This window comes from Apium graveolens, chromosome 6, assembly GCF_009905375.1.
Source record: "Apium graveolens cultivar Ventura chromosome 6, ASM990537v1, whole genome shotgun sequence".
Taxonomy (NCBI): domain Eukaryota; kingdom Viridiplantae; phylum Streptophyta; class Magnoliopsida; order Apiales; family Apiaceae; genus Apium; species Apium graveolens.
In genome coordinates, this window is record NC_133652.1 from 304354029 (window position 1) to 304426117 (window position 72089).

Sequence of the window (72089 nt, forward strand, 5' to 3'; positions counted from 1 at the left end):
TATAAATAATTAATTGACTTGATCCTATAAAGACTTCATACACATTAATTTATATTAAAATAAGATATTAAAAAATTTCACATTATTGGTAAGATACTCTCTCCGAACTTGTAATATATATATACTAAATGTAGAATGTAACGATGTTTTTCGGCTGGTCATGTAGTCAAATTTCGAGTATTTTTTGAACAATGGGCCAAGTTATAAAATGCATTGACTCATTATAATTCGAACTTATCTAAATATGTAATACCAATATAGATTATTTATATATAAGCGATTCTATTTTCAATATATTTTTAAAAAAATTATATGTACATTTTAATTACTTTTTATAATAAAAATTATGTTAAAAATATATGAGATATATTTTCAAACTAAAAATTGATTAATAAATAGTACTATGCCTAATTTTATATCTAGAATTCAATTCTTTAAAATTAACTTTATAAATATTCAACCAACTATCCTTTTTTTTGCGGAATTCAAGTAAGCATCTTTAAAGTTAAATAAAATATTGATTTAGCACACTTACATATTATGTGTCTTACATATTATGTTTACTAACTTATAACCCGTGCGATACACGAGCTAATTATAATATTTGTAATTACTTATCATATAAAAATAAATTATAAAAGATAATAATTATGTATTATTGAAATTAAAGAAGTTAACTTTTTGTATGTATTGTGATACTGCCGGATTTAAAAAAAAGAATTAAAAATATGAACTATTTTCTAATATTAGAATATGATTTATTAAAATTAAGTTTGGAAGTGGTTGGTTTCCTGTGAAAAAGGTAAATATTTTATAATTTTTTAACTTTATTTTGGAAGGTGAAAATAAATGTTTTAGGAAGATATTAACCAACCGACCAAACGACTTATAATAGTATAGTATAGATCGATCGATAGATAGATAGATAGATAGATAGATAGGTTAATATTATTTTTTTTAAAAAAATATTTTTTATTTTTTCTTGATTTGTTAATTATATTATTGTTATATTACAATTTGATTACTAACATTAATTTTGAAAGTGTTTGGTTTCCTATAAAAGAGGTAAAAAAGAAGTTGAGTGCAATTAGATATTAAGTTGGATGACAATTTATAGAGTTTGTAGTTATATTAGATACTTGATTTATTTATTTTAATAAAATTATAATTGTTTAAACTTTATTTTAGAAGGTGTTAGCATTTCTGTAACCAACCAACCAAACGAAACCATGTTTCGCTTATAATAGTATAATATAGATGATAAAAAGCACACGTGGCAGTATGGTCTTATGGTAAGATATTGTATAGTTGAATTAAATACCTTGAGTTCAATTCCCACAAAACACATTTTTTATATAAATATTAAAAATATGGGTAATTTTAGTCCTTTCAATGAGAGTTTTTAATCACATGAAATTATAGCCTTGTTCTTCTATTTAGGAATTACGGAATGTATTTCATACCATCAATAATATTTAAAAATAATTAAAATAAAATATGTAGTGTCTTGAACGAACTTAATAGCTAGTTATTCTTAATACCCTAAAAAAATATTTTTTTCTTTCGATAAACATAAAGTAAAGGTGTGTATTCCAAACGAGTAGTAGTTTTAAAGTTTCTAAAATTTGTTCCCAATTTTTTTTTCATAAAATGAGTTGTCATTTTCTTATTAGTTGTATTTTACTAATTTAAACATGTCATTTGTAATTTTGGTAACTATTTTGAATTTTTTCGTACCTTTAATTATCTGACAGAAGAAAAAATTAAACTAAATCAAACGTATGCAATATATCCCATTTAAAATAGGGTTTAGGAAGAATAAGATGACGCCCTATCCAAAAAAATAAGTAAGGACACTATTCGTGAACACCCCGACTTAATGCACGATAATATAAAGAGTGACAAATATTTACGAAAATGCACAAACAAAAAATAAAATTCCCTCCGTCCCAGTAGATAGTATAAGTAGGGGGTTTGACATAGAGGTTAAGAAAAAATGTAATTTAGTCGGAAAAAAAAGTAATAAAAATGGATTAAGTGGTTGGACCGATTATTATTTAATAAATATAAATTTATCTATTTTTCTTTCAAGTCTTGATGAAAAACTTCACTTCGACATTGCTTCATTCGAGCAACACACCACTTTCATATTTGTATTCATATGATCATGTCCCCAAGATGCCTTTTTGATTTTTGAGATGCCGCCTGTTCCCAAAAATAATGGGTCAAAAGTTGTATTTTTTTTAAAAAATACCTAAATCTAATTTTTTTTTATAAAAATAAGGTCATTTAAAAAAAAATTGTAAAAATACTTTTTTATTAACATATTTTTCATTTTTTTTACAAAAATACGATTTTTCGCAACTTGAATCAACTTTCAACGAGTTTCTACAAACTCATGTAATCTCAAATTCAACCAAAAAAACTCGATTCAACTAGTTGCGTATCTACTTGGTTTTGGTTGATTTTGATTAATTCCGTATTTTTGTAAAAAAAAACTAAAAAATGGTAAAATCGGATTTTTTTAAAAAAAAAATTAGTATTTTTGATAATTCTCTAAATCTTTCTATATACATTATAAATATAAAATTTACCAACATTTGATTTATATGGAAATTATACGTAACGATTTGTATAAAAATGTAGTAATAAGTATGCATATGTTTAGACACGTAAAGAATAAGTTGATGAAGTCATTAAACTGTGATTAAAGGAAGAAGAAGCCATAATTATCTCACAGAAAATTAATGAGAATTTACCAAAAATATTAATTTTTCTAATTTTTTTTGCGATTTTACTATCTTCTGTTTTTTTTACAAAAATACGGAATCAACCAAAATCAACCAGATATGCAACTATTTGAATAAAGTTTTTTTGGTTGATTTGAGATTGCATGTAGTTACGGAAACTCGTCAAAGGTTGCATGTTAATTACAGTTGCCAAAAAACCGTAGTTTTGCAATTTTTTTTAAAAAATAGTATTTTTTTTGTAAATTAAAAAGTATTTTTACATTTTTTTTAAAAAAAATGACAGTATTTTTGCAAAAATATTTCTAGACTTGGGTATATTCAAAAAAGCCCAAAATTAATTATGTTTAAATGAAACACCATATACTTGGCCCATCAAATAACCGTAAGCATTTTCTTCAACACAGCTGTGGGCCTGTTTGACTCATTTTCTTTTTCTGCTAATTTTTTTCTTTTTAAATTTAACTACTACTTAAAATTTATTTGCATCCCCGCATAACTATAAAATTTTCACTAACATTTTTAAATTGCAAAAATGTGGATTAATGATAATAAATAATCTGCTAAATTGCATTAAATACTATATAACTTCACATAAGTGTAGTTAGACATTTTTATAAAAAAATGATTTTTAAAAATAATTTACAAAATTATTCTTAGCACGCATTAAAATAGGTAAAAAAAAGGTAAACTGTGGGCTTGGTGTTGCAACTTGCAAGACACTTTGCATGAAGATTATTTTTCATGCACAATATAAAAAAATATAATTTAAATAATGTCTTATATGTGACTTAAAATATTAAAAAATATCACACATGACCTATTTGTGAGGCTATTTTACTGAAACCTATTTCACCTTTATTAATAAAAAATTATTGTTACATATCTTCCACCATTCATCTCTCTTCTCATCTTTATTACATTTAAAATATATTATCATTATAATAATAGAGCATACAAATAAGGATCGTTATTGGAGTTCATAAAAACTAACAATGTCATAAACAACCAATACACTATTGAACTTACTCTAAATAATCTATAATAAATTCACCAAATTTTTTAATAAATATTCAAGTTCTTAGCAACTTCAAAATTAAGTAGATTTATACTGTAATGTAATTTAAATTGAGGTCATTGTTCCATTGAAAAATATCTTTTAATATTTTTTTAATATTAAAAATATTTTTGATGTTAAAAAATAAGTTTTCAAATTTTAACACATTTATTATGGACAAAAAATTCAGCAAATAAATAGAAGCTAATTTTAAAAATAGCACTGAAGTAAGACAAACCAACTAATATAAAGCATCCTTTTGTGAAATTTTTTACCCTGTAAATCCAGAACAATAATTTTTTCACGTCAAGAGTCGGACTCTTATTTATAAAAAGGAGACAAGAACTCGAACGGATAAAAAACCAAAATACCCACCATTAGGGGGTCTGGTGTCCAAAATACCCACATGCGGAAAAACTGCCTAAAATACCGACTGAGTACGCATTTATATCATGCGCACCCTATTTTTAAAATTTGTTACAAATGATACGCATGTCAGACATGCGTATCAACTGCTACAGTAAACAGTGGATACGCATGTCTGACATGCGTATTCTTTGTTAATTTTTTTTTAAAAAAGAATACGCATGATAGAAATGCGTATTCAGTGGTTAAAAAGGGTGGTCCGCGCGCATCTGGGCATTTTGGGCACTTGAAGATGAAAAATGGTGTATTTTGGGCATTCTTTCAACTCGAACAACACTTCTTCGTTGATAATTACTAGTATTAGACTATTAGTGTCGTTAATATTTTTTTAATATTAAAAAATATATTTAATATTATTTATTTTTAAATGTTAACACATTTATTTTGCACAAAAAATTCAGCAAATAAATTAATAAAAGCTAATTTTAAAAATAGCACCGAAGCAAGACAAACCAACTAATATAAGGCGTTCTTTTTTGAAATTTTTTCACAAGAGTCGAACTTTTATTTGTATTAAAGGATAAAAAACTCGAACATTGCCCCTTTCATTTATAATTGGTATTAGTGTTGTTTATTGACCAAGGGTCCATTCTAATCGAATTAAAAAAACGGCTGGATTATTAAAATTCTATAGACTCAAGTGTGAAATCTACGCCAAAGTCTCCGGTTTTATTCTATTATTAATTTATTATTATTATCAAAAGATGATGAAAACAACTTGAAACCTCCATTTTCCTTTGAAAAATCAAAGCTTGGGGAATAATTATATAATATTTATTGATGTAAGGAAAATAAGCAACATAATTGAGTTGACAAGTTGACTTTGGACACCTCAATTTATTGTCTCACATGCCATGACGTGTATTATTAGAATCTACTCACTCCGTTCCGTCAATTGTTATCGTTTCTGGGAGAGTATCCGACACACATTTTAAAATGAATAAAAAGTACAGTTCTATAACTTTTTTAAAAAAAATTTCTTTTTCTGAATAAAAATAGAATGTTTAAATTTTTATTCAGAAAAATATTTTTTTTTAAAAAAAGTTAAAAAACTATACTTTCTCTCCATCTTAAAATACGTGCTGAACACTCTCCCAGAAACGATAACAATCGGGAAGGAAGAAGCGAGTATCTCATTTTCTAGATCTTAATCTTATCTTTTGCAGTTTGTACTGGGATTCCACCAGATTCCGAATCTTCAATAGTTACGCCGACTTCGAAACTCCACCCGCTCGACTCAAATAACAGTGGAGTTAAAATTTTTAAAATGAATAATTCTAAAATTTAGTGACAACTTTTTTTTCAGTGAGATCAAAATATTATTCTAAATATAAATTGAAGGTTAGTTGATTTAGTTGATCCCCTCACCAAATTTGGTGGTTGTTTATAGGAGGAATTTATAAACAATATCATAAACTAAAATACTCATACCCAAATTCATTTTTGCGGAAATATCGTAACGTTAAATAACATGTTTAAATGGTCTGTCAATTTAACTCACCTAACAATTTTTTATGGTTCTATATATTTATTTTTGTTAGAATAATATAAAATCATCAAAATGTCCATTCTCTAATACTTTAAGGTTTTCGGATTGAGCTGGGTACTCCACATGATATCAGAGTTTAGGCTCACCGGAGAAGTAAGGCTCAATCCCAGCCACCCAAAATTCTCACAATTTATTATGGATACTAAGGATAATTATTATCCCAAAGATGGGTGCCGGTGTTCCACTCTTCGACCCATAAATGGGTCCTCGAAAATTCTGAAAATAATCATTCTCTAACACTTTGAGGTTTTAGAGTAATATTTATTATGGATACTAAAAATAATTAATACCCCAAATATTGGTGCCGGTGTTCCACTCTTCGACCCATAAATGGGTCCTCGAAAATTCTGAAAATAATCATTCTCTAACACCTTGAGATTTTAGATCAATATTTTTCACTTAATTTTTGACAAAAAATGATTTAATTTATAAAATTTAAAATATCTAATAAATATTGAAAAATCCACACATCGTATGACTTAAAAATGTTAGTTATATTGATTTGACGGGAACATTTAAATTCAATTTAAATGTCACAATAAAATGACTAAGAGCATCTCCAACATTGGGTTGCCCTTAGTTAAAAGCTTCAAGTTCCGCCTTAATTTAGATGTGGGCAAACACGTAGCATAGGAGTATACGTATTCAAAAATTTATATATGTAATATATAAATATTTAATTTAATTTTTTCAAAATATGTAATCACATTTAATTATCAACTCCTATTAATTTATTTTATTAAAATTTAGTTGTATTGAAAATTTTATGTTCAAAATAAAAAAATATCATTTTTTTACACGTAGCTAACCATTATAGTAACACCGTTGGAGTACAATATCTTACACGTTAGATAAAATTTGCTGAATTTTAGCTAACCATTATTTTACAATAATTTTAACTAATCATTATAACTATCCCCTTGGAGATGCTCTAGGATCATTTTTAACCCAACTATAAATATGAATTTTAAAAATAATATAACTTTTACAGCATTGTGCCGTAAAAATAATACTCCTATCAAATAATGTAACGGGTCAGACATGCTCCAAGGTTCTCCTTACTACAAAACCTCGGACTTGCTGGGATTATTATTTTTTTTTTAAAAAAATAAGAATTAATTCAATAATGAAAAGACATACGGCATCTACAAGAACAATCGAGTCGAACAAACATAAAACAGATCATATCGCTGATTAATTTAGTCTTTATGAAAACACAATTAAGCGATTTATTAAAATTGATATATACACATGTATCGCCTTCATCAAAACCAGTTTGAGCTATCGATCATAATTGCAATCCCATATAAATCTTTATCACAGAATCAAACCTCTGAAAATTCGGCAGATCTAACGTCCTGGACATCGAATCACATCAAAACACACCAAAAAACACACCAAGCTCTCACAAGAAGAGAATAAACAAAACCCAAATAAATTGAGAACAAATCTCACCCAACAAAGATTTTATCAAACAAAGCTGTGATTATTATTATTTAGATTTTTCTGCCACTCTTCGTGTGATTGGCGTTTGTCCTGCAAGACATACCCATGCGGATACACGAAATTATTGTGAACATGTTCGTACACAATAAAAGCTCTAATAAATATGTTCTTTCTTTATTTGTTCAATTTAACATAGTAAAAAATATTAATTTTTTTTAAAACCAGTAAAAAATATTTTAGTTAAAACTCGATTAAATAATATCAGATAAAGTAATAATCTTTTTTAAGTAATAAACTTTGTTTGTCCCAAGTAATATATAAAGTAATATTCTCGCTAAAAATATAAGATAATAAAAATTAGAAATTATTAAGGACCCAAGTAATATATGAAGTAATAATTTCAGAATATATATATATATAATGTATATGAGTTAAAAAATTAATTTTTCTAAAATAGAAATTTATAGTAGCTTGTTTTTTCTCCATCAAAATCTAAATTAACTTCATCCTTTATTTTATATAAATTCATAAATAACTCTTCGGATATTTTGCTGGTGTTATAACATGTAATTGTTTAAAGTGTTGATTACTAGGCTTCCTGTGATGACATCCTTGGAATTCCGTTCAGCGATTCCTTGGTGTTCATTACTGACTCGATGATTTTTCATCCGATCTAATAACCACATCATTATAGTTTGGATAATTTAGGAGCTACTCAACATACGTCACATTTTTGTCGTAAATTACTAAATTAGAGATAGTTTTATTTAATATTTCGATACCTTTATTTATTTCTCTAAATTCTTGTTAGACGTAAAAAAACAAATTCAGTAAAATAATATTATATTACTTTATTGATAAAATAATATATTGATAAAGTAATAAATTCAGTAAAGTAATATTTTTTCTCGGTCGGAAGGGTATTACTTTAAAAAGGTTTAACAATATTTTAATATAATATAAAATTGTGTACTCATAAGCATGATTATAAATTTCAAAAATTGGAGCTAATTTCTTGAACTAATGATTTGTAATTTATTGGGTCATTTATGAAAAATCAAATTGTTTTAATAAATTTTAAGTAATTTATTTTCGATTTTTGAAAAATTAACTCATATTTATGTCTGTGCTGTTAACTCATAAATCATTCATCTCCAGTGCATCACACTATACACTATTTTGGCGGGAAATTTACACCAAAATAGCGTAAAAATTACACTATTTGTAATTTCAACTCCAACCTATAAACACTAAATCTTACACATACATGTTATTTTATTGTTAGAATACAAAATAAAGTATAAAAGTAATAAAGTTAGTAGAATACAAATATAACAACTTTATTTCATGCAAAGAGTAAAGAGTAATGTTGCAATTAATAAAAATTCTAAAAAATGGTGTAATAGTAAATTTGGGTAATTTTTGGTGCAACATTAAAATATGTAAGATTTAGAATTGAGTTGAAGAAAAAGTCTATATTAAAATGGTGTAAAAATAAGTTATGTTAAAGATGGTCTAATAAATGTTACTGTATTTTTGCGTCAGGCATGTGTAATGATTCAACTGAACATCACGTTAATACTCCCTCCGTGCCTAAAAACGTTTCCTATTTGTGTTTGACACGTTTGCCAATGCACACTTTTGATTGTTAATATCTTTAATTTCGTATTAGTATTAAATATAAAAATTTCATTGTATTAAAGTACTCATAAATCCGAATTCAACAAGATCACCTATGACTATATTTGATTTTATGAATTAGATGTGAATTAATAGTCAATCGCCGAATATAAACAGTGTTAGAAGTCAAAATAGGAAATGTAAAAAGGGACGGAGGGAGTAACATGTAATCGCCACTAATTCGGACTTCTTTATCAGAAAATCCAGCAATCATTTTACATAAATATTCAATATCAACCACCACACTTGCCATCTTGGCTTGTAATCGATGATCTTTCCCTTTCCGCTGGCTCAAACAAATAAATAGAGTCATTCGTAAACATAATTTGAGATTAACTTATTTAAATGATTTCAATTTTCTTAAACGAATTGATCTTAAAAATGAAAATAAACTCAAATGAGTCAGCGAGTCCAACCAAATTTTTTATCTGTTTGGCTCGAACTCGACTCATACATAATATTTATTCTTATTCTCGTTAACCATGACCGAAATCACATAATTCAAATTAACGTTTATAAGTTATAAGTTATAAGGTAACTTATATTTACTGTTATTCAAGTACAAAACCTTGAGTTATGTCAAGTCATATTCGATCTTGTATACCTGATAATTATACTGGTAAACCTTTTATAAGCAAATACTTTTGATATCGATTTTTTTTAATTTATTTTTCACTTTACTTGTACTGATCAAAAGTTAGCCGACACTAGAATATGATTTTATTTAGAAAATAAAGACAGATAATAAGAACAAAATATCCTCTACAGCACTCCTTACGGCTAGTCAACTTTAGGCTTCACAAAGTCAGATTACAAGTTACAACCCATGCACAGTAATATTAGACTAATTAAGCTCTCTAAATCATCAACACAAGTGTCTAGTGTACCATGTATAAGAACCCTACTACATTCATAACTTAGCAGACTAACAACCCAACCATCTTTCAAGCATGGGAACCTTAGAACCTCACCCACAATATTCGACTACAACGGTTGACTCGGAGCAAAACAGAAAGCACGAAGACGACGACGATGTTTCCCCAGTCGAGGAGGTTCGACTAACTGTTCTGAATACCGATGATCCAACACTACCAGTATGGACATTTCGGATGTGGTTCCTAGGACTACTATCTTGCTGTCTACTTTCGTTTCTTAACCAGTTCTTCGCGTACCGGACAGAACCACTAGTTATAACTCAGATTACTGTCCAAGTAGCTACACTTCCCATTGGCCATTTCATGGCTGCAATTTTACCTGAAACAAAGTTCAGGATACTGGGGTTCGGGTCGAGATCGTTTTCGCTCAACCCTGGTCCGTTTAATATCAAGGAACATGTCCTGATTTCGGTGTTTGCTAATGCTGGAGCTGCTTTTGGAAGCGGCTCTGCTTATGCTGTTGGCATTATCACCATCATCAAAGCATTTTATTTTCGCAGCATATCTTTTGTAGCTGGATGGTTGCTTATTATCACTACCCAGGTAAACACAAAGTGTAGAATTTACCAACATACATGTGCATCATATACACTTACATCCACACAAAAACAAAATTTACGCAAAATGGTAGACAGTGACGGAACCGGAATGGACCTGACTCAATTTCAAGTCCCTTTGAACCGAAATTTTTTAGCGAAATTTTGATCTTAAATCTCATTTAGTCCTTAAAAATCTGTATAAAATTTTGATTTGAGCTCCTGGTTCCGCTATATGCAGGTTCTAGGATACGGGTGGGCGGGGCTACTACGGAGTTATGTGGTAGAGCCGGCACAAATGTGGTGGCCAAGCACTCTTGTTCAGGTCTCACTTTTCCGGTGAGTTACTAATTTACTTATTTCATAGTGAAAGTTGCTTTTTGATTTTTGCTTTTATCATCTCATAATTTTTATGTTTCTTAGTCCACAAAGTTTCTAAATCTTGATGATTGCTATACATTTCTTCTTTTCTAATTTGATTGATTGCTACACTTGTATCTAAGCATTATTAAGTTTAGGGGGTTCTTTAAAGAAATATTCCATGAAGTTATATCTAAATGATTTGATTTATATATAACTTGGAATGTAAAAATAAAACCCAGAAAATTGATTGATTATAACTGATGAATACTACAAACAACCTAATATTAATGTTTGTCATAATTAGGCAGTTGTACTAGCCAAGTCTTTTTCTAATTAATAGATACCTCTACAAATTGCTTATATAGCTAGAGTTTTTTTAATAATCAAACACACTCACTCATTCGTCTTGTTGATTTGATAAATTCGAATCTTGACCTTCGTAAAGAAGACGTCTCTTCATCTTGTTAATTTGATAAAATTTGAAACTTGACATTACGTAAAGAAGACGACCAAGAGATCATCATAATAACCGGAAATGTTAATAATCAGAGAGTATATATGAATTTGAATAAAATGGTGAAATTTTCAAAAAAAAAAGAACAAATAATATAATAAAAAATGAATGTTTACAGTCGTCTTTGGGAAAATTCTAATAATAATATACAACCACACAAAGATTCACTTTCACACAAGAAATATATTATTAGTATAACCATGAAAGTCACATGCAGGTCTAATAAAAATAAGCCTTTTTCTTTTAAAATAGTGACATCTTTACAGCTAACAAAACAACTTGATGTAGGCATCTTTTTCTGCAATTTTGAATCAGAGTTTGGTCAAGTTGTGATAGCCATTAGCCAATACTACTATAGAATATGGACTGTGGTCCAAATGAATAGATTTTGAATCTTATGAGCTCAGCAATAATGGATTCATGTCCCCCTCCCCAAAATAAAATTAAGAACTCTGCATACAATTCTCGATAAATTAATAACCTCGATAAGTTAATATCCCGGAAGCGGTAAATATAGTGTACTTTTATTCTCGATAAAGTTTTGAAGTAGGGTTATAATGGTTCTTTATAGATGTTTCATTTGCCATTAGTCACATGCCTTAAAGAACCAAGATAAGGCAAATTCTATAACAAAGAAGACAGCAAATCCTTGTATATCTGCCATGTATTTACCCAACATACACTAGACAGCAGTGTCATTATACATATTTTTTCACTTGACATTTCTGAAAAAAGATGCCACTATTTGTTGTTTAAAAAAAATTAATAGCACAACATACTGTTAGAGTAATACAGAGTAAACAATAACTGCTAAATAAATGTATACTATAATGCAAAATGCAAAATCCTCCAGATGGTGAATAGAAGATGACAAAATTCAAAAGCTTAAAGATGTACCTCATTTGACAAAAGAAGGGTAAGGGTAAAGAGAGCTGCATTTGTCTAGGTGCCAGACTGCCAGTGTGAACAAAATGTAGGATTTGCCTTCAACCTGATAGATGATTATGCATAATATCAGTAACTTGTAGTAAAACAGGCAAACATGCAAGAGTTTAGGCTTTTGAGGAAATCTCCAAACCAATATGTGCATTAAACAAGCCAGTGCACAATGTTTAAGCTTCCTTACAATCCTTTTTTTGCCAGGAGCTTCCTTACAATCTTAACATGACAAAGGTGAGAGATTACAGTTACTATTTACCAGCCAACTCAAACTTGTAGAATAACAATGAACCAAATTTTAAATGTTAACATACATCTTCAAAAGGAATTTACGTCTTAATACCTTGTAGAACGAATACTTAAGATTAACATATAGGTCCTAGCTTTATCACAGGAACAATGTATATACTCTATTTGATAGGAAGCAGCAATTACCTCATAATATCTGTTATCGTTTTTGACATGCAAGAAATGGCAGACTGATTTTGAAGTTCAATTTTAGGAATAACCAAAAAAAGTGTTTTCATCACTCTATCCTTTGCAAAACTTAATTTTTGTTATACCTCAAGTCATCTAGTGTCTTATTCGAAGTATGGCGTTCATACTTGACTAGCACAGAAGTATATTTATCTCAATAATGATGCAGGGCTTTGCATGAAAAGGATGAAGAACGCATGTCAAGGGCAAAATTCTTCCTTATTGCATTAGTTTGCAGCTTTTCCTGGTACTTAATCCCAGGATATCTTTTCTCAACTCTCTCAACCATCTCGTGGATGTGCTGGGCATTCTCTGGATCCGTCACTGCTCAGCAAATCGGATCTGGGATGAGAGGCCTTGGACTTGGTTCTGTAACACTAGATTGGTCCGTGGTGGCCTCCTTCTTGTTCAGCCCCCTCATAAGCCCTTTTTTTGCAATTGTTAATGTCTTTTTGGGGTATTTTCTGATAATTTACATTTTCATGCCGATGGCATACTGGGGGTTAAATGTATACAGTGCTAAAAACTTCCCGATCTTCTCCTCGCACTTGTTTACACATGATGGTCAGAAGTATAACATATCAGATATTGTTAACAACAAATTTCAGTTGGACATTCCGCACTATGAAGAGCAAGGACGGATACATCTAAGCATGTTTTTTGCACTCACTTACGGTTTTGGTTTTGCTACTATTGCAGCCACTCTAACACATGTTGGCTTCTTCCACGGAAGGTATCTCTTTTATAACTGTGTACACTTGTAGTTTCTTAAACATGCATAAGCCTCATTCAATTATAATATTTTTCCTCTCTGAAATTCCATTATTATTTGATAACACATACAGCTGCCTTTCTGCCTGATTAACTGATATTATTTTGCACACGAATTTTAAGTATAAACGCATAAGCGACGATTACCTAAAATACCGTGGAGCAAATCATCATTTAGAACATTACTTGATACCGAATTAACAAAGTGATGCTGCTCAATTTTCACAATACATACAACACATGAAAATTTACTTAATGAGTTATGAAAATAAGAACACATTTTGTACAATTATATGCAGGGAAATCTATGATCGCTTTCGGGCTTCATACAAGGGTAAGGATGATATCCATACAAGAATGATGAGGAGATACAAGGACATACCTTCCTGGTGGTTTTATCTGTTGCTTGTAGTAACAGTGGCAGTCTCACTTGTATTATGCATCTTCTTGAACGATCAAGTGCAGATGCCATGGTGGGGCCTCCTTTTTGCTTGTGTCATAGCCTTCATCTTCACCCTTCCCATCAGCATTATAACTGCAACTACCAATCAGGTTATTGAGCAGAAAGTTCTTTCATACGTATACCACTACACAACATTATTCATGGAACCAGATGCACAACCAAGTTCATATAATAACACTATTTTTGCTATTCTTATTATGCATTCAATGCCTTAAGAACATCTAAAAATCTGCATAATACATCATAAGTTAATTCACATGAGTATATCAAATAAATTCCTGCATTACATTTATATAGGCATAATACAGATCAGATAACTGCTCAAGATTGACTTTGCATATGGTTTGTAAATTGAGCATCTGAAGTAGCTTTACTCGTCCAATTATATGTAATTTTCTGTTGATCACATGCAGACACCAGGGTTAAATATAATCACGGAGTACATTATGGGAATTATCTTACCAGGGAGACCAATAGCTAATGTGTGCTTTAAAACCTATGGCTACATGAGCATGGCACAGGCTGTCTCCTTTCTAAGTGATTTTAAACTAGGACATTACATGAAGATCCCTCCTAGATCAATGTTCTTAGTTCAGGTAAACAATAATCTGCAAACATTTTACTTATTTGCCGCCATTTACACTTCACTCTTGATTTGAAAAATCTGATATATTTTATATACTTTTGTCCAATCAAGTTCATAGGAACTATCATTGCCGGAACTATTAATCTCTCAGTAGCATGGTGGCTGCTAGAGAGTATAGAGAACATATGTCAAGATGATCTACTTCCAGCAGATAGTCCTTGGACCTGTCCTGGTGATCGGGTATTTTTCGATGCATCAGTTATATGGGGTTTGGTGGGTCCAAAAAGGATTTTCGGATCTCAAGGAAACTATAGTTCCATGAACTGGTTCTTCCTTGGAGGTGCATTGGGACCAATTGTGGTCTGGCTATTCCACAAGGCATTTCCAAAACAATCATGGATTCCTTTGATTAATTTACCAGTACTTCTGGGAGCAACAGGGGCAATGCCACCAGCAACACCCTTAAATTATAATGCATGGATCATTGTTGGTACCATTTTCAACTTTTTTGTCTTCCGTTACCGGAAACAATGGTGGCAAAGATACAATTATATCCTCTCAGCTGCACTAGATGCTGGGGTGGCTTTCATGGCAGTGCTCTTATATTTTTCCCTGAGCATGGAGGACATCGGACTGGATTGGTGGGGTACAAATGGTGAACACTGCGAATTGGCAACATGCCCAACAGCCAAAGGCATCAACGTTTCTGGGTGCCCATTAAACTAGATAGACTAGTGTTGGTAAATATCATGCATATTATTCAGTTAATGAATTCAACAAGATGGACTTGGTGCATTGCACGCCTTGTAGACAGTATACAGGAACAAAACTATTACAAGTTATTTGACATTGCTTCTTTAGATTCAAGATGCAATGAGCAGCCAGTTAGCCACTGATGTCTGCCATATGATTATTCACATGTCCACATATAGACTGTTTTAGCCAAAACATGATACTTAAGGGTGTTTAGAATTAATCACAGTAGTAGCCAAATTATTATAATATGAAAAGAAGCAGTTGTGGTTTTTCTACTATTGTCTTCATCTGATCCTGTTTCTCTTCCAAGGAAAATAACTAGATGTGAAAGTTGAGCATATTTATTTTATTATTTTATAAAAAAAGGGAATAATCACAATACTTACTGCTACATTGTCAAGCAGAGCTAAAGCATAATACTCGTAGATCTATAGAAAGCCAAGAAAGTGTGCACGACAAGGAACAAGATGTTTGTAAATCTGTCAAGGCATGTTTATCTGCAATTATCTGACTATCTGGAATGTAGATAAAAGATTATAGCTAAACAGTGAGACTATAATCACCGGTCTGAGCTTATACATTTGAGTAACACCATTTGTTGAAAAAAACAAAAGTGTAACCAGCATGATTTTATAAGAATATTCATAGAAATGTTTCTATTCAGGACATTTCACCCCTTACATTTCAGAAATATATGTTGTAAATGTTGTTAAATACTGTCAAGAAAGACAGATATAAATAAAAAAGTATGTAAAAAAGAAAGACATCGTTGTACTATACCTTGGCATCTTTAAGATGTACTCACTGATAACCACTGGTTGTACTCATCCATTCGAATAATGAAGGAGCTCGAGCATGGGGAACCTCCACCACCATATGCCTTATTTATTAAGATGTAGAGAAAGAGAACTGATTCAGTAAGTTATCCTTACCTATCGTCGATATGAAATTTAAAACAAACCGACTCCATAGTATAGCGCTGCACACCTTTGCAACTTCAGATGTATCAGTAGCCTTATCCGTACTCCTCAAGCACATCTTTAGATTTTTCCCTTGCATGTATATAACAGCTCCTATAGGCCTGATGTAATCACTCTTTTAATCAATTTGTTTTTTTTGAATAGGTTAGCTCATAATCTTCAGTTCCAAAACTAGATTAACTTGGCAAGGTTGAATAACATTGAGGATTTTTCAAGAAAAAAAACTAGGTTATTTAAACACTGTAGAAGACAAAATACAAGGCACTAGGTGACATACCCTCTATACTCCCAGCATGATGTTAACCAATTTAACCATACTGTCACAAACTTTTGGCTGACCTACTTAGCATCCCTCAAAGCTTCAACTCTCAGTCGTCACCCTTTCTCCAACCAGGCCCAGCTAACTCAAGACTAACGTGTAACAGACAGTAAGACCCAGTAGTTCCTAATTAAACAACATAACCCTAAAATCACCTAATTCACCAGACCCTCCTTGGTACATCTATTTAAGGTAGTTTGAGCCTTGTTTTCTGTGATCTGATGCTTTCGAAGTCTGCCTTTTAAACTTATTTTGATGGTCATATGGCCATAGCCCTTGTGCAGGTAAGTCTGTGGCTGAGTTGGCTAATATCTATAGCTTTATTTCACACAGTTATTGATGAGGACAGGTTTACCAAAAAATGATTTATAAATAAAAGTGATGATAAAGATAGAATTATATTGATTCAACAGCAAAAGAATTACTACCCCAAGTGCTTTCCAGCCATGGAAGGTAGAAAAGTTATATGTCCCCAACCATACACAAGAGACTTAAATGGATAATTTAATATCTCAATAACTAAGTCTTAATTTGTGGTGATTATATATATATATAGGGAATACAAATCCTAATAACATAAATCAATTTACTAACGTAGGCCAAACACAAGTGGGATTATTGAAAATAACCTACTGCATATTTGATAAACTACTAGCCCCATATATAAAACACACACATAACACACTAATTTCAGTAGAATAAATATGATTAACTATGTGATACTAAATAGTAAACATAAAATTCCTTTAAATTGTCACATTCGTTCCTCAGCAGGTATTAGGTCTTTAATAATTCAATGGTGAACATTTTTATTGTATTGATCATAGATGGTATTACGGAGTCCTTCATATGCAACAAAAGGTCCACTTTTCCATTAAAGTAATTACCTTAATCCAGCTGCAGAACTTCTTATGCTAAGTTCTTTGCCAATTTCATCACTTAAACTGGGATTTCTATCTGCCCGAACTCCCTAGAACAAAAGCAAATAGATAAAGATTTCTGCACACATTTCAAATTAAAAAAATAAAATTATGTTAAAGGATTTCAAATATGGTTGTATTACATTGGAAACAGCATATGGCATATGCTTCACTAAGCATGAATATTTATATTTATAATCTACTTCTACAAAAACAGGTTATCGAGGTAATCATAGGCATACAGACAGAGGTACCTAGTGTGCACATATCCCGCAAATTAATATGGTCTAATAAAGGTCAAATGCACAGTCTTACTCATACAACTATTTTCATATATACATCAATAGCATCGAGATTAATGCTTACAAAAAAACTTACCAGACAGTTCCCGTAAAATCCTCTACCTAACCGAACTTTGAATACCCTATCCAGCAACTTTTTTGCTTCCTCTTGTCGAGTAAGAATTTGAGAATTCCCCTTGCTAATCAAATCTATGGTGCATATTTTGGGTAACTGTTCAGAAGAAAATATGGACCAACTTTAAGACTATATTGTACTCTTCACACGAACCTTACTAAACAACAAAATATTTAACATTTCAGGTAGAAGTCAAAAAGAAGATATAAACTCTTAAATTTAAAAAATCAGAAATATCACCATCATGGTAAAATATGGAAAAAACGCTTATAGATCATACACCACACATTCATAACTTAAGAACATGGTTTGACACCTCTTAAACAGCCACTTGTGGATTTTTAAATTAATAAGTCTCATTTGCAAGAAAGGTACACGATATATGAAAGGAGATCGTACAGAATAATATCAGTTTGATGTGATTCCAGAAGATTGTCAATGTATTCAGCAAACCTGTTTGTACATATGTGGATTAGTGATGCAGTTTAAATGTGAACGACACTCGCTAAGGCCAATATGAAATGCCTTAATATCTGCCAATGTCCCTCTGCGGAGGTCTAAATCCTCTATATACTTGAGAACCTTTTCCACACGATCTTGTTCCTTCCCGTTCAGTAGATTTATAATTTCAGCCTGAATAAAAGAACACTTTCATTACACTTCTACTATTGCAACAAAAATACCAAAGTAGATATCGTGAAACTTAGTGGCTGTATTAAGGAAGAAAATTTTCGCACAACTTAGAGTACTTGTTCACCTTTGATCTGGAGGACACTATATAGAAGTTGGTATGGGGCTTAGGTCCTTCACTTGTCTGTCAGAGATGAGTGCATCTTCCCTAACATAGGCACTGCTATCTTTTCTGTTACTTTTTTTTGGTAAGATGATACTAATTATCTCTTTATTAAGTTAAACTTAATTGTTAGACATTCTTCATTCACATCTCTTCAGATCCAGGTCCTAAAACCAACAAACCATCTCTTTTATTAGAAAAAATTTGATACACATTAGCCATATATTCTAAGACTTTTTTTTACTAGCTAAAAACACTCACACACCCACCTTGTCCTGGACAAGGTTCGAACCCTCAACATTTCGTAAAGAGAGCATGGGGAATACTGTTACACCAAGAGGTGTTAGACTGTTAAGTGTATATTTTGAATTTCTCAGGGTACACCATGGCATACACTCAGGACCAAGTGCCCCCAGCCCTGGTAGTATACCTGCAAATTATCAGTACTAGCTTTTCACAGTCACAGCTAATTTCATATACGTAATAGATTGGACAGATTTAACATTAAAACTTAAATAGAAAAGACAAAACCATGAAGGCATTGTGTTGAAATTCAAACTTCAAACTTGTGTTAGGCGCAAGTCAACAAAAACAGAGCTAAAATAATTCCACAGAAACAAAGAAACTGGTCTAGTGAATGACAGATATCGAGCTTTATTTATTTGTAATTCCAGGATCCAGATAGAAGTCAGTTATTTGAGACTAAATTTTTATACAAGAATTTAAATTTTAAAAGAAAAATTGAACAAGAAAACAAAAACCCTGAAACTTACATCATTAGATCTCATCTCTAGTAGTTGAGCAGAGAAATACTCATAAGCCATGGTAGAGCTGCTCCTCTCAGTGTCCACATGAAACATAAGTTTTTGACTACAGTATTCTGGAACATTAATCTTGGAGACCACGGATTTTCTATGTTCAAATGCTATCACCCTAATCAATCCAAAAAAAAAAACGAATGAATTAAAAAAACCATCAACTTAATAGCAGACTCTCTACAATGTTTTTTCTGTATATTTTTATAACAAAAAACAAAAAGAAAGCTACATATATGCTTACTGGCACATTGTTTTCCGCGAAAGCTCTGCAGCAAACCCTTTTGGTCCAAGAAAATCAAGAAGATAACACGTCTTAAGCCCATCAATGCATACATCTTCAACCCTATACCATTCACGTAAAACAAGTCAGTACCCAAGAAAGATTTACATACCTAGACGTTGCACCCTTCAATATTTCCTTTTATACCCAGCAATTCTACGTGTTCCGCATATCATTGCCAAATCAAAATAAACTACAAATCGAGTTCCAAATAAATAGCTAAAATGCCCAAAATCACAATTACAATCCAAACGGAATAATGCATAGCTTTATCCCTTTACGCATACAAATACGACACACACAAACACTATTGCAATATCATACAAACGTGCATCAACATAAAGCATTTATATCTCCCTATACATTCACACACATTTTAGCAGAACACTTATTTTTACTCCCATCTCTCTCGTAATCCTGGTTCCTCCACATTACACATAAATAAATAAAACATACTGCAACGAATGTCGAAATGTACCCAAGAGGTTCAACCAAATAAATAAATAAAACATAATGCAACTAATATCGAAATGTAAAGAAGAGCTGCGACCCAATAAATAAACATAACATAATGCGACGAATATCACAAATGTAACTACGATGTTCAACTGAATACATAAATAGTACATAATGCAATGAATATCGAAATGTACCTAAGATTTTCAAACGAATAATAAATAAAACATAATGCAACGAATATCGCAAATGTAACTAAGAGGTTCAACCTAATAAATAAATAGTACATAATGCAACGAATATCGAAATGTACCTAAGAGGTTCAAACGAATAAATATACAGTACATAATGCGACGAATATCGCAAATGTACCTAAGAAGTTCAACCGAATAAATAAATAAAACATAACGCAACGAATATCGAAATGTACCTAAGAGGCTCCACCGACGAAAACGGAAGAATGAGGCAGGGAATACTCAGGTGGTCGTGAAACAGCTTCGCAAAGAGAGCAGAGTAAGCGCCAGAAAAAGAAGGGTAGTTATAAAGCACAACGTTTTCGACTTTATTTTCAGAGGCTTTAGCCAAGGCTTCCAGTGCGGCATTTGATCGAAAACCTTGCGTGCATACAAATATTGGACATGCAGAAGCTTTAGCTGCTCTACATTTTAAGATGAGTTGTAATAGTTTCATTTCGAGGAGATAAAATTTAGACAAGATTATTCGACAAAAGTTGACCGAATTTATACTGATCTTCCTGACAGATTTCTGGCACTACTTTCTTCGGTATTAGAATAGTCAAAGTCGATTTCTATTGAAAAATGACTAAAATAATTTTTAGAGGTCTTTTCTGTTGGAATATTTGAATAAAAAATTAAAGTACTTTTTATTATTTTGATTTTGTAACTCGTAAAATTGATTTTGTAACTCCCTAATAATGACATAATATTGATTTTAGGCAGAAATTTCAAAATAAATTAATGGAGAATAAATAATTTACACAAGTATATTTTATTTTGTTCAATGATATTATCTTATTAAACTACTAATTGTATCCTACGTAACAAATTGATCAGTTAACTTAAAAACAAAGAAAAGTAGAGTTATAATACAGACTCGATAACTAAGACAATACAATAGCAGTTTAACAAAGTGTATAAAAGGTAATCATGTCTATATATAATTTTAAATCTAAGGAATGCACAATAAGAACAAAACATTATATAAATAGAGAATCAATTAAACAAAGAAATGATGAGTTAGAGAACAAACGTTCATGATTGTGGACGAGTTACTGGTTTACCATTAAAATTGGGTTATGGTTGATCCTTCATCAATCATCTATATATAGATTACATCTATATATAGATTAAAGTTCATAGAACCTATGATGTTTTTGTTAATTGTTTGGGTTTATGATGATAAGATCTTTCAACAACAGAATGCAGATAAACAGAATGGAATAATGCAACAAGACTGATTCAACATTGTTTATCAGATTGCAACAGCTTTTTCAAGAGTTTATCCCGCAGGCTTAGTATTAGGTTGTTAGGGTTTGTGTAAATCTTCTTTATCTGGATAAAACTTATCTCAAACAAACCCATTCTATCTTATAAACTAAGTTTGAATCTTTGAAGACTTATCTTTTACTTAGTTTATCTTTTTCAAATAACAAACATATTAGTTTCTCAAGTTTCATTCAAATATTTTCAAACAAACTTGCTTTCAAATCTTATCTATCTTATCCTTTGTTTGAAAATAAATCTGTTAGAACTTTGCCTATAAATACAACTCATTATTTCAGATTTGTGACTAACGCTTTCACGTCAATCTTTCATTATCTGAAAACTCCTTCTTGTTCTATACCCGAGATACATATCCAGTAAACAAGAAGCCTAGTTTGAGTTGTAAACTTTCATATTATATTCTTGTATCTGAAAGGTGTATTATATCACTTATCCCAGGTTGTGGGAGTTTGATTACAACAGGAAGGCCAAGTAACTTTGTGCTAGGTAGCTGTGTGCTAGGGAAAGGTTTCTTTCAAGTGGGCCAAGTTTGTAATCAAGGAAAGTTTGTAAGTACTTTGTTTTAAGTGAATATAATACATTCTCTATACTAGTTGACATGAGGACTTGGATGTAGGCCATAGACTAGGTGTAGGGGCCGAACCAAGTGAAAACTTCCGGTGTTTTTACTTTTCAGTTTTCAGCATTCTGCATTTCTTATTTCAACATTTTAATTTCTGCAGTTAATTGAGATTGTCCCACTCATTGTCTCATTTGTAAAGGGCTGTCCCATTTGCATAAGAGACTGTCCCATTTGCCTTGACAGTTAGATTATTATATTATTTATTGAGCCATCGAATTTCAATTGGTATCCAAGGGTGCATTTAATTTTCTTTTTAGTGTTTATTTTGCTAGCGATCCATGGCTCAACCAGATAGGTATTCAAACAATTATCCACCACTGCTTCATGGTGCTGAAAACTATAATGACTGGAAGTTTCGGATGAAAATCTTTCTCCAGCGTGATGCATTCGAATGGGTTGTTGTAGAAAATGGTTTTACAATTCCTATGAAAGAAGGGAAGCCAAAATCTCTCAAGGATCTTTTTCCTGAAGAAGTGAATGCAATGAACTCCAATGCTAAAGCTATGAACTCACTTCTCAATGGCATGGTAGCTACAAAATTAAGAAAAGTATTAGCATGTACTACTGCCAAACAGATCTGGGATACGATCAAAGTCAGCCACGAAGGCACGTCTAAGGTACGTGAAGTAAAATTAAGTATGCTCATGAGTGACTATGAAGTTTTCAGGTTGGAAAGAGATGAAAGCATGCGAGATGCTCAAGGGAGATTCCTGACATTGATGAACTCTATCTCACTTCTGGAAAGGATCATTCCTCAATCTGAAATCAACAGGAAAATCCTCAGAGCAATGCCAAAGAAGTTTGCTCCAAAGGTTACCATTCTGCAGGATTCAACGCTGCTTTCAACTATGGACACCCTAACACTGTTCAGTGAATTGGAAGAATTTGAAAATCAGCTACGCAGATATGATGAAGAAGATGAAGCTCCTCGTAAAAAAACTCTTGCACTTAATACAGATGCAGACGAGTCTCCTGATGATTCTGATGAAGAGATTGCTCTTCTAACAAAGAAGTTTCATAAATTTCTTGCCAAACGGAATGCCTCGACAAGTTAAAGATCACTAGAAAACTCTGAGATATCGACAAGTTAATTTGACCAGAGAACTCTGAGATATCGACAAGTTAAGAAGCCACTAGAGAACTAAGAGTTATCGATAAGTCAAAGTGAAGATGTGAAGACTAGAGATCTCGACAAGACTAAAATCACTTGTAGAGAACTGAAGACCTCTACAAGCCAAAGTAAATATAGAGTACTAGAGATCTCGATAAGCCAATATACTTATCGAGATGTCAAGTGTTCTATAGACCTAAACTCGAGATCTCGAGGTACAATCTCAAAGTACAAAATTGCAGATCAGTTTAATATCTAAGATAAATAATCAACAAATAATCCAACAGCTGGATTGACAAGTCTACAAAAAGTAGCTTGAAGAATGTGCAAGATCAATGGTAAAGATTAACTGACAGAGGAAGATCAACCAGGACCCAAGGTAAAGAATGTGCAAGAAATCAGATAGACACTTATATAAGATTTGTGATACTAACCAACCAGGACCCAAGGTTAAGTGGGTACCTAAGAGATAAAGCAATTTTTGCAGGTCTGCTTGAAGGTCCATGTTCCGCGAAATAAATGGATCATCGACAGTGGTTGTTCTCGTCACATGACAGGTGATAAATCCAAGTTTCTATCTTTAGTTGCCAAGGAAGGTGGCTTAGTTACTCTTGGAGATTCAAACACCGTCAGAATTATTGGAAAATGCACCATTGGTAATGACAGGTTTGCTATCTCTAACGTTCGTTTAGTTGATGGTTTGAAATACAATCTTATTAGTGTAAGTCAACTTACTGATGGTGGCCACAAGGTTAAGTTCGATAAAGATGTATGTTATATTGGTACTAAGACTAACGAGTGGGTGTCTATAGATAAGCGCCTAAACTACATTTCGAAAATTTGCCAATCTCGCGTCTCTCTCTCATCTGCGATGCTTTAGTTTCCAAGAGGAAAGGAAATATTTTCGTGTTAGATTTGATGAACAGCAGGAGGAAATTTGTCTTGCTACTGTTCAAGATCAGCAGAATCTTTGGCATCGACGTCTAGGTCATGTTCACATGGATCTTCTTCGGAAGATATCTTCTCATGATCTGGTCCGAGGTCTACCAAAGCTGAAGTACAAGAAAACAGAACCTTGTACAGCTTGCCAACTTGGAAAACAGGTGAAAACTTCTTTTATAGCTAAGAATAAAGTATGAACTTCTGTTCCTTTGCAGCTTCTTCATCTAGATCTTTTTGGTCCAGAAAGGTATGTAAGTTTGGGAGGTAAGAATTATGCTTTTGTTATAGTTGATGATCATTCTCGCTTTATTTGGGTATTATTTTTACGAACTAAGGATGAAGCTTTTGTTGAGTTTAAGGATCTTATTACTAACCTTGAGACTAAGTATTCATTTAAGTTCAAGACTATTCGTAGTGATCATGGAGGTGAATTCGAGAAGGATTTCATAACCTTCTGCAAATCGAGAGGAATTACTCATGAATTCTCAGCTCCTCGAACTCCTCAGCAGAACGGAGTAGTAGAACGCAAGAACAGGACTTTACAGGAAACTGCCCGAACTCTACTGCATGAGAGTAAGCTTCCAAGAAAATTTTGGGCTGAAGCGGTACACACTTCCTGTTATATTTTAAATAGAGTACTTATTCGTCCTATTTTGCTTAAAACTCCGTATGAATTGCTTAAGAAAAGGACTCCTAACATTAGTTATTTTCGAGTATTTGGTTCCAAGTGTTTTATTTTAGATACTCAGAATAATCGAGGCAAGTTTGATGCGAAATCTACGGAAGGAATTTTCTTGGGATATTCTACAACAAGCAAGGCTTATCGTGTTTATAATTCTGTCAAGAATAAAGAAGAAGAATCCATCAATATTGCTTTTAATGAATCCTCAAGGAATATATCTCAAATTGATGAAGACACTGCGGATCTATCGTCTCATTCCCAAATAAGACAGTCTCATTCTGAAAAGAGTCAGTCTCATTCTGACAAGTCGAACAGTCAAGACTCTCCGGGTCCATCTCAGTCTTCTGATAATTCTTCAGGATCTACTCAAGCTTCAGATGAATCTTCTGGCTCTCCAAAGACTCCTGATAGTGTTTCAAATGTTAATTCTGTCACTCCTCCGGACAAATCTTCACAAGCGAAAATAAGGCAGTCTCTTTTGAATGAGACAACTCCTATTCATTTCCAGGCAGACAATTCTAATGAGGAAGAGATGAGTAATATTCAACTTCTGAAGTCTTCTAGGACTGTGAAGAATCATCCACCAAATAATCTTCTTACTGATTTAGATCAAGGGATTTCTACTCGAAGCAGATTTCACAATCTGTGTGCATTCTGTGCTTTTGTTGCTGAATTCGAACCAAAGAATGCTCAAGAAGCAGTTGCAGATGAACACTGGTCTGTTGCAATGCAGGAGGAATTGAACCAGTTCGAGCGTTGTGATGTTTGGGAACTCGTCCCACCTCCTCAAGATGTCAAGATCATTGGTACTCGTTGGGTTTTCACGAATAAGAAGGATGAAGATGGCAACATTATTCGAAATAAAGCTCGTTTGGTTGCTCAGGGATACAACCAACATGAAGGAATCGATTACGACAAGAGATATGCTCCAGTAGCTCGTTTAGAAGCTATTCGAATCTTAATGGCTTTTGCAGCTTACAAGAAATTCAAGCTTTATCAGATGGACGTCAAGAGCGCTTTTCTAAATGGCTATCTCAAGGAAGAAGTCTACGTGAAGCAGCCTCCGGGTTTTATTCATGAGAAGTACCCTAACTATGTTTATACGTTTAAGAAATCTGTCTATGGATTGAGACAGTCTCCTCGTTATTGGAATGAGCGTCTCAGTCAGTTTCTCGTGAACAATGGTTTCATTCGCGGTACACTCGATCCAACTCTCTTTATTTTTCATAAACGTGATAACTTTATTTTAGTTTAAGTTTATGTTGATGATATAGTATTTGGATCTTCTAACGAATCTCTGTGTAAGTGGTTTTCTGATTACATGCATAAGAATTCGATATGAGTTTGATGGGTGAATTGCAGTACTTCCTAGGTTTGCAAATTAATCAGTCTAATGCAGGAATATTTATTCACCAAGGCAAGTACATTAAGGATTTACTTAAAAGATTTGTACTTGATCATGTCACACCTAAATCAACTCCGATGAGTACTTCAGTTAAGCTTTCAAAAGATGAACAAGGTACACCTGTAGATGTCACTAAATTTCGAGGTATGATTGGTTTATTGTTATATTTAACTGCCTCTCGACCTGACATTATGTATAGTGTATGCTTGTGTGCTCGTTTTCAATCTCAACCTAAAGAATCTCATTTGAATGCCGTTAAACGTATTTTTAAATATTTAAAAGGTACGAGTGACTTGGGATTATTTTATCCAAGCTCCTCTTCCTTTGACTTAATCGGTTTTTCAGATGCTGACTATGCAGGGTCACAGGTTGATAGAAAAAGCACAAGTGGTGCTTGTGAATTTTTAGGAGATTGTTTAGTTGCATGATATAGTAAAAAGCAAACTTCAGTAGCTCTTTCTACAGCTGAAGGAGAGTACATTGCAGCTGGAAGTTGCTGTGCTCAAATTTTGTGGATGCAACAAACATTGCAGGATTTTGGTATTTCTTACTCAAATATTTCTATTTATTGTGATAATACCTCTGCAATTAATATCTCTAATAATCCTGTCATGCATTCTCGTACTAAGCATATTGATGTTCGTCACCATTTCCTACGAGATAATGTTTCTAAAGGTAATATAGAGCTTATTTATATATCTACTGAGAAACAGCGCGCAGATATCTCCACTGAGCCCTTAGCTGAAGATAGATTTTGTATAATGCGTCCTGAATTAGGTATGTGTTCTCTCTAATTTATTACGTGATTTTGTGTAATTTTATGTAATTAATTTTTATTTTTAATGATTAATTATTAACTGTTACATGTGCTTATTTGTTTGTTACGTTTGTTTATCTGTTTGTATAATTATTAGTATTTTTTTTTACTTTTTAGTCCGTGTGTTATTGCATGTTTATTGCCAATAGATTTAGGATATATTTTGATTAGATTTAACACTTCCTCATTTTTCATGCATGTATTGTTCTTTCAATACATCACTTCTGTCTTGCACCTGTTCACTTCCTCTTCCATATCTAACTCTTCAGTTCCCACTTCTTTTTAAACCCTCTTTCTTAATCTTTTCATTTTCTTCATTCTACTCTTTCACTCTCTTTCAAAATCCTCTCCTTTTCTCTCTTAACCCTAAAACTTCTCTCCAATGGCCCGTCGTTCGAGATCCACCGCTAATCAAACCTCGACCGCTGGTCTGTCTGGTTCGAAGCGTCGTCGTGTTGCTACAGTTGTTTCCGAAGCGTCAAGTGAAGCATCTCCTGATTCGTTCGACAGACATGCAAAAGAAAGCGGCTCCAAAATCTTAACAAAGCTTATTCTTAAAGAGCGGATTTGTGATATTGAGTTGTTAACCCGAGTTGGCGTGTATGATTTGTTCAAGTTCCAAGGGTGTGAATCGCTATTGTCATCGGAAGAAGTTATATACCCAGAGCTTGTCCGTGAGTTCTATGCAAATTTTCAATTGCTTTCATAAGGTATTGTGTTTTTCAATGTTCGAGGAACTCCTGTCATTTTCAAGGCTGATGCTCTTGGCAGAATTGGAGGCTTGTCAGATCAAGGGGTGTGTACTTTCACAACACACCAGGCATTTGTTGATGTTCCGGGGATTCATTATGAGGAACAGCTCAAAGCTATTGTTGGCGAGAACTTTGTTGATGTTTCCATCAAACCATCGGTATCAGATTTAACTCCACTCTCTCTTTTGATTTTTAAACTATTTCATACAAATTTGTTGCCTCGTAAAAGTGGTCGAGATCGAATCACTTTTCAACATTCGATTTTAATTTTTATGTTTGTCAAAAAGGTTCCTTATGATGTGTCTTCCCTGATTATCAAAAATATGCACCATTGCTCGACTCATGAGTCGATGCACTTGCCTTATCCTGCACTATTGTCTAAAGTGTTTCGGTATTTTTGTATCTCTGTTTCTTCTGTTCAATCTGAGAAAATTAGTACGTTGTTTGATTTGTCTTTTTTAACAGCAAATAATTTATTTGTTTCGGAGTCAAATAAATTGTTTTTTGATGAAACTCATAGGCACGTTGGTGGACTTCCAAAATCCCCAAACTATACCTCAGACCCCTTTGATCAGCCTACAAATACTCTGCTTAATTCTTTGTTGATTAAATTAAATGAAAATTCTGCCGCTTTGGCTAATCTTAATCAACACTTTGCGTCTGTTGAGACTTTGGGTTCGCTAACCTCACAGGTTAGTATGATGCATGCTTCGTTTGAGTTATTTCGTAAGTTTATTTATTCTTCCTTGGATTCAATCAATGCAAAGCTATATGTTTTGCATGCTTCTGATGTCAAGTTGGCCAAAATAATAGACTTTGAGTTTGGGACTCTACAAGAAGGGATGATTTCCTCGGCCAAGGCCTGGGAAAAAGAGTTTGTAAAGTTGTTTTTCAAGCTTGGGTCCGAGACGAAGTTTGTGTCAGAACAGCTGTACGCTATGCAGGACAAGAGTAAGATGTACTGGCATAAGAAATGAGACTGGATTGGTGATTATACTTTAGAAGAAATCACTGCTCCTCTGCCACTTCCTGCCATCCCTCCACCTTCGGTTTTCGGCATGACCAGAGAAGAATACAAAGAAAAGATCTTTGACTGGCTTCGTTAACGGGACGGAAAGGCACCAGCTTAAGATGCTTTTGATAAGCTTTTCTCAAAATATGGTTCTGCTCCTGTCTTTCCATCTGCCAAGGATAAAGCTTCGGGCTCGGGCAAAGGAAAAGGGAAGACTCCAGTCAACATTGATGATGATTCAGACTAAGCCTTTTACGATGATGAAGGGGGAGAAATTCTGGATGCATGTTTCTGTGGTTTTGTTTAAAGTTTTAAGACTTTGGTTCTTCTATGTGGTTTCTTGTTTTTAAGACTATGATGCTTGTTTGAGATTGTTTGATGATTGATGAATGATTTTAATTATTTTAAAAGACAACTGGACACCCTGGTTGAATGGGTGGGTTGTTCTTTGGGTTTCTTAGTTTTATATATAATTGAGATTGTCTCATTTGTGTGTTTTATATCTTATATGCATATTGTCTCATTCATCCTTAACATTTCTTACTGTTTCATTCATATTGTTGCATTCATATTATACTTGTTATTTTCGGTTGTTGCTAATTTTCTACCTCCAGGAGCTTTAAGTGTTTTTTGTTAGGGGGAACAATTTGTCATCATCATAAAAGGGGGAGAATGTTAATTGTTGGGGTTTATGATGATAAGATCTTTCAACAACAGAATGCAGATAAACAGAATGGAATAATGCAACAAGACTGATTCAACATTGCTTATCAGATTGCAGCAGCTCTTTCAAGAGTTTATCCCGCAGGTCTAGTATTAGGTTGTTAGGGTTTGTGTAAATCTTGTTTATCTGGATAAACCTTATTTCAAACAAACCCATCCTATCTTATAAACTAAGTTTGAATCTTTCAAGACTTATCTTTTACTTAGTTTATCTTTTTTAAATAACTAACAGATTAGTTTCTCAAGTTTCATTCAAATATTTTCAAACAAACTTGCTTTCAAATCTTATCTATCTTATCCTTTGTTTGAAAATAAATCTGTTAGAACTTTGCGTATAAATACAACTCATTATCTCAGATTTGTGACTAACGCTTTCACGTCAATCTTTCATTATCTGAAAACTCCTTCTTGTTCTATACCCGAGATACATATCCAGTAAACAAGAAGCCTAGTTTGAGTTGTAAACTTTCATATTATATTCTTGTATCTGAAAGGTGTATTATATCACTTGTCCCGGGTTGTGGGAGTTTGATTACAACAGGAAGGCCAAGTAGCTTTGCGCTAGGTAGCTGTGTGCTAGGGAAAGGTTTCTTTCAAGTGGGCCAAGTTTGTAATCAAGGAAAGTTTGTAAGTACTTTGTTTTAAGTGGATATAATACATTCTCTATGCTAGTTGGCATGAGGACTTGGATGTAGGCCATAGACAAGGTGTAGGGGCCGAACTAAGTGAAAACTTTCGGTGTTTTTACTTTTCAGTTTTCAGCATTCTGCATTTCTTATTTCAGCATTTCAATTTCTGCAGTTAATTGAGACTGTCCCATTCATTGTCTCATTTGTAAAGGGACTGTCCCATTTGCCTTGACAGTTAGATTATTATATTATTTATTGAGCCATCGAATTTCAGTTTTAATAATAATCACTTGTTAATAACTAATTTTAGAGGAAGATTATAGAAACTAGTAACTTTTAATAATAACCACATGTTATGAACTAATTGAATTTTTTTTGTTCTTTTTCTTAAGGAACTCATTTCCTTATTTTTTATCTTTTTATTATTTTTTAAATTTCGAAAAATTATTCTTTTATACGGATGAAAGACACATATTTAAAATATTTATTATGTTTTTAAAATGATTTACAAATTTTCCACTTTTTCCATAACCATACCTTTTTACATAGCAATAGTAATTTATTAAGAAGATGATTTTTAATAGAATACTAAGTCAAAACATAATTATTTAATAGAACATTATTTTTTACACAATATTATTTTCTCATTAAATACATGCATACAATTGTTTGACGGCATAACATATAAAATGGTATATTACAGTTTATGTGGATGGACATCTGTAGTTTTATGTAGTTACTAGGTTACCAAAATATATATATATATATCATGTGATTACATGATACATGCCAATAATATATGTGCTATTTATCATTGATGCTATGGACATTAACCACAATTCATTGTTATATTAGATCATTACTTAAAAACTATTAGTAATGTTCATGAATTAAATTCGAAAAATAGAAACCGCCAAACAGTCAATTGTATTACCTATACTTTTGTGGGTTTGAGAATTGTAATATTTTTCATAATTGTTTAGTGAAAGTATGAACAAAAATCTAATTACTAATCTAATTGAGGTACCACTCCAAATATGGATTTTATGATACAATTTTGTAAGAGATGAATCATTTGTAGGGTCACTTAAAGAGCGTAAGTTTTCTGAACTTCTTGGAGAACCTGAGCTGCTTTTGGGAAGTACATCTCCTGCCTCTGTAAAAGTGATAGTAGAGTTGAGAGTAACACAAGCAACCAAATTAGAAAAAGCCACATCATGAGTTCCAAGGAATTATTAGGATAATGTTGATATTGATGTCGATGTGAAGGTATTTGCTCAACACTGTAAGGCGGGTTAATGTTACCAGCGCCACCACTCATATTTAAAGCACTACCACCAATACCACCACTATCAAGGTTTTCACCATTAGCGATGCTAATATGCCAATAAAACTGGCACCAAGACAATAACTAAAACCACTACCTCCAAATATTACCGAACATATAACCAGTGCTACCACTAAAGCTACCAGCCATGCGATCACCAATGTTTCCACTTAATCTACCAGTAATGCTACCACCGTTGCCACTATTAAGACTAACCAATATACCACTAATGCTATCACTATGGCAACTAGCCATGCCACCACTAAAGCTACCAGCAATGTTACCACCAATGCCACCACCAATGCAACTACTAAGACTAACCAATATACCATCAATTGTACCACCTGTAATACCATCATTAAAGTGGCCATGAATGGAACTGCTTAAACTAGCACGAATTTCAAGACCAACACCAACAATACCACCACTAATTCTCCTACTAAAATTACTGCTTCCAATGCCACCAATTGCACTAATAAGAGCACCACGACCAATGTCACCATCAATGCCACCAAATCCACTACCAATATTATCGTCTCTAGTACCACCAATGTAACCACTAAAGATGCTAGTCATGCTACCACCAATGCCACTACTAAGACTACCCAATATACCACCAATGCTACCACCGCTGATGCCATTATTAAAGTTACCACCAATGACACCGCTTAAGTTAGCACGAACTTCACCACCAACAATGCCACCACCAATTCCGCTACTAAGATTACGGCTACTAGTGCCACCAATTGGACTAGTAAAATAACCGCCACCAATGCCACCACTAACAATATTACTACTTGATTCAAGAAAAACCATAACTATATACAGGAGAAACAAAAATACCTTTGGTGCAGTAAGGACACGACCAACAAATTTGGTAAGCTGTTTCTCCATAGATATGCCGCAAGCATATAAGAGAGGATCTTCATCATACCGATACTTTTTCATAGACTGAAAATGGAAGTGCATTGATCAATTATAAAAATTATATTTTAAAAAAAATGAACTAAAGAGCTACAATGAGAAATAATAACCAAAACTTGAAAATTTAAATATTCGGAGAAATTTTACATCAGTAACAACTTCTTTTCTCTCCAGAGGTCCCTGCCTGGACTTTTCCACTAAAGAGGCTATTTGCACAGAAGATAGTGATTTTGTATATCGCTGAAGGGAGACCAGGCTACAAAACTAAAAATTACAACAGGCAAAAAATCAATCGCTTCAAGTAAAAACAAAATTAGAAGATAAAGAAACTAGAATATGCAAAAATATCTCAATCATGTTTACTCACTTCCAATGGGAGATAAATAGGTTTGCTGGGTTTACCAACATCAAGGCACGGAAAGTACACAGAAGTTCTAAGTTCCAAATTCAGATGTCTTCTAAAGTATTCATAAACTGTAATCTCCTTAGGCTTCACTTCACCACGACTACCGATATCTCCAGGTTTTTCTTTGAATGTGAAACTTCAAACAGAAAGAAACAAAGTGAGAATCAATATACAGACATGCCTCTTCATTTTGAACATTAGAAAAGGATGAATTAAAAAAATTAAACATCTTACTATAGCTCATTGCAAGGCTTCTCACTCAACCCTTTTATCTTAAATTCTCGGTTGCTATGCGTGGCCTTGACTCTCATGTTTCTCAGCATTTTCTTGGCCTGTTGCATTTGTAAAAGCACAATTTAATAGACACATAAGAAGAAGCACAATGCAGGTTTTTCAGGTGTCATTTCATGAATTACCTTAATCCAGTCTATTCTACGAGCATCCTGTATACCCTGATTGGCTCTCAGGAAATCCATTACAGGCCCAGGAGTAAGGATCATGGTCGTTGACACGTCTGAAAAAATGAATGAGTAAGTGGGCATCAAGTGAAATAAGGGAGTCAAGTGAAATAAGTGTTTTAGATATATAATCTTGAAAACGGGGTTAGGCAGAAGAAAATATAGCATCCTTACCTAAATTGAGTGACAATCCTCCCTGAGTAGGACGAAAACTAGAATGGAGACCACGACAAGCAGAAACCCCTCCTCCAATACTAGTAAGCATCCTAGAGTCGTCATGGAAAAATGACTGCCTCACCAAAAGGCAATCCCTGTATATTCCACATTCATAACAGTAAGCAATGCATCATTTCAAAGTGCAAGTTTCTTAATTAGTTCTGGTCGTCTGGATACCTTTTAGCCGCTTGCTGTCTCAAGACAATGTCAAGCACCCTCAGTGCATCTTAAACTTTTTCAGTGTCAGCTCCATTCAAATATAAGCTTATGGCTGAAAATGGTTAGCCTGCCTACCTGTTTATGTATTGAAATATAAGTTTTTACAACACTATAATTTGTCCCAAATAGAGCCTACATCTTTATCAAGTAAGAAATCTCATTTTCAACCATGTGTCATGTAATATAAAGTTAAATAGTGATGGGGCTTCACTTGTACTATCTATATTTATGCTATATATTTGCGTAGTAAAAGTTAAAAAAGAACAAAGAAAGCTTACACAAGTAGATTGATGAAGAGGAGAAAAAGAAGGGACTTGGAACACTTTCTTCATTGTTTGTGGAACTTGTTGCAAATAGCAAGAAAAATATAATTCCTCTGCATATGTCTCTAAAATTTTTTCACACAGAAACATAAAATAAATTTAATAGTGTAATCAAATAAATATGAAGATAAAATATAAATAATATTTGGGCTTCTTATCTATAAATTTTCATTTTTTTAGTATATCATGTATTTGATTATTTATGAGGAACAAAAAAGTTATTACAAATGTAACTAAATTCTTTTTCTTAAATTTGACATATAATCTTGAAAGGGATAATTCTTGATATCAAGATCATTTAAAAACAAATACAAATGGCATTTCATGTCAATCCACATCAATATATACAAGAAAAATGGGATACTTATTGCAGTATTTTAATTTTTAACAAAAGTTTGTGCAAAAAACACTTAAGAAAGGGAAATGAAGAAATAGGAAAATATAAATTATTACCTTACCCTTGTTAAACAACATCAATTCATGATAATCTCCAAATCTTGTCCACTTAATCCTGCACCAATTCATTTGAAGATGTGTTTAACCTTACATCACCAAAACACTCTTTCACACAAAATATAAATAATATCAAAACACTATTTCATAGCCATGTACAAGTTTATTTTGTTTTTAAGTCGGCCTCTTGTGGTTATATTAGGGTTTTACCTACATTTTTTATTTTCTCTATTTTGGAGGCCCAATTGTATATAATAGGTTTCAGTGAGCCCAATATAGTTCAAATTTTTGATTCAACATAGTGTGCTCCATGTATTATATAAATTAATTGGATGTGGATGTACAAGTCTAAATAAGTATTACCCTAATTTATTTTGTATGGTAAATAAAATGACATTGTAAAAATTAAGTCGTAAGTATTGTATAAAAAACATAACTTAAAAATGATATTTTATCGAAAATTTTAAATTTGATTATATATAAATCACATACTGACCTCAATTAACAATAATATATGTACAACTACAACTCTTACTAACAATGATAATATTACTATTACAATAGATTTAAGTCTAAAAAACATGTCGGTATAATGTAGAAATTAATTGTCATGTACAAATTAATGTTTACATAACAATATTTAATCAAATTGAATTTCTAGAGGTATAAGATACGATACAAAATTTTTTGACAAACAATTTATACGTATTTGAAATATGATAAGATTTTTAAAAATATTTACTAATTTCTTTGTTTATTTAAACATAAGAATTAAAGTGAATGATAATATGATTGTTGATTTTTATTTAATTATTACTCAATTTGATTTGAAAATGTAAAAATGACACTAAATTGTGGGTAAAACTACATATACCATATTTCATCCACTGGTTGATTGGGAAAAATCTAGATTGGGAAGACATTCCATGAGAAATACAACTCATGGTGTCTAGCATATAAGTTGTTTGACTTGACCATATGTACTTTGACGTAATTATAATCAAAACTTTTATTAATTTCAATTGTAATAAAAATTTATTATTGTAAACCATGCTTATATTTATAAACATGCTTTTTAACTCAAAATTTTCAATAAAAAAGTTTTCTAATAAATTTTGGGTCTTTCCACAAGGTCAGTAGGAAATGGAAACCGGCAACGTGAACCGACTTTGTATTTTCTTGCTACCAGTGACAAGCACAAAAGGCGTACTAGTACAAAAAGATATTATTTTGTCAAATATGTATCAAAATACAATTCCATTATTATTTTAAGATGAATAAAGAGGATATGTTCACAAATTACTTTTCGAATTTCTTTTTTTGAATAAAATTATAAATATTAAACTTTAATTCAAAAAAATAAATATTTTAAACAGATATGTAACATTATGAATTTTACATGAAAAAAGTTAAAATGTGTTGTAAAAAACATGCCTGTACTTTAACAAGACTAAGACATTTTGTCAACCCTAAGTAAGTTTTATTGTTATCTTAATTTATATTTTGTACTTGCAACACTTAAAGTCTGTAAAAATGCAAAGGAGCAGACTGGAGTCTTTTTCCTAAAACAGTATCAAGCATAAGGATTCTATCTGGAAGAAGATAAAGAAGATCATGCCTCAGAAGAATTTTGAAGAAGCTTGGAGTTGAATAAATCTGTTTGGAGAAAAATACTCTAAGTTAAGATCTCTACAAGTCACAGATTTAATGTTATAGAGAAGTCATTCGAGATCTCCAGAATGGCTTATCGAGAAGTCAGGAAAGCTACTAGAGAACTCAGGAAAGCTACTAGAGAACTCAGAAAGATATCGACAAGCCAAATTAAAGACATGAAGATTAGAGATATCGACAAGTCATTTCTTCACTAGAGAACTCAGAGTTATCGACAAGTCTACATTCATTAGAGAACTCTGAGTTATCGATAAGTCAAGTTCCACTAGAGAACTCAGTGATATCGATAAGTCAAAATTCACTAGAGAACTCAGAGATATCGACAAGTTAAGGATCACTAGAAAACTCTGAGATATCGACAAGTTAATTTGACCATAGAACTCTGAGATATCGACAAGTCAAGAAGCCACTAGAGAACTAAGAGTTATCGATAAGTCAAAGTGAAGATGTAAAGAATAGAGATCTCGACAAGACTAAAATCACTTGTAGAGAACTGAAGACCTCTACAAGCCAAACTAAATATAGAGTACTAGAGATCTCGATAAGCCAATATACTTATCGAGATGTCAAGTGTTCTATAGACCTAAACTCGAGATCTCGAGGTACAATCTCAAAGTACAAAATTGCATATCAGTTTAATATCCAAGATAAACAATCAACAAATAATCCAACAGCTGGATTGACAAGTCTATAAAAAGCAGCTTGAAGAATGTGCAAGATCAATGGTAAAGATTAACTGACAGAGGAAGATCAAAGTGAACACAGGATGCTAAAGATATGCTAAGCCAGAAATAGAAGATCTACTTTTCTATAAATAGAAATGACAAGTGACAGTTTAGAAAAGCTAATAGCATATCTCATTATCCACTTTATAAACAAGCAGTTAACTAAGTTATAAAGTTAACACTGGTCCTTTAGCCAGTTGTAACAATTTAGATCAAATTTCTTGTAACACTCTCAAGAAGAAGCTAAGCTCTTTATCAACAAAGAGCCTAGAAATTTTGTAGCAAAACAGTCTTAATTTTAATATAAAATTAAGTGAGTTTTGAAGATCTGTGTTCTTTATTTTCTGCAAGCTTAAATTCTGCATGAACACATTTCACTACAAGAATTAATTTACTCTGCTCAACCAAAAATATTCAAGAAAAGCCTAAAAACAGTAAAACACATTCACCCCCCCTCTATGTGTTATTCATTTCCTAACAAAATGACATGGGTTATGGGCGGGAGTATATTCTACTAAGTTTGGCCAAGGTTTTAAGTAATTCATCATTTCTATGGAGTTTGGTAACAAATGACTATTAGGGGCCCACTAAGCATTTTTTTTAACTAACAAATGGTAGAAAATGACTAGTTAAATTTCATACCAACTTTATAGTTTTCTGTTATAATTTGAATCTACCGGTTATATTAGAGTTGGTCAATTTTCTTTTTTTTTTTAAAAAATATTATAATAATTATACAAAGTAATCATTTATGCAAAAAATTATAAGTTTGTAACTTCATTTGTGACGATTTTATAATGAGAATATGTTTTCAACAAATAATTAATCCTTACAAAAATATATTAAAATTATTTAATTATCATTTATATCACTTATATTTTGTACTCACCATTTTTTACAAGTAGGGAGAGATTGGATCTCCATGTCGAAGTCACCGTTGCGAATGCACATCACCGAAAATTCCACTACTGTGTACAAAACTATATGAGACTTTTTGAACACATGTCATAATCCTAGAAATCCATGCCGAGAGGAAACCAAATTTATGCAGCATTTGTTTAATAAATCTTCATTCTAACCTATCTTATTCCTCAAAAATATCAATTTTTAACCCAGCCAGGACCTGTTTCCCATATGACTTCAAATGCAATCATTGCATTATCAGTTAATAGCCTCCCTTCATTAAAAGTACTCTGTTTGTTAGACACTATCGAATTTAAACATAGTTTCAACTTATTCTCCAGAACCTTAGACAATATACGCATCAGAACATTATTAAGAGAGATAGGTCGAAGATCTTTCATATTTTTCATTTATTTAACAATGGAAATAAGATGTACAAGCGTAAGATTTAGTTCCCTTGGCCATGTTCTCATGTTCTGTATCAAAGAAAGTCAGACAAAATTGAACAACATATCTTCTAATAATATTCCAATAAGTTTGAAAAATTCTGGGTCCAACCCATGTGGATTGTTCCATGTTCCGCGAAATAAATGGATCATCGACAGTGGTTGTTCTCGTCACATGACAGGTGATAAATCCAAGTTTCTATCTTTAGTTGCCAAGGAAGGTGGCTTAGTTACTCTTGGAGATTCAAACACCGTCAGAATTATTGGAAAATGCACCATTGGTAATGACAGGTTTGCTATCTCTAACGTTCGTTTAGTTGATGGTTTGAAATACAATCTTATTAGTGTAAGTCAACTTACTGATGGTGGCCACAAGGTTAAGTTCGATAAAGATGTATGTTATATTGGTACTAAGACTAACGAGTGGGTGTCTATAGATAAGCGCCTAAACTACATTTCGAAAATTTGCCAATCTCGCGTCTCTCTCTCATCTGCGATGCTTTAGTTTCCAAGAGGAAAGGAAATATTTTCGTGTTAGATTTGATGAACAGCAGGAGGAAATTTGTCTTGCTACTGTTCAAGATCAGCAGAATCTTTGGCATCGACGTCTAGGTCATGTTCACATGGATCTTCTTCGGAAGATATCTTCTCATGATCTGGTCCGAGGTCTACCAAAGCTGAAGTACAAGAAAACAGAACCTTGTACAGCTTGCCAACTTGGAAAACAGGTGAAAACTTCTTTTATAGCTAAGAATAAAGTATGAACTTCTGTTCCTTTGCAGCTTCTTCATCTAGATCTTTTTGGTCCAGAAAGGTATGTAAGTTTGGGAGGTAAGAATTATGCTTTTGTTATAGTTGATGATCATTCTCGCTTTATTTGGGTATTATTTTTACGAACTAAGGATGAAGCTTTTGTTGAGTTTAAGGATCTTATTACTAACCTTGAGACTAAGTATTCATTTAAGTTCAAGACTATTCGTAGTGATCATGGAGGTGAATTCGAGAAGGATTTCATAACCTTCTGCAAATCGAGAGGAATTACTCATGAATTCTCAGCTCCTCGAACTCCTCAGCAGAACGGAGTAGTAGAACGCAAGAACAGGACTTTACAGGAAACTGCCCGAACTCTACTGCATGAGAGTAAGCTTCCAAGAAAATTTTGGGCTGAAGCGGTACACACTTCCTGTTATATTTTAAATAGAGTACTTATTCGTCCTATTTTGCTTAAAACTCCGTATGAATTGCTTAAGAAAAGGACTCCTAACATTAGTTATTTTCGAGTATTTGGTTCCAAGTGTTTTATTTTAGATACTCAGAATAATCGAGGCAAGTTTGATGCGAAATCTACGGAAGGAATTTTCTTGGGATATTCTACAACAAGCAAGGCTTATCGTGTTTATAATTCTGTCAAGAATAAAGAAGAAGAATCCATCAATATTGCTTTTAATGAATCCTCAAGGAATATATCTCAAATTGATGAAGACACTGCGGATCTATCGTCTCATTCCCAAATAAGACAGTCTCATTCTGAAAAGAGTCAGTCTCATTCTGACAAGTCGAACAGTCAAGACTCTCCGGGTCCATCTCAGTCTTCTGATAATTCTTCAGGATCTACTCAAGCTTCAGATGAATCTTCTGGCTCTCCAAAGACTCCTGATAGTGTTTCAAATGTTAATTCTGTCACTCCTCCGGACAAATCTTCACAAGCGAAAATAAGGCAGTCTCTTTTGAATGAGACAACTCCTATTCATTTCTAGGCAGACAATTCTAATGAGGAAGAGATGAGTAATATTCAACTTCTGAAGTCTTCTAGGACTGTGAAGAATCATCCACCAAATAATCTTCTTACTGATTTAGATCAAGGGATTTCTACTCGAAGCAGATTTCACAATCTGTGTGCATTCTGTGCTTTTGTTGCTGAATTCGAACCAAAGAATGCTCAAGAAGCAGTTGCAGATGAACACTGGTCTGTTGCAATGCAGGAGGAATTGAACCAGTTCGAGCGTTGTGATGTTTGGGAACTCGTCCCACCTCCTCAAGATGTCAAGATCATTGGTACTCGTTGGGTTTTCACGAATAAGAAGGATGAAGATGGCAACATTATTCGAAATAAAGCTCGTTTGGTTGCTCAGGGATACAACCAACATGAAGGAATCGATTACGACAAGAGATATGCTCCAGTAGCTCGTTTAGAAGCTATTCGAATCTTAATGGCTTTTGCAGCTTACAAGAAATTCAAGCTTTATCAGATGGACGTCAAGAGCGCTTTTCTAAATGGCTATCTCAAGGAAGAAGTCTACGTGAAGCAGCCTCCGGGTTTTATTCATGAGAAGTACCCTAACTATGTTTATACGTTTAAGAAATCTGTCTATGGATTGAGACAGTCTCCTCGTTATTGGAATGAGCGTCTCAGTCAGTTTCTCGTGAACAATGGTTTCATTCGCGATACACTCGATCCAACTCTCTTTATTTTTCATAAACGTGATAACTTTATTTTAGTTTAAGTTTATGTTGATGATATAGTATTTGGATCTTCTAACGAATCTCTGTGTAAGTGGTTTTCTGATTACATGCATAAGAATTCGATATGAGTTTGATGGGTGAATTGCAGTACTTCCTAGGTTTGCAAATTAATCAGTCTAATGCAGGAATATTTATTCACCAAGGCAAGTACATTAAGGATTTACTTAAAAGATTTGTACTTGATCATGTCACACCTAAATCAACTCCGATGAGTACTTCAGTTAAGCTTTCAAAAGATGAACAAGGTACACCTGTAGATGTCACTAAATTTCGAGGTATGATTGGTTTATTGTTATATTTAACTGCCTCTCGACCTGACATTATGTATAGTGTATGCTTGTGTGCTCGTTTTCAATCTCAACCTAAAGAATCTCATTTGAATGCCGTTAAACGTATTTTTAAATATTTAAAAGGTACGAGTGACTTGGGATTATTTTATCCAAGCTCCTCTTCCTTTGACTTAATCGGTTTTTCAGATGCTGACTATGCAGGGTCACAGGTTGATAGAAAAAGCACAAGTGGTGCTTGTGAATTTTTAGGAGATTGTTTAGTTGCATGATATAGTAAAAAGCAAACTTCAGTAGCTCTTTCTACAGCTGAAGGAGAGTACATTGCAGCTGGAAGTTGCTGTGCTCAAATTTTGTGGATGCAACAAACATTGCAGGATTTTGGTATTTCTTACTCAAATATTTCTATTTATTGTGATAATACCTCTGCAATTAATATCTCTAATAATCCTGTCATGCATTCTCGTACTAAGCATATTGATGTTCGTCACCATTTCCTACGAGATAATGTTTCTAAAGGTAATATAGAGCTTATTTATATATCTACTGAGAAACAGCGCGCAGATATCTCCACTGAGCCCTTAGCTGAAGATAGATTTTGTATAATGCGTCCTGAATTAGGTATGTGTTCTCTCTAATTTATTACGTGATTTTGTGTAATTTTATGTAATTAATTTTTATTTTTAATGATTAATTATTAACTGTTACATGTGCTTATTTGTTTGTTACGTTTGTTTATCTGTTTGTATAATTATTAGTATTTTTTTTTACTTTTTAGTCCGTGTGTTATTGCATGTTTATTGCCAATAGATTTAGGATATATTTTGATTAGATTTAACACTTCCTCATTTTTCATGCATGTATTGTTCTTTCAATACATCACTTCTGTCTTGCACCTGTTCACTTCCTCTTCCATATCTAACTCTTCAGTTCCCACTTCTTTTTAAACCCTCTTTCTTAATCTTTTCATTTTCTTCATTCTACTCTTTCACTCTCTTTCAAAATCCTCTCCTTTTCTCTCTTAACCCTAAAACTTCTCTCCAATGGCCCGTCGTTCGAGATCCACCGCTAATCAAACCTCGACCGCTGGTCTGTCTGGTTCGAAGCGTCGTCGTGTTGCTACAGTTGTTTCCGAAGCGTCAAGTGAAGCATCTCCTGATTCGTTCGACAGACATGCAAAAGAAAGCGGCTCCAAAATCTTAACAAAGCTTATTCTTAAAGAGCGGATTTGTGATATTGAGTTGTTAACCCGAGTTGGCGTGTATGATTTGTTCAAGTTCCAAGGGTGTAAATCGCTATTGTCATCGGAAGAAGTTATATACCCAGAGCTTGTCCGTGAGTTCTATGCAAATTTTCAATTGCTTTCATAAGGTATTGTGTTTTTCAATGTTCGAGGAACTCCTGTCATTTTCAAGGCTGATGCTCTTGGCAGAATTGGAGGCTTGTCAGATCAAGGGGTGTGTACTTTCACAACACACCAGGCATTTGTTGATGTTCCGGGGATTCATTATGAGGAACAGCTCAAAGCTATTGTTGGCGAGAACTTTGTTGATGTTTCCATCAAACCATCGGTATCAGATTTAACTCCACTCTCTCTTTTGGTTTTTAAACTATTTCATACAAATTTGTTGCCTCGTAAAAGTGGTCGAGATCGAATCACTTTTCAACATTCGATTTTAATTTTTATGTTTGTCAAAAAGGTTCCTAATGATGTGTCTTCCCTGATTATCAAAAATATGCACCATTGCTCGACTCATTAGTCGATGCACTTGCCTTATCCTGCACTATTGTCTAAAGTGTTTCGGTATTTTTGTATCTCTGTTTCTTCTGTTCAATCTGAGAAAATTAGTACGTTGTTTGATTTGTCTTTTTTAACAGCAAATAATTTATTTGTTTCGGAGTCAAATAAATTGTTTTTTGATGAAACTCATAGGCACGTTGGTGGACTTCCAAAATCCCCAAACTATACCTCAGACCCCTTTGATCAGCCTACAAATACTCTGCTTAATTCTTTGTTGATTAAATTAAATGAAAATTCTGCCGCTTTGGCTAATCTTAATCAACACTTTGCGTCTGTTGAGACTTTGGGTTCGCTAACCTCACAGGTTAGTATGATGCATGCTTCGTTTGAGTTATTTCGTAAGTTTGTTTATTCTTCCTTGGATTCAATCAATGCAAAGCTATATGTTTTGCATGCTTCTGATGTCAAGTTGGCCAAAACAATAGACTTTGAGTTTGGGACTCTACAAGAAGGGATGATTTCCTCGGCCAAGGCCTGGGAAAAAGAGTTTGTAAAGTTGTTTTTCAAGCTTGGGTCCGAGACGAAGTTTGTGTCAGAACAGCTGTACGCTATGCAGGACAAGAGTAAGATGTACTGGCATAAGAAATGAGACTGGATTGGTGATTATACTTTAGAAGAAATCACTGCTCCTCTGCCACTTCCTGCCATCCCTCCACCTTCGGTTTTCGGCATGACCAGAGAAGAATACAAAGAAAAGATCTTTGACTGGCTTCGTTAACGGGACGGAAAGGCACCAGCTTAAGATGCTTTTGATAAGCTTTTCTCAAAATATGGTTCTGCTCCTGTCTTTCCATCTGCCAAGGATAAAGCTTCGGGCTCGGGCAAAGGAAAAGGGAAGACTCCAGTCAACATTGATGATGATTCAGACTAAGCCTTTTACGATGATGAAGGGGGAGAAATTCTGGATGCATGTTTCTGTGGTTTTGTTTAAAGTTTTAAGACTTTGGTTCTTCTATGTGGTTTCTTGTTTTTAAGACTATGATGCTTGTTTGAGATTGTTTGATGATTGATGAATGATTTTAATTATTTTAAAAGACAACTGGACACCCTGGTTGAATGGGTGGGTTGTTCTTTGGGTTTCTTAGTTTTATATATAATTGAGATTGTCTCATTTGTGTGTTTTATATCTTATATGCATATTGTCTCATTCATCCTTAACATTTCTTACTGTTTCATTCATATTGTTGCATTCATATTATACTTGTTATTTTCGGTTGTTGCTAATTTTCTACCTCCAGGAGCTTTAAGTGTTTTTTGTTAGGGGGAACAATTTGTCATCATCATAAAAGGGGGAGAATGTTAATTGTTGGGGTTTATGATGATAAGATCTTTCAACAACAGAATGCAGATAAACAGAATGGAATAATGCAACAAGACTGATTCAACATTGCTTATCAGATTGCAGCAGCTCTTTCAAGAGTTTATCCCGCAGGTCTAGTATTAGGTTGTTAGGGTTTGTGTAAATCTTGTTTATCTGGATAAACCTTATTTCAAACAAACCCATCCTATCTTATAAACTAAGTTTGAATCTTTCAAGACTTATCTTTTACTTAGTTTATCTTTTTTAAATAACTAACAGATTAGTTTCTCAAGTTTCATTCAAATATTTTCAAACAAACTTGCTTTCAAATCTTATCTATCTTATCCTTTGTTTGAAAATAAATCTGTTAGAACTTTGCGTATAAATACAACTCATTATCTCAGATTTGTGACTAACGCTTTCACGTCAATCTTTCATTATCTGAAAACTCCTTCTTGTTCTATACCCGAGATACATATCCAGTAAACAAGAAGCCTAGTTTGAGTTGTAAACTTTCATATTATATTCTTGTATCTGAAAGGTGTATTATATCACTTGTCCCGGGTTGTGGGAGTTTGATTACAACAGGAAGGCCAAGTAGCTTTGCGCTAGGTAGCTGTGTGCTAGGGAAAGGTTTCTTTCAAGTGGGCCAAGTTTGTAATCAAGGAAAGTTTGTAAGTACTTTGTTTTAAGTGGATATAATACATTCTCTATGCTAGTTGGCATGAGGACTTGGATGTAGGCCATAGACAAGGTGTAGGGGCCGAACCAAGTGAAAACTTTCGGTGTTTTTACTTTTCAGTTTTCAGCATTCTGCATTTCTTATTTCAGCATTTCAATTTCTGCAGTTAATTGAGACTGTCCCATTCATTGTCTCATTTGTAAAGGGACTGTCCCATTTGCCTTGACAGTTAGATTATTATATTATTTATTGAGCCATCGAATTTCAGTTTTAATAATAATCACTTGTTAATAACTAATTTTAGAGGAAGATTATAGAAACTAGTAACTTTTAATAATAACCACATGTTATGAACTAATTGAATTTTTTTTTGTTCTTTTTCTTAAGGAACTCATTTCCTTATTTTTTATCTTTTTATTATTTTTTAAATTTCGAAAAATTATTCTTTTATACGGATGAAAGACACATATTTAAAATATTTATTATGTTTTTAAAATGATTTACAAATTTTCCACTTTTTCCATAACCATACCTTTTTACATAGCAATAGTAATTTATTAAGAAGATGATTTTTAATAGAATACTAAGTCAAAACATAATTATTTAATAGAACATTATTTTTTACACAATATTATTTTCTCATTAAATACATGCATACAATTGTTTGACGGCATAACATATAAAATGGTATATTACAGTTTATGTGGATGGACATCTGTAGTTTTATGTAGTTACTAGGTTACCAAAATATATATATATATATATATATATCATGTGATTACATGATACATGCCAATAATATATGTGCTATTTATCATTGATGCTATGGACATTAACCACAATTCATTGTTATATTAGATCATTACTTAAAAACTATTAGTAATGTTCATGAATTAAATTCGAAAAATAGAAACCGCCAAACAGTCAATTGTATTACCTATACTTTTGTGGGTTTGAGAATTGTAATATTTTTCATAATTGTTTAGTGAAAGTATGAACAAAAATCTAATTACTAATCTAATTGAGGTACCACTCCAAATATGGATTTTATGATACAATTTTGTAAGAGATGAATCATTTGTAGGGTCACTTAAAGAGCGTAAGTTTTCTGAACTTCTTGGAGAACCTGAGCTGCTTTTGGGAAGTACATCTCCTGCCTCTGTAAAAGTGATAGTAGAGTTGAGAGTAACACAAGCAACCAAATTAGAAAAAGCCACATCATGAGTTCCAAGGAATTATTAGGATAATGTTGATATTGATGTCGATGTGAAGGTATTTGCTCAACACTGTAAGGCGGGTTAATGTTACCAGCGCCACCACTCATATTTAAAGCACTACCACCAATACCACCACTATCAAGGTTTTCACCATTAGCGATGCTAATATGCCAATAAAACTGGCACCAAGACAATAACTAAAACCACTACCTCCAAATATTACCGAACATATAACCAGTGCTACCACTAAAGCTACCAGCCATGCGATCACCAATGTTTCCACTTAATCTACCAGTAATGCTACCACCGTTGCCACTATTAAGACTAACCAATATACCACTAATGCTATCACTATGGCAACTAGCCATGCCACCACTAAAGCTACCAGCAATGTTACCACCAATGCCACCACCAATGCAACTACTAAGACTAACCAATATACCATCAATTGTACCACCTGTAATACCATCATTAAAGTGGCCATGAATGGAACTGCTTAAACTAGCACGAATTTCAAGACCAACACCAACAATACCACCACTAATTCTCCTACTAAAATTACTGCTTCCAATGCCACCAATTGCACTAATAAGAGCACCACGACCAATGTCACCATCAATGCCACCAAATCCACTACCAATATTATCGTCTCTAGTACCACCAATGTAACCACTAAAGATGCTAGTCATGCTACCACCAATGCCACTACTAAGACTACCCAATATACCACCAATGCTACCACCGCTGATGCCATTATTAAAGTTACCACCAATGACACCGCTTAAGTTAGCACGAACTTCACCACCAACAATGCCACCACCAATTCCGCTACTAAGATTACGGCTACTAGTGCCACCAATTGGACTAGTAAAATAACCGCCACCAATGCCACCACTAACAATATTACTACTTGATTCAAGAAAAACCATAACTATATACAGGAGAAACAAAAATACCTTTGGTGCAGTAAGGACACGACCAACAAATTTGGTAAGCTGTTTCTCCATAGATATGCCGCAAGCATATAAGAGAGGATCTTCATCATACCGATACTTTTTCATAGACTGAAAATGGAAGTGCATTGATCAATTATAAAAATTATATTTTAAAAAAAATGAACTAAAGAGCTACAATGAGAAATAATAACCAAAACTTGAAAATTTAAATATTCGGAGAAATTTTACATCAGTAACAACTTCTTTTCTCTCCAGAGGTCCCTGCCTGGACTTTTCCACTAAAGAGGCTATTTGCACAGAAGATAGTGATTTTGTATATCGCTGAAGGGAGACCAGGCTACAAAACTAAAAATTACAACAGGCAAAAAATCAATCGCTTCAAGTAAAAACAAAATTAGAAGATAAAGAAACTAGAATATGCAAAAATATCTCAATCATGTTTACTCACTTCCAATGGGAGATAAATAGGTTTGCTGGGTTTACCAACATCAAGGCACGGAAAGTACACAGAAGTTCTAAGTTCCAAATTCAGATGTCTTCTAAAGTATTCATAAACTGTAATCTCCTTAGGCTTCACTTCACCACGACTACCGATATCTCCAGGTTTTTCTTTGAATGTGAAACTTCAAACAGAAAGAAACAAAGTGAGAATCAATATACAGACATGCCTCTTCATTTTGAACATTAGAAAAGGATGAATTAAAAAAATTAAACATCTTACTATAGCTCATTGCAAGGCTTCTCACTCAACCCTTTTATCTTAAATTCTCGGTTGCTATGCGTGGCCTTGACTCTCATGTTTCTCAGCATTTTCTTGGCCTGTTGCATTTGTAAAAGCACAATTTAATAGACACATAAGAAGAAGCACAATGCAGGTTTTTCAGGTGTCATTTCATGAATTACCTTAATCCAGTCTATTCTACGAGCATCCTGTATACCCTGATTGGCTCTCAGGAAATCCATTACAGGCCCAGGAGTAAGGATCATGGTCGTTGACACGTCTGAAAAAATGAATGAGTAAGTGGGCATCAAGTGAAATAAGGGAGTCAAGTGAAATAAGTGTTTTAGATATATAATCTTGAAAACGGGGTTAGGCAGAAGAAAATATAGCATCCTTACCTAAATTGAGTGACAATCCTCCCTGAGTAGGACGAAAACTAGAATGGAGACCACGACAAGCAGAAACCCCTCCTCCAATACTAGTAAGCATCCTAGAGTCGTCATGGAAAAATGACTGCCTCACCAAAAGGCAATCCCTGTATATTCCACATTCATAACAGTAAGCAATGCATCATTTCAAAGTGCAAGTTTCTTAATTAGTTCTGGTCGTCTGGATACCTTTTAGCCGCTTGCTGTCTCAAGACAATGTCAAGCACCCTCAGTGCATCTTAAACTTTTTCAGTGTCAGCTCCATTCAAATATAAGCTTATGGCTGAAAATGGTTAGCCTGCCTACCTGTTTATGTATTGAAATATAAGTTTTTACAACACTATAATTTGTCCCAAATAGAGCCTACATCTTTATCAAGTAAGAAATCTCATTTTCAACCATGTGTCATGTAATATAAAGTTAAATAGTGATGGGGCTTCACTTGTACTATCTATATTTATGCTATATATTTGCGTAGTAAAAGTTAAAAAAGAACAAAGAAAGCTTACACAAGTAGATTGATGAAGAGGAGAAAAAGAAGGGACTTGGAACACTTTCTTCATTGTTTGTGGAACTTGTTGCAAATAGCAAGAAAAATATAATTCCTCTGCATATGTCTCTAAAATTTTTTCACACAGAAACATAAAATAAATTTAATAGTGTAATCAAATAAATATGAAGATAAAATATAAATAATATTTGGGCTTCTTATCTATAAATTTTCATTTTTTTAGTATATCATGTATTTGATTATTTATGAGGAACAAAAAAGTTATTACAAATGTAACTAAATTCTTTTTCTTAAATTTGACATATAATCTTGAAAGGGATAATTCTTGATATCAAGATCATTTAAAAACAAATACAAATGGCATTTCATGTCAATCCACATCAATATATACAAGAAAAATGGGATACTTATTGCAGTATTTTAATTTTTAACAAAAGTTTGTGCAAAAAACACTTAAGAAAGGGAAATGAAGAAATAGGAAAATATAAATTATTACCTTACCCTTGTTAAACAACATCAATTCATGATAATCTCCAAATCTTGTCCACTTAATCCTGCACCAATTCATTTGAAGATGTGTTTAACCTTACATCACCAAAACACTCTTTCACACAAAATATAAATAATATCAAAACACTATTTCATAGCCATGTACAAGTTTATTTTGTTTTTAAGTCGGCCTCTTGTGGTTATATTAGGGTTTTACCTACATTTTTTATTTTCTCTATTTTGGAGGCCCAATTGTATATAATAGGTTTCAGTGAGCCCAATATAGTTCAAATTTTTGATTCAACATAGTGTGCTCCATGTATTATATAAATTAATTGGATGTGGATGTACAAGTCTAAATAAGTATTACCCTAATTTATTTTGTATGGTAAATAAAATGACATTGTAAAAATTAAGTCGTAAGTATTGTATAAAAAACATAACTTAAAAATGATATTTTATCGAAAATTTTAAATTTGATTATATATAAATCACATACTGACCTCAATTAACAATAATATATGTACAACTACAACTCTTACTAACAATGATAATATTACTATTACAATAGATTTAAGTCTAAAAAACATGTCGGTATAATGTAGAAATTAATTGTCATGTACAAATTAATGTTTACATAACAATATTTAATCAAATTGAATTTCTAGAGGTATAAGATACGATACAAAATTTTTTGACAAACAATTTATACGTATTTGAAATATGATAAGATTTTTAAAAATATTTACTAATTTCTTTGTTTATTTAAACATAAGAATTAAAGTGAATGATAATATGATTGTTGATTTTTATTTAATTATTACTCAATTTGATTTGAAAATGTAAAAATGACACTAAATTGTGGGTAAAACTACATATACCATATTTCATCCACTGGTTGATTGGGAAAAATCTAGATTGGGAAGACATTCCATGAGAAATACAACTCATGGTGTCTAGCATATAAGTTGTTTGACTTGACCATATGTACTTTGACGTAATTATAATCAAAACTTTTATTAATTTCAATTGTAATAAAAATTTATTATTGTAAACCATGCTTATATTTATAAACATGCTTTTTAACTCAAAATTTTCAATAAAAAAGTTTTCTAATAAATTTTGGGTCTTTCCACAAGGTCAGTAGGAAATGGAAACCGGCAACGTGAACCGACTTTGTATTTTCTTGCTACCAGTGACAAGCACAAAAGGCGTACTAGTACAAAAAGATATTATTTTGTCAAATATGTATCAAAATACAATTCCATTATTATTTTAAGATGAATAAAGAGGATATGTTCACAAATTACTTTTCGAATTTCTTTTTTTGAATAAAATTATAAATATTAAACTTTAATTCAAAAAAATAAATATTTTAAACAGATATGTAACATTATGAATTTTACATGAAAAAAGTTAAAATGTGTTGTAAAAAACATGCCTGTACTTTAACAAGACTAAGACATTTTGTCAACCCTAAGTAAGTTTTATTGTTATCTTAATTTATATTTTGTACTTGCAACACTTAAAGTCTGTAAAAATGCAAAGGAGCAGACTGGAGTCTTTTTCCTAAAACAGTATCAAGCATAAGGATTCTATCTGGAAGAAGATAAAGAAGATCATGCCTCAGAAGAATTTTGAAGAAGCTTGGAGTTGAATAAATCTGTTTGGAGAAAAATACTCTAAGTTAAGATCTCTACAAGTCACAGATTTAATGTTATAGAGAAGTCATTCGAGATCTCCAGAATGGCTTATTGAGAAGTCAGGAAAGCTACTAGAGAACTCAGGAAAGCTACTAGAGAACTCAGAAAGATATCGACAAGCCAAATTAAAGACATGAAGATTAGAGATATCGACAAGTCATTTCTTCACTAGAGAACTCAGAGTTATCGACAAGTCTACATTCATTAGAGAACTCTGAGTTATCGATAAGTCAAGTTCCACTAGAGAACTCAGTGATATCGATAAGTCAAAATTCACTAGAGAACTCAGAGATATCGACAAGTTAAGGATCACTAGAAAACTCTGAGATATCGACAAGTTAATTTGACCATAGAACTCTGAGATATCGACAAGTCAAGAAGCCACTAGAGAACTAAGAGTTATCGATAAGTCAAAGTGAAGATGTAAAGAATAGAGATCTCGACAAGACTAAAATCACTTGTAGAGAACTGAAGACCTCTACAAGCCAAACTAAATATAGAGTACTAGAGATCTCGATAAGCCAATATACTTATCGAGATGTCAAGTGTTCTATAGACCTAAACTCGAGATCTCGAGGTACAATCTCAAAGTACAAAATTGCATATCAGTTTAATATCCAAGATAAACAATCAACAAATAATCCAACAGCTGGATTGACAAGTCTATAAAAAGCAGCTTGAAGAATGTGCAAGATCAATGGTAAAGATTAACTGACAGAGGAAGATCAAAGTGAACACAGGATGCTAAAGATATGCTAAGCCAGAAATAGAAGATCTACTTTTCTATAAATAGAAATGACAAGTGACAGTTTAGAAAAGCTAATAGCATATCTCATTATCCACTTTATAAACAAGCAGTTAACTAAGTTATAAAGTTAACACTGGTCCTTTAGCCAGTTGTAACAATTTAGATCAAATTTCTTGTAACACTCTCAAGAAGAAGCTAAGCTCTTTATCAACAAAGAGCCTAGAAATTTTGTAGCAAAACAGTCTTAATTTTAATATAAAATTAAGTGAGTTTTGAAGATCTGTGTTCTTTATTTTCTGCAAGCTTAAATTCTGCATGAACACATTTCACTACAAGAATTAATTTACTCTGCTCAACCAAAAATATTCAAGAAAAGCCTAAAAACAGTAAAACACATTCACCCCCCTCTATGTGTTATTCATTTCCTAACAAAATGACATGGGTTATGGGCGGGAGTATATTCTACTAAGTTTGGCCAAGGTTTTAAGTAATTCATCATTTCTATGGAGTTTGGTAACAAATGACTATTAGGGGCCCACTAAGCATTTTTTTTAACTAACAAATGGTAGAAAATGACTAGTTAAATTTCATACCAACTTTATAGTTTTCTGTTATAATTTGAATCTACCGGTTATATTAGAGTTGGTCAATTTTCTTTTTTTTTTTTAAAAAATATTATAATAATTATACAAAGTAATCATTTATGCAAAAAATTATAAGTTTGTAACTTCATTTGTGACGATTTTATAATGAGAATATGTTTTCAACAAATAATTAATCCTTACAAAAATATATTAAAATTATTTAATTATCATTTATATCACTTATATTTTGTACTCACCATTTTTTACAAGTAGGGAGAGATTGGATCTCCATGTCGAAGTCACCGTTGCGAATGCACATCACCGAAAATTCCACTACTGTGTACAAAACTATATGAGACTTTTTGAACACATGTCATAATCCTAGAAATCCATGCCGAGAGGAAACCAAATTTATGCAGCATTTGTTTAATAAATCTTCATTCTAACCTATCTTATTCCTCAAAAATATCAATTTTTAACCCAGCCAGGACCTGTTTCCCATATGACTTCAAATGCAATCATTGCATTATCAGTTAATAGCCTCTTTTCATTAAAAGTACTCTGTTTGTTAGACACTATCGAATTTAAACATAGTTTCAACTTATTCTCCAGAACCTTAGACAATATACGCATCAGAACATTATTAAGAGAGATAGGTCGAAGATCTTTCATATTTTTCATTTATTTAACAATGGAAATAAGATGTACAAGCGTAAGATTTAGTTCCCTTGGCCATGTTCTCATGTTCTGTATCAAAGAAAGTCAGACAAAATTGAACAACATATCTTCTAATAATATTCCAATAAGTTTGAAAAATTCTGGGTCCAACCCATGTGGACCTGGTGACTTATCTGGATGCATGGAAAAGTCTAAAATTGTTAGGATATCTAACTCTCTTTATTTTTCATAAACATGATAACTTTCTTTTAGTTTAAGTTTATGTTGATGATATAGTATTTGGATCTTCTAACGAATCTCTGTCTAAGTGGTTTTCTGATTGCATGCATAAGAATTCGATATGAGTTTGATGGGTGAATTGCAGTACTTCCTAGGTTTGCAAATTAATCAGTCTAATGCAGGAATATTTATTCACCAAGGCAAGTACATTAAGGATTTACTTAAAAGATTTGTACTTGATCATGTCACACCTAAATCAACTCCGATGAGTACTTCAGTTAAGCTTTCAAAAGATGAACAAGGTACACCTGTAGATGTCACTAAATTTCGAGGTATGATTGGTTTATTATTATATTTAACTACCTCTCGACCTGACATTATGTATAGTGTATGCTTGTGTGCTCGTTTTCAATCTCAACCTAAAGAATCTCATTTGAATGCCGTTAAACGTATTTTTAAATATTTAAAAGGTACGAGTGACTTGGGATTATTTTATCCAAGCTCCTCTTCCTTTGACTTAATCGGTTTTTCAGATGCTGACAATGCAGGGTCACAGGTTGATAGAAAAAGTACAAGTGGTGCTTGTGAATTTTTAGGAGATTGTTTAGTTGTATAACATAGTAAAAAGCAAACTTCAGTAGCTCTTTCTACAGCTGAAGGAGAGTACATTGCAGCTGGAAGTTGCCGTGCTCAAATTTTGTGGATGCAACAAACATTGCAGGATTTTGGTATTTCTTACTCAAATATTCCTATTTATTGTGATAATACCTCTGCAATTAATATCTCTAAAAATCCTGTCATACATTCTCGTACTAAGCATATTGATGTTCGTCATCATTTTCTATGAGATAATGTTTCTAAAGGTAATATAGAGCTTATTTATATATCTACTGGGAAACAGCGTGCAGATATCTCCACTGAGCCCTTAGCTGAAGATAGATTTTGTATAATACGTCCTGAATTAGGTATGTGTTCTCTCTAATTTATTACGTTATTTTGTGTAATTTTATGTAATTAATTTTTATTTTTAAGGATTAATTATTAACTGTTACATGTGCTTATTTGTTTGTTATGTTTGTTTATCTGTTTATATAATTATTAGTATTTTTTTTTAGTTTTTAGTCCGTGTGTTGTTGCATGTTTATTGCCAATAGATTTAGGATATCTTTTGATTAGATTTAACACTTCCTCATTTTTTGTGCATGTATTGTTCTTTCAATACATCACTTCTGTCTTGCACCTGTTCACTTCCTCTTCCATATCTAACTCTTCAGTTCCTACTTCTTTTTAAACCCTCTTTCTTAATCTTTTCGTTTTCTTCATTCTACTCTTTCACTCTCTTTCAAAATCCTCTCCTTTTCTCTCTTAACCCTAAAACTTCTCTCCAATGGCCCGTCGTTCGAGATCCACCGCTAATCAAACCCCGACCGCTAGTTCGTCTGGTTCGAAGCATCGTCGTGTTGCTACCGTTGTTTCCGAAGCGTCAAGTGAAGCATCTCCTGATTCGTTTGACAGACATGTAAAAGAAAGCGGCTCCAAAATATTAAAAAAGCTTATTCTTAAAGAGCGGATTTGTGATATTGAGTTGTTAACCCGAGTTGGCGTGTATGATTTGTTCAAGTTCCAAGGGTGTGAATCGCTATTGTCACCGGAAAAAGTTATATACCCAGAGCTTGTCCGTGAGTTCTATGCAAATTTTCAATTGCTTTCAGAAGGCATTGTGTTTTTCAATGTTCGAGGAAATCCTGTCATTTTCAAGGCTGATGCTCTTGGCAGAATTGGAGGCTTGTCAGATCAAGGGGTGTGTACTTTCACAATACACCAGGCATTTTTTGATGTTTCGGGGATTCATTATGAGGAACAACTCAAAGCTATTGTTAGCGAGAACTTTGTTGATGTTTCCATCAAACCATCGGATTTGTTTTACTTGGATTCTGATAAACTGAGGCTTCGATAGCCTAGATCGCGCAAATGGTATCAGATTTAACTCCACTCTCTCTTTTGGTTTTTAAACTGTTTCATACAAATTTGTTGCCTCGTAAAAGTGGTCGAGATCGAATCACTTTTCAAGTTCGATTTTAATTTCTATGTTTGTCAAAAAGGTTCCTTGTGATGTGTCTTCCCTGATTATCAAAAATATGCACCATTGCTCGACTCATGAGTCGATGCACTTGCCTTATCCTGCACTATTGTCTAAAGTGTTTCGGTATTTTTGTGTCTCTGTTTCTTCTGTTAAATCTGAGAAAATTAGTACGTTGTTTGATTTGTCAATTTTAACAGCAAATAATTTATTTGTTGCGGAGTCAAATAAATTGTTTTCTGATGAAACTCATAGGCACGTTGGTGGACTTCCAAAATCCCCAAACTATACCTCAGACCCCTTTGATCAGCCTACAAATACTCTGCTTAATTCTTTGTTGATTAAATTAAATGAAAATTCTGCCACTTTGGCTAATCTTAATCAACACTTTGCGTCTGTTGAGACTTTGGGTTCGCTAACCTCACAGGTTAGTATGATGCATGCTTCGTTTGAGTTATTTCGTAAGTTTGTTTATTCTTCCTTGGATTCAATCAATGCAAAGCTATCTGTTTTGCATGCTTCTGATGTCAAGTTGGCCAAAACAACAGACTTTGAGTTTGGGACTCTACAAGAAGGGATGATTTCCTCGGTCGAGGCCTGGGAAAAAGAGTTTGTAAAGTTGTTTTTCAAGCTTGGGTCCGAGACGAAGTTTGTGTCACAGCAGCTGTACGCTATGCAGGACAAGAGTAAGATGTACTGGCATAAGAAACGAGACTGGATTGGCGATTGTACTTTAGAAGAAATCACTGCTCCTCTGCCACTTCCTGCCATCCCTCCACCTTCGGTTTTCGGCATGACCAGGGAAGAATACAAAGAAAAGATCTTTGACTGGCTTCGTGAACGGGACGGAAAGGCACCAGCTCAAGATGCTTTTTATAAATATGGTTCTGCTCCTGTCTTTCCATCTGCCAAGGATAAAGCTTCGGGCTCGGACAAAAGAAAAGGGAAGACTCCAGTTAACATTGATGATGATTCAGACTAAGCCTTTTATGATGATGAAGGGGGAGAAATTCTGGATGCATGTTTCTGTGGTTTTGTTTAAAGTTTTAAGACTTTGGTTCTTCTATGTGGTTTCTTGTTTTTAAGACTATGATGCTTGTTTGAGATTGTTTGATGATTGATGAATGATTTTAATTGTTTTAAAAGACAACTGGACACCCTGGTTGAATGGGTGGGTTGTTCTTTGGGTTTCTTAGTTTTATATATAATTGAGATTGTCTCATTTGTGTGTTTTATATTTTATATGCATATTGTCTCATTCATCCTTAACATTTCTTACTGTTTCATTCACATTGTTGCATTCATATTATACTTATTATTTTCTGTTGTTGCTAATTTTCTACCTCCAGGAGCTTTAAGTGTTTTTTGTTAGGGGGAACAATTTGTCATCATCATAAAAGGGGGAGAATGTTAATTGTTTGGGTTTATGATGATAAGATCTTTCAACAACAGAATGCAGATAAACAGAATGGAATAATGCAACAAGACTGATTCAACATTGCTTATCAGATTGCAGCAGCTCTTTCAAGAGTTTATCCCGCAGGTCTAGTATTAGGTTGTTAGGGTTTGTGTAAATCTTGTTTATCTGGATAAACCTTATTTCAAACAAACCCATCCTATCTTATAAACTAAGTTTGAATCTTTCAAGACTTATCTTTTACTTAGTTTATCTTTTTCAAATAACTAACAGATTAGTTTCTCAAGTTTCATTCAAATATTTTCAAACAAACTTGCTTTCAAATCTTATCTATCTTATCCTTTGTTTGAAAATAAATCTGTTAGAACTTTGCCTATAAATACAACTCATTATCTCAGATTTGTGACTAACGCTTTCACGTCAATCTTTCATTATCTGAAAACTCCTTATTGTTCTATACCCGAGATACATATCCAGTAAACAAGAAGCCTAGTTTGAGTTGTAAACTTTCTTATTATATTCTTGTATCTGAATGGTGTATTATATCACTTGTCCCGGGTTGTGGGAATTTGATTACAACAGGAAGGCCAAGTAGCTTTATGCTAGGTAGCTGTGTGCTAGGGTAAGGTTTCTTTCAAGTGGGCCAAGTTTGTAATCAAGGAAAGTTTGTAAGTACTTTATTTTAAGTGGATATAATATATTCTCTATGCTAGTTGGCATGAGGACTTGGATGTAGGCCATAGACTAGGTGTAGGGGCCGAACCAAGTGAAAACTTCCGGTGTTTTTACTTTTCAGTTTTCAGCATTCTGCATTTCTTATTTCAGCATTTCAATTTCTGCAGTTAATTGAGACTGTCCCATTCATTGTCTCATTTGTAAAGGGACTGTCCCATTTGCATAAGAGACTGTCCCATTTGCCTTGACAGTTAGATTATTATATTATTTATTGAGCCATCAAATTTCAATTGGTATCCAAGGGTGCATTTAATTCTCTTTTTTAGTGTTTATTTTGCTAGCGATCCATGGCTCAACCAGATAGGTATTCAAACAATTATCCACCACTGCTTCATGGTGCTGAAAACTATAATGACTGGAAGTTTCGGATGAAAATCTTTCTCCAGCGTGATGCATTCGAATGGGTTGCTGTAGAAAATGGTTTTACAATTCCTATAAAAGAAGGGAACCCAAAATCTCTCAAGGATCTTTTTCCTGAAGAAGTGAATGCAATGAACTCCAATGCTAAAGCTATGGACTCATTTCTCAATGGCATGGTAGCTACATAATTAAGAAAAGTATCAGCATGTACTACAGCCAAACAGATCTGGGATACGATCAAAGTCAGCCACAAAGGCACGTCTAAGGTACGTGAAGTAAAATTAAGTATGCTCATGAGTGACTATGAAGGTTTCAGGTTGGAAAGAGATGAAAGCGTGCGAGATGCTCAAGGGAGATTCGTGACATTGATGAACTCTATCTCACTTCTGGAAAGGATCATTCCTCAATCTGAAATAAACAGGAAAATCCTCAGAGCAATGCCAAAGAAGTTTGCTCCAAAGGTTACCATTCTGGAGGATTCAACGCTGCTTTCAACTATGGACACCCTAACACTATTCAGTGAATTGGAAGAATTCGAAAATCAGCTACGTAGATATGATGAAGAAGATGAAGCTCCTCGTAAAAAAACTCTTGCACTTAATATAGATTCAGACGAGTCTCCTGATGATTTTGATGAAGAGATTGCTCTTCTAACAAATAAGTTTCATAAATTTCTTGCCAAACGGAATGCCTCGACAAGTTAAAGATCACTAGAAAACTCTGAGATATCGACAAGTTAATTTGACCAGAGAACTCTGAGATATCGACAAGTTAAGAAGCCACTAGAGAACTAAGAGTTATCGATAAGTCAAAGTGAAGATGTGAAGACTAGAGATCTCGACAAGACTAAAATCACTTGTAGAGAACTGAAGACCTCTACAAGCTAAAGTAAATATAGAGTACTAGAGATCTCGATAAGCCAATATACTTATCGAGATGTCAAGTGTTCTATAGACCTAAACTCGAGATCTCGAGGTACAATCTCAAAGTACAAAATTGTAGATCAGTTTAATATCCAAGATAAACAATCAACAAATAATCCAACAGCTGGATTGACAAGTCAACAAAAAGCAGCTTGAAGAATGTGCAAGATCAATGGTAAAGATTAACTGACAGAGGAAAATCAATCAGGACCCAAGGCAAAGAATGTGCAAGAAATCAGATAGACACTTATATAAGATTTGTGATACTAACCAACCAGGACCCAAGGTTAAGTGGGTACCTAAGAGATAAAGCAATTTTTGCAGGTCTGCTTGAAGGTCCATGTTCCGCGAAATAAATGGATCATCGACAGTGGTTGTTCTCATCACATGACAGGTGATAAATCCAAGTTTCTATCTTTAGTTGCCAAGGAAGGTGGCTTAGTTACTCTTGGAGATTCAAACACCGTCAGAATTATTTGGAAAGGCACCATTGGTAATGACAGGTTTGCTATCTCTAACGTTCGTTTAGTTGATGGTTTGAAATACAATCTTATTAGTGTAAGTCAACTTACTGATGCTGACCACAAGGTTAAGTTCGATAAAGATGTATGTTATATTGGTACTAAGACTAACGAGTGGGTGTCTATAGATAAGCGCCTAAACTATATTTCAAAAATTTACCAATCTCTCGTCTCTCTCTCATCTGCGATGCTTTAGTTGCCAAGAGGAAAGGAAATATTTTTGTGTTAGATTTTGATGAACAACAGGAGGAAATTTGTCTTGCTACTGTTCAAGATCAGCAGAATCTTTGGCATCGACGTCTAGGTCATGTTCACATGGATCTTCTTCGAAAGATATCTTCTCATGATCTGGTCCGAGGTCTACCAAAGCTGAAGTACAAGAAAACAGAACCTTGTACAGCTTGCCAACTTGGAAAACAGGTGAAAACTTCTTTTATAGCTAAGAATAAAGTATGAACTTCTGTTCCTTTGCAGCTTCTTCATCTAGATCTTTTTGGTCCAGAAAGGTATGTAAGTTTGGGAGGTAAGAATTATGCTTTTGTTATAGTTGATGATTATTCTCGCTTTATTTGGGTATTATTTTTACGAACTAAGGATGAAGCTTTTGTTGAGTTTAAGGATCTTATTACTAACCTTGAGACTAAGTATTCATTTAAGTTCAAGACTATTCGTAGTGATCATGGAGGTGAATTCGAGAAGGATTTCATAACCTTCTGCAAATTGAGAGGAATTACTCATGAATTCTAAGCTCCTCGAACTCCTCAGCAGAACGGAGTAGTAGAACGCAAGAACAGGACTTTACAGGAAACTGCCCGAACTCTACTGCATGAGAGTAAGCTTCCAAGAAAATTTTGGGCTAAAGCGGTACACACTTCCTGTTATATTTTAAATAGAGTACTTATTCGTCCTATTTTGCTTAAAACTCCGTATGAATTGCTTAAGAAAAGGACTCCTAACATTAGTTATTTTTGAGTATTTGGTTCCAAGTGTTTTATTTTAGATAATCAGAATAATCGAGGCAAGTTTGATGCGAAATCTACGGAAGGAATTTTCTTGGGATATTCTACAACAAGCAAGGCTTATCGTGTTTATAATTCTGTCAAGAATAAAGTAGAAGAATCCATCAATATTGCTTTTAATGAATCCTCAAGGAATATATCTCAAATTGATGAAGACACTGCAGATCTATCATCTCATTCCCAAATAAGATAGTCTCATTTTGAAAAGAGGCAGTCTCATTCTGAGAAGTCGAACAGTCAAGACTCTCCAGGTCCATCTCAGTCTTCCGATAATTCTTCAGGATCTACTCAAGCTTCAGATGAATCTTCTGGCTCTCCAAAGACTCCTGATAGTGTTTCAAATGTTAATTCTGTCACTCCTCCGGAAAAATCTTCACAAGCGGAAATAAGGCAGTCTCTTTTGAATGAGACAACTCCTATTCATTTCCAGGCAGACAATTCTAATGAGGAAGAGATGAGTAATATTCAACTTCAGAAGTCTTCTAGGACTGTGAAGAATCATCCACCAAATAATCTTCTTACTGATTTAGATCAAGGGATTTCTACTCGAAGCAGATTTCACAATCTGTGTGCATTCTGTGCTTTTGTTGCTGAATTCGAACCAAAGAATGCTCAAGAAGCAGTTGCAGATGAACACTGGTCTGTTGCAATGCAGGAGGAATTGAACCAGTTCGAGCGTTGTGATGTTTGGGAACTCGTCCCACCTCCTCAAGATGTCAAGATCATTGGTACTCGTTGGGTTTTCACGAATAAGAAGGATGAAGATGGCAACATTATTCGAAATAAAGCTCGTTTGGTTGCTCAGGGATACAACCAACATGAAGGAATCGATTACGACAAGAGATATGCTCCAGTAGCTCGTTTAGAAGCTATTCGAATCTTAATGGCTTTTGCAGCTTACAAGAAATTCAAGCTTTATCAGATGGACGTCAAGAGCGCTTTTCTAAATGGCTATCTCAAGGAAGAAGTCTACGTGAAGCAGCCTCCGGGTTTTATTCATGAGAAGTACCCTAACTATGTTTATACGTTTAAGAAATCTGTCTATGGATTGAGACAGTCTCCTCGTTATTGGAATGAGCGTCTCAGTCAGTTTCTCGTGAACAATGGTTTCATTCGCGGTACACTCGATCCAACTCTCTTTATTTTTCATAAACGTGATAACTTTATTTTAGTTTAAGTTTATGTTGATGATATAGTATTTGGATCTTCTAACGAATCTCTGTGTAAGTGGTTTTCTGATTACATTAAGGATTTACTTAAAAGATTTGTACTTGATCATGTCACACCTAAATCAACTCCGATGAGTACTTCAGTTAAGCTTTCAAAAGATGAACAAGGTACACATGTAGATGTCACTAAATTTCGAGGTATGATTGGTTTATTGTTATATTTAACTGCCTCTCGACCTGACATTATGTATAGTGTATGCTTGTGTGCTCGTTTTCAATCTCAACCTAAAGAATCTCATTTGAATGCCGTTAAACGTATTTTTAAATATTTAAAAGGTACGAGTGACTTGGGATTATTTTATCCAAGCTCCTCTTCCTTTGACTTAATCGGTTTTTTCAGATGCTGACTATGCAGGGTCACAGGTTGATAGAAAAAGCACAAGTGGTGCTTGTGAATTTTTAGGAGATTGTTTAGTTGCATGATATAGTAAAAAGCAAACTTCAGTAGCTCTTTCTACAGCTGAAGGAGAGTACATTGCAGCTGGAAGTTGCTGTGCTCAAATTTTGTGGATGCAACAAACATTGCAGGATTTTGGTATTTCTTACTCAAATATTTCTATTTATTGTGATAATACCTCTGCAATTAATATCTCTAATAATCCTGTCATGCATTCTCGTACTAAGCATATTGATGTTCGTCACCATTTCCTACGAGATAATGTTTCTAAAGGTAATATAGAGCTTATTTATATATCTACTGAGAAACAGCGCGCAGATATCTCCACTGAGCCCTTAGCTGAAGATAGATTTTGTATAATGCGTCCTGAATTAGGTATGTGTTCTCTCTAATTTATTACGTGATTTTGTGTAATTTTATGTAATTAATTTTTATTTTTAATGATTAATTATTAACTGTTACATGTGCTTATTTGTTTGTTACGTTTGTTTATCTGTTTGTATAATTATTAGTATTTTTTTTTACTTTTTAGTCCGTATGTTGTTGCATGTTTATTGCCAATAGATTTAGGATATATTTTGATTAGATTTAACACTTCCTCATTTTTCGTGCATGTATTGTTCTTTCAATACATCACTTCTGTCTTGCACCTGTTCACTTCCTCTTCCATATCTAACTCTTCAGTTCCTACTTCTTTTTAAATCCTCTTTCTTAATCTTTTCGTTTTCTTCATTCTACTCTTTCACTCTCTTTCAAAATCCTCTCCTTTTCTCTCTTAACCCTAAAACTTCCCTCCAATGGCCCGTCGTTCGAGATCCACCGCTAATCAAACCCCGACCGCTGGTCCGTCTGGTTCGAAGCGTGGTCGTGTTGCTACCGTTGTTTCCAAAGCGTCAAGTGAAGCATCTCCTGATTCGTTCGACTGACATGCAAAAGAAAGCGGCTCCAAAATCTTAACAAAGCTTATTCTTAAAGAGCGGATTTGTGATATTGAGTTGTTAACCCGAGTTGGCGTGTATGATTTGTTCAAGTTCCAAGGGTGTGAATCGCTATTGTCACCGGAAGAAGTTATATACCCAGAGCTTGTCCGTGAGTTCTATACAAATTTTCAATTGCTTTCAGAAGGCATTGTGTTTTTCAATGTTCGAGGAACTCCTGTCATTTTCAAGGCTGATGCTCTTGGCAGAATTGGAGGCTTGTCAGATCAAGGGGTGTGTACTTTCCCAACATACCAGGCGTTTGTTGATGTTCCGGGGATTCATTATAAGGAACAACTCAAAGCTATTGTTGGCGAGAACTTTGTTGATGTTTCCATAAAACCATCGGTATCAGATTTAACTCCACTCTCTCTTTTGGTTTTTAAACTGTTCATACAAATTTGTTGCCTCGTAAAAGTGGTCGAGATCGAATCACTTTTCAAGATTCGATTTTAATTTCTATGTTTGTCAAAAAGGTTCCTTGTGATGTGTCTTCCCTGATTATCAAAAATATGCACCATTGCTCGACTCATGAGTCGATGCACTTGCCTTATCCTGCACTATTGTCTAAAGTGTTTCGGTATTTTTGTGTCTCTGTTTCTTCTGTTCAATCTGAGAAAATTAGTACGTTGTTTGATTTGTCTGTTTTAACAGCAAATAATTTATTTGTTTCGGAGTCAAATAAATTGTTTTTTGATGAAACTCATAGGCACGTTGGTGGACTTCCAAAATCCCCAAACTATACCTCAGACCCCTTTGATCAGCCTACAAATACTCTGCTTAATTCATTGTTGATTAAATTCAATGAAAATTCTGCCGCTTTGGCTAATCTTAATCAACACTTTACGTCTGTTGAGACTTTGGGTTCGCTAACCTCACAGGTTAGTATGATGCATGCTTCGTTTGAGTTATTTCGTAAGTTTGTTTATTCTTCCTTGGATTCAATCAATGCAAAGCTATCTGTTTTGCATGCTTCTGATGTCAAGTTGGCCAAAACAATAGACTTTGAGTTTGGGACTCTACAAGAAGGGATGATTTCCTCTGCCAAGGCCTGGGAAAAAGAATTTGTAAAGTTGTTTTTCAAGCTTGGGTCCGAGACGAAGTTTGTGTCACAGCAGCTGTACGCTATGCAGGACAAGAGTAAGATGTACTGGCATAAGAAACGAGACTGGATTGGCGATTGTACTTTAGAAAAAATCACTTCTCCTCTGCCACTTCCTGCCATCCCTCCACCTTCGGTTTTCGGCATGACCAGAGAAGAATACAAAGAAAAGATCTTTGACTGGCTTCGTGAACGGGACGGAAAGGCACCAGCTCAAGATGCTTTTGATAAGCTTTTCTCAGAATATGGTTCTACTCCTATCTTTCCATCTGCCAAGGATAAAGCTTCGGGCTCGGGCAAAGGAAAAGGGAAGGCTCCAGTCAACATTGATGATGATTCAGACTAAGCCTTTTACGATGATGAAGGGGGAGAAATTCTGGATGCATGTTTCTGTGGTTTTGTTTAAAGTTTTAAGACTTTGGTTCTTCTATGTGGTTTCTTGTTTTTAAGACTATGATGCTTGTTTGAGATTGTTTGATGATTGATGAATGATTTTAATTATTTTAAAAGACAACTGGACACCCTGGTTGAATGGGTGGGTTGTTCTTTGGGTTTCTTAGTTTTATATATAATTGAGATTGTCTCATTTGTGTGTTTATATCTTATATGCATATTGTCTCATTCATCCTTAACATTTCTTACTGTTTCATTCATATTGTTGCATTCATATTATACTTGTTATTTTCGGTTGTTGCTAATTTTCTACCTCCAGGAGCTTTAAGTGTTTTTTGTTAGGGGGAACAATTTGTCATCATCATAAAAGGGGGAGAATGTTAATTGTTGGGGTTTATGATGATAAGATCTTTCAACAACAGAATGCAGATAAACAGAATGGAATAATGCAACAAGACTGATTCAACATTGCTTATCAGATTGCAGCAGCTCTTTCAAGAGTTTATCCCGCAGGTCTAGTATTAGGTTGTTAGGGTTTGTGTAAATCTTGTTTATCTGGATAAACCTTATTTCAAACAAACCCATCCTATCTTATAAACTAAGTTTGAATCTTTCAAGACTTATCTTTTACTTAGTTTATCTTTTTTAAATAACTAACAGATTAGTTTCTCAAGTTTCATTCAAATATTTTCAAACAAACTTGCTTTCAAATCTTATCTATCTTATCCTTTGTTTGAAAATAAATCTGTTAGAACTTTGCGTATAAATACAACTCATTATCTCAGATTTGTGACTAACGCTTTCACGTCAATCTTTCATTATCTGAAAACTCCTTCTTGTTCTATACCCGAGATACATATCCAGTAAACAAGAAGCCTAGTTTGAGTTGTAAACTTTCATATTATATTCTTGTATCTGAAAGGTGTATTATATCACTTGTCCCGGGTTGTGGGAGTTTGATTACAACAGGAAGGCCAAGTAGCTTTGCGCTAGGTAGCTGTGTGCTAGGGAAAGGTTTCTTTCAAGTGGGCCAAGTTTGTAATCAAGGAAAGTTTGTAAGTACTTTGTTTTAAGTGGATATAATACATTCTCTATGCTAGTTGGCATGAGGACTTGGATGTAGGCCATAGACAAGGTGTAGGGGCCGAACCAAGTGAAAACTTTCGGTGTTTTTACTTTTCAGTTTTCAGCATTCTGCATTTCTTATTTCAGCATTTCAATTTCTGCAGTTAATTGAGACTGTCCCATTCATTGTCTCATTTGTAAAGGGACTGTCCCATTTGCCTTGACAGTTAGATTATTATATTATTTATTGAGCCATCGAATTTCAGTTTTAATAATAATCACTTGTTAATAACTAATTTTAGAGGAAGATTATAGAAACTAGTAACTTTTAATAATAACCACATGTTATGAACTAATTGAATTTTTTTTTGTTCTTTTTCTTAAGGAACTCATTTCCTTATTTTTTATCTTTTTATTATTTTTTAAATTTCGAAAAATTATTCTTTTATACGGATGAAAGACACATATTTAAAATATTTATTATGTTTTTAAAATGATTTACAAATTTTCCACTTTTTCCATAACCATACCTTTTTACATAGCAATAGTAATTTATTAAGAAGATGATTTTTAATAGAATACTAAGTCAAAACATAATTATTTAATAGAACATTATTTTTTACACAATATTATTTTCTCATTAAATACATGCATACAATTGTTTGACGGCATAACATATAAAATGGTATATTACAGTTTATTTGGATGGACATCTGTAGTTTTATGTAGTTACTAGGTTACCAAATATATATATATATATATATATATATATATATCATGTGATTACATGATACATGCCAATAATATATGTGCTATTTATCATTGATGCTATGGACATTAACCACAATTCATTGTTATATTAGATCATTACTTAAAAACTATTAGTAATGTTCATGAATTAAATTCGAAAAATAGAAACCGCCAAACAGTCAATTGTATTACCTATACTTTTGTGGGTTTGAGAATTGTAATATTTTTCATAATTGTTTAGTGAAAGTATGAACAAAAATCTAATTACTAATCTAATTGAGGTACCACTCCAAATATGGATTTTATGATACAATTTTGTAAGAGATGAATCATTTGTAGGGTCACTTAAAGAGCGTAAGTTTTCTGAACTTCTTGGAGAACCTGAGCTGCTTTTGGGAAGTACATCTCCTGCCTCTGTAAAAGTGATAGTAGAGTTGAGAGTAACACAAGCAACCAAATTAGAAAAAGCCACATCATGAGTTCCAAGGAATTATTAGGATAATGTTGATATTGATGTCGATGTGAAGGTATTTGCTCAACACTGTAAGGCGGGTTAATGTTACCAGCGCCACCACTCATATTTAAAGCACTACCACCAATACCACCACTATCAAGGTTTTCACCATTAGCGATGCTAATATGCCAATAGAACTGGCACCAAGACAATAACTAAAACCACTACCTCCAAATATTACCGAACATATAACCAGTGCTACCACTAAAGCTACCAGCCATGCGATCACCAATGTTTCCACTTAATCTACCAGTAATGCTACCACCGTTGCCACTATTAAGACTAACCAATATACCACTAATGCTATCACTATGGCAACTAGCCATGCCACCACTAAAGCTACCAGCAATGTTACCACCAATGCCACCACCAATGCAACTACTAAGACTAACCAATATACCATCAATTGTACCACCTGTAATACCATCATTAAAGTGGCCATGAATGGAACTGCTTAAACTAGCACGAATTTCAAGACCAACACCAACAATACCACCACTAATTCTCCTACTAAAATTACTGCTTCCAATGCCACCAATTGCACTAATAAGAGCACCACGACCAATGTCACCATCAATGCCACCAAATCCACTACCAATATTATCGTCTCTAGTACCACCAATGTAACCACTAAAGATGCTAGTCATGCTACCACCAATGCCACTACTAAGACTACCCAATATACCACCAATGCTACCACCGCTGATGCCATTATTAAAGTTACCACCAATGACACCGCTTAAGTTAGCACGAACTTCACCACCAACAATGCCACCACCAATTCCGCTACTAAGATTACGGCTACTAGTGCCACCAATTGGACTAGTAAAATAACCGCCACCAATGCCACCACTAACAATATTACTACTTGATTCAAGAAAAACCATAACTATATACAGGAGAAACAAAAATACCTTTGGTGCAGTAAGGACACGACCAACAAATTTGGTAAGCTGTTTCTCCATAGATATGCCGCAAGCATATAAGAGAGGATCTTCATCATACCGATACTTTTTCATAGACTGAAAATGGAAGTGCATTGATCAATTATAAAAATTATATTTTAAAAAAAATGAACTAAAGAGCTACAATGAGAAATAATAACCAAAACTTGAAAATTTAAATATTCGGAGAAATTTTACATCAGTAACAACTTCTTTTCTCTCCAGAGGTCCCTGCCTGGACTTTTCCACTAAAGAGGCTATTTGCACAGAAGATAGTGATTTTGTATATCGCTGAAGGGAGACCAGGCTACAAAACTAAAAATTACAACAGGCAAAAAATCAATCGCTTCAAGTAAAAACAAAATTAGAAGATAAAGAAACTAGAATATGCAAAAATATCTCAATCATGTTTACTCACTTCCAATGGGAGATAAATAGGTTTGCTGGGTTTACCAACATCAAGGCACGGAAAGTACACAGAAGTTCTAAGTTCCAAATTCAGATGTCTTCTAAAGTATTCATAAACTGTAATCTCCTTAGGCTTCACTTCACCACGACTACCGATATCTCCAGGTTTTTCTTTGAATGTGAAACTTCAAACAGAAAGAAACAAAGTGAGAATCAATATACAGACATGCCTCTTCATTTTGAACATTAGAAAAGGATGAATTAAAAAAATTAAACATCTTACTATAGCTCATTGCAAGGCTTCTCACTCAACCCTTTTATCTTAAATTCTCGGTTGCTATGCGTGGCCTTGACTCTCATGTTTCTCAGCATTTTCTTGGCCTGTTGCATTTGTAAAGCACAATTTAATAGACACATAAGAAGAAGCACAATGCAGGTTTTTCAGGTGTCATTTCATGAATTACCTTAATCCAGTCTATTCTACGAGCATCCTGTATACCCTGATTGGCTCTCAGGAAATCCATTACAGGCCCAGGAGTAAGGATCATGGTCGTTGACACGTCTGAAAAAATGAATGAGTAAGTGGGCATCAAGTGAAATAAGGGAGTCAAGTGAAATAAGTGTTTTAGATATATAATCTTGAAAACGGGGTTAGGCAGAAGAAAATATAGCATCCTTACCTAAATTGAGTGACAATCCTCCCTGAGTAGGACGAAAACTAGAATGGAGACCACGACAAGCAGAAACCCCTCCTCCAATACTAGTAAGCATCCTAGAGTCGTCATGGAAAAATGACTGCCTCACCAAAAGGCTATCCCTGTATATTCCACATTCATAACAGTAAGCAATGCATCATTTCAAAGTGCAAGTTTCTTAATTAGTTCTGGTCGTCTGGATACCTTTTAGTCGCTTGCTGTCTCAAGACAATGTCAAGCACCCTCAGTGCATCTTAAACTTTTTCAGTGTCAGCTCCATTCAAATATAAGCTTATGGCTGAAAATGGTTAGCCTGCCTACCTGTTTATGTATTGAAATATAAGTTTTTACAACACTATAATTTGTCCCAAATAGAGCCTACATCTTTATCAAGTAAGAAATCTCATTTTCAACCATGTGTCATGTAATATAAAGTTAAATAGTGATGGGGCTTCACTTGTACTATCTATATTTATGCTATATATTTGCGTAGTAAAAGTTAAAAAAGAACAAAGAAAGCTTACACAAGTAGATTGATGAAGAGGAGAAAAGAAGGGACTTGGAACACTTTCTTCATTGTTTGTGGAACTTGTTGCAAATAGCAAGAAAAATATAATTCCTCTGCATATGTCTCTAAAATTTTTTCACACAGAAACATAAAATAAATTTAATAGTGTAATCAAATAAATATGAAGATAAAATATAAATAATATTTGGGCTTCTTATCTATAAATTTTCATTTTTTTAGTATATCATGTATTTGATTATTTATGAGGAACAAAAAAGTTATTACAAATGTAACTAAATTCTTTTTCTTAAATTTGACATATAATCTTGAAAGGGATAATTCTTGATATCAAGATCATTTAAAAACAAATACAAATGGCATTTCATGTCAATCCACATCAATATATACAAGAAAAATGGGATACTTATTGCAGTATTTTAATTTTTAACAAAAGTTTGTGCAAAAAACACTTAAGAAAGGGAAATGAAGAAATAGGAAAATATAAATTATTACCTTACCCTTGTTAAACAACATCAATTCATGATAATCTCCAAATCTTGTCCACTTAATCCTGCACCAATTCATTTGAAGATGTGTTTAACCTTACATCACCAAAACACTCTTTCACACAAAATATAAATAATATCAAAACACTATTTCATAGCCATGTACAAGTTTATTTTGTTTTTAAGTCGGCCTCTTGTGGTTATATTAGGGTTTTACCTACATTTTTTATTTTCTCTATTTTGGAGGCCCAATTGTATATAATAGGTTTCAGTGAGCCCAATATAGTTCAAATTTTTGATTCAACATAGTGTGCTCCATGTATTATATAAATTAATTGGATGTGGATGTACAAGTCTAAATAAGTATTACCCTAATTTATTTTGTATGGTAAATAAAATGACATTGTAAAAATTAAGTCGTAAGTATTGTATAAAAAACATAACTTAAAAATGATATTTTATCGAAAATTTTAAATTTGATTATATATAAATCACATACTGACCTCAATTAACAATAATATATGTACAACTACAACTCTTACTAACAATGATAATATTACTATTACAATAGATTTAAGTCTAAAAAACATGCCGGTATAATGTAGAAATTAATTGTCATGTACAAATTAATGTTTACATAACAATATTTAATCAAATTGAATTTCTAGAGGTATAAGATACGATACAAAATTTTTTGACAAACAATTTATACGTATTTGAAATATGATAAGATTTTTAAAAATATTTACTAATTTCTTTGTTTATTTAAACATAAGAATTAAAGTGAATGATAATATGATTGTTGATTTTTATTTAATTATTACTCAATTTGATTTGAAAATGTAAAAATGACACTAAATTGTGGGTAAAACTACATATACCATATTTCATCCACTGGTTGATTGGGAAAAATCTAGATTGGGAAGACATTCCATGAGAAATACAACTCATGGTGTCTAGCATATAAGTTGTTTGACTTGACCATATGTACTTTGACGTAATTATAATCAAAACTTTTATTAATTTCAATTGTAATAAAAATTTATTATTGTAAACCATGCTTATATTTATAAACATGCTTTTTAACTCAAAATTTTCAATAAAAAAGTTTTCTAATAAATTTTGGGTCTTTCCACAAGGTCAGTAGGAAATGGAAACCGGCAACGTGAACCGACTTTGTATTTTCTTGCTACCAGTGACAAGCACAAAAGGCGTACTAGTACAAAAAGATATTATTTTGTCAAATATGTATCAAAATACAATTCCATTATTATTTTAAGATGAATAAAGAGGATATGTTCACAAATTACTTTTCGAATTTCTTTTTTTGAATAAAATTATAAATATTAAACTTTAATTCAAAAAAATAAATATTTTAAACAGATATGTAACATTATGAATTTTACATGAAAAAAGTTAAAATGTGTTGTAAAAAACATGCCTGTACTTTAACAAGACTAAGACATTTTGTCAACCCTAAGTAAGTTTTATTGTTATCTTAATTTATATTTTGTACTTGCAACACTTAAAGTCTGTAAAAATGCAAAGGAGCAGACTGGAGTCTTTTTCCTAAAACAGTATCAAGCATAAGGATTCTATCTGGAAGAAGATAAAGAAGATCATGCCTCAGAAGAATTTTGAAGAAGCTTGGAGTTGAATAAATCTGTTTGGAGAAAAATACTCTAAGTTAAGATCTCTACAAGTCACAGATTTAATGTTATAGAGAAGTCATTCGAGATCTCCAGAATGGCTTATCGAGAAGTCAGGAAAGCTACTAGAGAACTCAGGAAAGCTACTAGAGAACTCAGAAAGATATCGACAAGCCAAATTAAAGACATGAAGATTAGAGATATCGACAAGTCATTTCTTCACTAGAGAACTCAGAGTTATCGACAAGTCTACATTCATTAGAGAACTCTGAGTTATCGATAAGTCAAGTTCCACTAGAGAACTCAGTGATATCGATAAGTCAAAATTCACTAGAGAACTCAGAGATATCGACAAGTTAAGGATCACTAGAAAACTCTGAGATATCGACAAGTTAATTTGACCATAGAACTCTGAGATATCGACAAGTCAAGAAGCCACTAGAGAACTAAGAGTTATCGATAAGTCAAAGTGAAGATGTAAAGAATAGAGATCTCGACAAGACTAAAATCACTTGTAGAGAACTGAAGACCTC

At 33.2% G+C, this 72089-nt stretch overlaps 2 protein-coding genes across 3 annotated transcripts; one reads left to right on the plus strand and one right to left on the minus strand.

Moving 5' to 3' along the window:
- The first annotated feature begins 9705 nt into the window (after positions 1 to 9705).
- On the plus strand, positions 9706 to 15349 carry LOC141668686 (oligopeptide transporter 4-like). The gene is made up of 6 exons (XM_074475671.1): positions 9706 to 10383; positions 10618 to 10715; positions 12839 to 13402; positions 13740 to 13992; positions 14317 to 14499; positions 14601 to 15349. The coding sequence occupies exons 1-6, from the start codon at positions 9856 to 9858 to the stop codon at positions 15213 to 15215; spliced, it is 2241 nt and encodes a 746-aa protein (XP_074331772.1). The 5' UTR covers positions 9706 to 9855; the 3' UTR covers positions 15216 to 15349.
- Positions 13839 to 21027, minus strand: LOC141668687 (uncharacterized). Of its 2 annotated transcripts, XM_074475672.1 has the most exons (9): positions 20659 to 21027; positions 19734 to 19835; positions 19448 to 19607; positions 18335 to 18514; positions 17843 to 17977; positions 17432 to 17514; positions 16233 to 16326; positions 16026 to 16125; positions 13839 to 13975 (listed from the first exon to the last, which is right to left on the minus strand). In XM_074475672.1, the coding sequence occupies exons 1-8, from the start codon at positions 20916 to 20918 to the stop codon at positions 16036 to 16038; spliced, it is 1104 nt and encodes a 367-aa protein (XP_074331773.1). In that variant the 5' UTR covers positions 20919 to 21027; the 3' UTR covers positions 13839 to 13975; positions 16026 to 16035. The 2 variants fall into 2 exon arrangements, 1 of the variants encoding a protein (XP_074331773.1); XR_012553146.1 differs by lacking the exons at positions 13839 to 13975; positions 16026 to 16125 and having other exon boundaries at positions 16235 to 16326; positions 17432 to 17543.
- Between the last annotated feature and the right edge of the window lie 51062 nt (positions 21028 to 72089).

What these genes read in the sequence shown, in the direction of transcription:
- LOC141668686 (XM_074475671.1), top strand. Translation starts at nt 9,856, where the DNA reads ATGGGAACCTTAGAACCTCACCCACAATATTCGACTACAACGGTTGAC. An exon ending in GTTCAGGTCTCACTTTTCCG is followed by an intron (nt 10,716 to 12,838) that starts GTGAGTTACTAA and finishes ATAATGATGCAG; the next exon opens with GGCTTTGCATGAAAAGGATG. An exon ending in GTTGGCTTCTTCCACGGAAG is followed by an intron (nt 13,403 to 13,739) that starts GTATCTCTTTTA and finishes AATTATATGCAG; the next exon opens with GGAAATCTATGATCGCTTTC.
- LOC141668687 (XM_074475672.1), bottom strand. Translation starts at nt 20,918, where the DNA reads ATGAAACTATTACAACTCATCTTAAAATGTAGAGCAGCTAAAGCTTCT. An exon ending in TCGCGGAAAACAATGTGCCA is followed by an intron (nt 19,608 to 19,733) that starts GTAAGCATATAT and finishes TGGATTGATTAG; the next exon opens with GGTGATAGCATTTGAACATA. An exon ending in GATTTTACGGGAACTGTCTG is followed by an intron (nt 17,515 to 17,842) that starts GTAAGTTTTTTT and finishes CTTTTGTTCTAG; the next exon opens with GGAGTTCGGGCAGATAGAAA.